This window comes from Bos taurus, chromosome 15, assembly GCF_002263795.3.
Source record: "Bos taurus isolate L1 Dominette 01449 registration number 42190680 breed Hereford chromosome 15, ARS-UCD2.0, whole genome shotgun sequence".
NCBI lineage: Eukaryota > Metazoa > Chordata > Mammalia > Artiodactyla > Bovidae > Bos > Bos taurus.
Genome location: NC_037342.1, coordinates 84,004,185 through 84,076,273, shown reverse-complemented (window position 1 = coordinate 84,076,273; position 72,089 = coordinate 84,004,185). Strand labels below are relative to the sequence as shown.

The 72,089-nt window shown below is 38.0% G+C and overlaps 1 long non-coding RNA gene and 4 pseudogenes across 1 annotated transcript; 1 reads left to right on the top strand and 4 right to left on the bottom strand.

The window, feature by feature from the left end:
• OR4A118P (olfactory receptor family 4 subfamily A member 118, pseudogene) lies at positions 5,545-6,468 on the bottom strand (annotated as a pseudogene).
• OR4A119P (olfactory receptor family 4 subfamily A member 119, pseudogene) lies at positions 25,600-26,499 on the bottom strand (annotated as a pseudogene).
• Positions 36,889-37,245, bottom strand: OR4A47ABP (olfactory receptor family 4 subfamily A member 47AB, pseudogene; annotated as a pseudogene).
• OR4A90P (olfactory receptor family 4 subfamily A member 90, pseudogene) lies at positions 45,301-46,127 on the bottom strand (annotated as a pseudogene).
• LOC132342295 (uncharacterized) lies at positions 61,733-63,309 on the top strand. The gene is made up of 3 exons (XR_009490612.1): positions 61,733-62,112; positions 62,591-62,673; positions 63,112-63,309. It is a non-coding gene; the product is annotated as an uncharacterized lncRNA (long non-coding RNA).
• The last annotated feature ends 8,780 nt before the right edge of the window (positions 63,310-72,089 follow it).

Here is a 72,089-nt window from a genome sequence, read left to right as displayed (position 1 = left end):
GAATCATAGGGGTTCCAGAAGAAGAAGACAAAAAGAAAGACCATGAGAAAATACTTGAGGAGATAATAGTGGAAAACTTCCCTAAAATGGGGAAGGAAATAATCACCCAAGTCCAAGAAACCCAGAGAGTACCAAACAGGATAAACCCAAGGAGAAACACCCCAAGACACATATTAATCAAATTAACAAAGATCAAACACAAAGAACAAATATTAAAAGCAGCAAGGGAAAAACAACAAATAACACACAAGGGAATTCCCATAAGGATAACAGCTGATCTTTCAATAGAAACTCTTCAAGCCAGGAGGGAATGGCAAGACATACTTAAAATGATGAAAGAAAATAACCTACAGCCCAGATTATTGTACCCAGCAAGGATCTCATTCAAGTATGAAGGAGAAATCAAAAGCTTTTCAGACAAGCAAAAGCTGAGAGAATTCTGCACCACCAAACCAGCTCTCCAACAAATACTAAAGGATATTCTCTAGACAGGAAACACAAAAACGGTGTATAAACTCGAACCCAAAACAATAAAGTACATGGCAACGGGAACATACTTATCAGTAATTACCTTAAACGTAAATGGGTTGAATGCCCCAACCAAAAGACAAAGACTGGCTGAATGGATACAAAAACAAGACCCCTACATATGTTGTCTACAAGAGACCCACCTCAAAACAGGGGACACATACAGACTGAAAGTGAAGGGCTGGAAAAAGATTTTCCATGCAAATAGGGACCAAAAGAAAGCAGGAGTAGCAATACTCATATCAGATAAAATAGACTTTAAAACAAAGGCTGTGCAAAGAGACAAAGAAGGTCACTACATAATGATCAAAGGATCAATCCAAGAAGAAGATATAACAATTATAAATATATATGCACCCAACACGGGAGCACCACAGTACGTAAGACAAATGCTAACAAGTTTGAAAGGAGAAATTAACAATAACACAATAATAGTGGGAGACTTTAATACCCCACTTACACCTATGGATAGATCAACTAAACAGAAAATTAACAAGGAAACACAAACTTTAAACGATACAATAGACCAGTTAGACCTAATTGATATCTATAGGTCATTTCATCCCAAAACAATGAATTTCACCTTTTTCTCAAGCGCGCATGGAACCTTCTCCAGGATAGATCACATCCTGGGCCATAAAGCTAGCCTTGGTAAATTCAAAAAGATAGAAATCATTCCAAGCATTTTTTCTGACCACAATGCAGTAAGATTAGATCTCAATTACAGGAGAAAAACTATTAAAAATTCCAACATATGGAGGTTGAACAACACGCTGCTGAATAACCAACAAATCACAGAAGAAATCAAAAAAGAAATCAAAATTTGCATAGAAACGAATGAAAATGAAAACACAACAACCCAAAACCTGTGGGACACGGTAAAAGCAGTCCTAAGGGGAAAGTTCATAGCAATACAGGCACACCTCAAGAAACAAGAAAAAAGTCAAATAAATAACCTAACTCTACACCTAAAGCAACTAGAAAAGGAAGAAATGAAGAACCCCAGGGTTAGTAGAAGGAAAGAAATCTTAAAAATTAGAGCAGAAATAAATGCAAAAGAAACAAAAGAGACCATAGCAAAAATCAACAAAACCAAAAGCTGGTTCTTTGAAAGGATAAATAAAATTGACAAACCATTAGCCAGACTCATCAAGAAACAAAGGGAGAAAAATCAAATCAACAAAATTAGAAACGAAAATGGAGAGATCACAACAGACAACACAGAAATACAAAGGATCATAAGAGACTACTATCAACAATTATATGCCAATAAAATGGACAACGTGGAAGAAATGGACAAATTCTTAGAAAAGTACAACTTTCCAAAACTGGACCAGGAAGAAATAGAAAATCTTAACAGACCCATCACAAGCACGGAAATTGAAACTGTAATCAAAAATCTTCCAGCAAACAAAAGCCCCGGTCCAGACGGCTTCACAGCTGAATTCTACCAAAAATTTAGAGAAGAGCTAACACCTCTCCTGCTCAAACTCTTCCAGAAGATTGCAGAGGAAGGTAAACTTCCAAACTCATTCTATGAGGCCACCATCACCCTAATACCAAAACCTGACAAAGATCCCACAAAAAAAGAAAACTACAGGCCAATATCACTGATGAACATAGATGCAAAAATCCTTAACAAAATTCTAGCAATCAGAATCCAACAACACATTAAAAAGATCATACACCATGATCAAGTGGGCTTTATCCCAGGGATGCAAGGATTCTTCAATATCCGCAAATCAATCAATGTAATACACCACATTAACAAATTGAAAAATAAAAACCATATGATTATCTCAATAGATGCAGAGAAAGCCTTTGACAAAATTCAACATCCATTTATGATAAAAACTCTCCAGAAAGCAGGAATAGAAGGAACATACCTCAACATAATAAAAGCTATATATGACAAACCCACTGCAAACATTATCCTCAATGGTGAAAAATTGAAAGCATTTCCTCTAAAGTCAGGAACAAGACAAGGGTGCCCACTTTCACCATTACTATTCAACATAGTTTTGGAAGTTTTGGCCACAGCAATCAGAGCAGAAAAAGAAATAAAAGGAATCCAAATTGGAAAAGAAGAAGTAAAACTCTCACTATTTGCAGATGACATGATCCTCTACATAGAAAACCCTAAAGAGTCCACCAGAAAATTACTAGAAATAATCAATGACTACAGTAAAGTTGCAGGATATAAAATCAACACACAGAAATCCCTTGCATTCCTATACACTAATAATGAGAAAACAGAGAGAGAAATTAAGGAAACAATTCCATTCACCATTGCAACAGAAAGAATAAAATACTTAGGAATATATCTACCTAAAGAAACTAAAGACCTATATATAGAAAACTATAAAACACTTTTGAAAGAAATCAAAGAGGACACTAATAGATGGAGAAATATACCATGTTCATGGATTGGAAGAATCAATATAGTGAAAATGAGTATACTACCCAAAGCAATTTATAGATTCAATGCAATCCCTATCAAGCTACCAACAGTATTCTTCACAGAGCTAGAAAAAATAATTTCACAATTTGTATGGAAATACAAAAAACCTCGAATAGCCAAAGCGATCTTGAGAAAGAAGAATGGAACTGGAGGAATCAACCTACCTGACTTCAGGCTCTACTACAAAGCCACAGTCATCAAGACAGTATGGTACTGGCACAAAGACAGAAATATTGATCAATGGAATAAAATAGAAAGCCCAGAGATAAATCCACGCACATACGGACACCTTATCTTCGACAAAGGAGGCAAGAATATACAATGGATTAAAGACAATCTCTTTAACAAGTGGTGCTGGGAAATCTGGTCAACCACTTGTAAAAGAATGAAACTGGACCACTTTCTAACACCATACACAAAAATAAACTCAAAATGGATTAAAGATCTAAACGTAAGACCAGAAACTATAAAACTCCTAGAGGAGAACATAGGCAAAACACTCTCCGACATACATCACAGCAGGATCCTCTATGACCCACCTCCCAGAATATTGGAAATAAAAGCAAAAATAAACAAATGGGACCTAATTAACCTTAAAAGCTTCTGCACATCAAAGGAAACTATTAGCAAGGTGAAAAGACAGCCTTCAGAATGGGAGAAAATAATAGCAAATGAAGCAACTGACAAACAACTAATCTCAAAAATATACAAGCAACTCCTACAGCTCAACTCCAGAAAAATAAACGACCCAATCAAAAAATGGGCCAAAGAACTAAATAGACATTTCTCCAAAAAAGACATACAGATGGCTAACAAACACATGAAAAGATGCTCAACATCACTCATTATCAGAGAAATGCAAATCAAAACCACTATGAGGTACCATTTCACACCAGTCAGAATGGCTGCGATCCAAAAGTCTACAAATAATAAATGCTGGAGAGGGTGTGGAGAAAAGGGAACCCTCTTACACTGTTGGTGGGAATGCAAACTAGTACAGCCACTATGGAGAACAGTGTGGAGATTCCTTAAAAAACTGGAAATAGAACTGCCTTATGATCCAGCAACCCCACTGCTGGGCATACACACTGAGGAAACCAGAAGGGAAAGAGACACGTGTACCCCAATGTTCATCGCAGCACTGTTTATAATAGCCAAGACATGGAAGCAACCTAGATGTCCATCAGCAGATGAATGGATAAGAAAGCTGTGGTACATATACACAATGGAGTATTACTCAGCCATTAAAAAGAATACATTTGAATCAGTTCTAATGAGGTGGATGAAACTGGAGCCTATTATACAGAGTGAAGTAAGCCAGAAGGAAAAACATAAATACAGTATTCTAACGCATATATATGGAATTTAGAAAGATGGTAACAATAACCCTGTGTATGAGACAGCAAAAGAGACACTGATGTATAGAACAGTCTTATGGACTCTGTGGGAGAGGGAGAGGGTGGGAAGATTTGGGAGAATGACATTGTAACATGTAAAATATCATGTAAGAAACGAGTTGCCAGTCCAGGTTCAATGCACGATACTGGATGCTTGGGGCTGGTGCACTGGGACGACCCAGAGGGATGGTATGGGGAGGGAGGAGGGAGGAGGGTTCAGGATGGGGAACACATGTATACCTGTGGTGGATTCATTTTGATGTTTGGCAAAACTAATACAATTATGTAAAGTTTAAAAATAAAATAAAATTAAAACCAAAAAAAAATAAAAAAAAAAAAAAAAAAACAATTTCACTTCTAGAAACTCATGCTTAGAAAATTTTAAAAAGACTTCATTGCAGAATTTTAAAGAAGCTGAGCAGTATGAGGAAACTACAATGAGTTAGATCTGTTAAGACTGTATGGAAAGATCTTCAGAAAACTGAGTTGCAAAATGCAAAATGTATAAACAGAGACATACAGGCAAACACACATGAAAATATGCTTTTTTTGAAAAAATTATTATTTGAAGAATCTTAGAAACAGTATAGTGACTGCATCTGGAAAAATTGGGAAACTCTGATGTTGGGTGAACAGGAGGTATATTTTATATGATTCCATTTTGTAGGGATTCTATTCTTTAACATTATTATTGTCCATCATACTTTTCAACATTCTATACAAAGGAAAATGTTACAGTAAATTTTCATATGTAACAAATAAAAGTGAAAGAAGAGGACAGAATATAGTATTATATATTTTAATTAGTTCAATAAAAAGTGACTATAAAAAATAAGAATCTGGTTACAAGAAATGAGAAGTAATAAAGTAATGCATAATAGTTAATTATTTTTGTAATACTGACAAATGCATTACATATTACTTATTGACTCTATTTTAAATGAATTTCACCTTTCCAGGTGCAGTGATAAATTAGACATTAATGTTTACATTCAAGGAGGGAAACTACCACTAATAACATAAACATAAATTTTATTATTTAATAAAACTTATGATAAATTATTCAGAGAAAAGGAAAGTTTACATCAGAATAATAGACTTTGATATTTGAACTAAATTCCTAGTGTTAAACTACTTTCTCTGTAATGCATAATGCACTTAGTTATAGCTTGATCTCACTTTTTCTGCCCAGAGCTTCTTTATAGGATTCATGATCTCAGAACTTCTTAGACTGTAGATTAATGGGTTCAGCATGGGACTTATGACTGTATAAAACATTTTCAATGATTTTTCAATGGGGAAGGTCTTGGCAGGTCTTGCATACATAAAAATACTGGGAACAATGAAGCAGACAACCACAGTGATGTGGGAACTACAGGTCTGGAGGGCTTTATGCCTCCCTGCCTGACTCAGGTTCTTCAGAGAGTGCAGGATGACTCCATACATGACGAGTAAAAGCAGAAAAACAAGAGTGTAGATCAGTCCCCCATTGGCCACAATTAAGACGCCAATGAAAAAGTCATTACAGATGAGTTGCAATAAGGGGAACATGTCACACATAAAGTGATCAATGATATTGGGACCACAAAAAGGGAGCCCATACACAGTGCTAACTTGAATAATTGAGTGCTGAAAACCTCCAACACAGGATACCAGCAGCAGTATAACACATACCCTTTCCTCATGATTATCAATAATGCAAGGGCTTACAGATGGCCACATAGAGGTCATAGGCCATCACCAACAGAAGAGGTATCTCAGATCCATCAAAAAATTGCTCTGTAAACAGTTGGGTCATACAGGGTTCAAAGGATATGGTATTTTCCACAAAGAACAAGTCTGAAATCAATCTGGGGGAAGCAGAAGAGGAATAAACTAAATTTATAAATGATAAACTAGCAAGAAAAAGTACATTGGTGAGTTCAGGGTCTTACTGACAACTACAGTCACAACAATAAGCAGGTTTCCCACTACAGTCAAAATGTAGAAGAATAAGAAAATAACAAAAAGGACTTTCTGCTCCTTTGGATTATGTGTGAGGCCCAAGAGGATGAAATAAGTTACATTGTTCCTTGGTTCCATCTAGTCTGTATAGGTGCTGTCTTCACATGTTAGAAGCAGTGTACCTACAAAACGTTGGGAAAACTTTCAAATGAATTATAATTTTCATTCTTTGTTATAAATTCAGTTAAAAGAATGTGTGTGGAGAAAATTTTCATGTCCAATGTGTTTTTGACTTTGTGATTGCCAAGTTGAATAAAGTAGAGTTACTTGCCCTCATGACTAGGACTAGGGAAGAGATCATTCTAGATCCATGTATTAAGTTAAAAGGATAATCCCAGAAGCTAAGAGCTATAGTATAGGGATATATTCATCAAAATGGAATCAGAGAAGAATTTCCAGAAGAATTGTTTTAGCTGATTTTTTTAAAAAACTTGAAAGCAATCTTGAGAAAGAAGACTGGAAATGGAGGAATCAACCTGCTTGACTTCATACTATACTACAAAGCTGCAGTCATCAAGACAGTATGGTACTAACACAAATACAGAACAATGAGCAAAATAGGAAGCCCAAAGAAAAATCCACACACATATGGACATCTTATTTTTGACAAAGGAGGCAGGAATATACAATGGAGAAAGGACAATCACTTTAACAAGTGGTGCTGTGAAAACAGGTCAACCACTTGTAAAAGAATGAAACTAGAACACTTTCTAACACCATACACAAAAATAAACTCAAAATGGATTAATGATCTAAATGTAAGACCAGAAACTATAAAACTCCTAGAGGAGAACATAGGCAAAACACTCTCTGACATAAATCACAGCAGGGTCCTTTTTGACCCACCTCCCAGACTTATGGAAATAAGAGCAAAAATAAACAAATAGGACATAATTAAACTTAAAAGATTTTGCACAACGAAGGGAACTATTCAGTTCAATTCTGTCACTCAGTCATGTCCAACTCTTTGCAACCCCATGAATCGCAGCACGCCAGGCCTCCCTGTCCATCACAAACTCCCAGACTGCACTCAGACTCACGTCCATTGACTCAGTGATGCCTTCCAGCCATCTCATCCCCGTTGTCCCCTTCTCCTCCTGCCCCCAATCCCTCCCAGCATCAGAGTCTTTTCCAATGAGTCAACTCTTCGCATGAGGTGGCCAAAGTACTGGAGTTTCAGCTTTAGCATCATTCCTTCTAAAGAAATCCCAGGGCTGATCTCCTTCAGAATGGACTGGTTGGATCTCCTTGTAGTCCAAGGGACTCTCAAGAGTCTTCTCCAACACCACAGTTCAAAAGCATCAATTCTTCAGCACTCAGCTTTATGCACAGTCCAACTCTCACATCCATACATGGCCACTGGAAAAAAACCATAGCCTTGACTAGACAGACCTTTGTTGGCAAAGAAATGTCTCTGCTTTTCAATATGCTATCTAGCTTGGTCATAACTTTCCTTCCAAGGATTAAACGTCTTTTAACTTCATGGCTACAGTCACCACCTGCAGTGATTTTGGAGCCCCAAAAAATAAATACTGCCACTGTTTCCACTGTTTCCCCATCTATTTCCCATGAAGTGATGGGACGAGATGCCATGATCTTTGTTTTCTGAATGTTGAGATTTAAGACAACTTTTTCACTCTCCTCTTTCACCTTCATCAAGAGGCTTTTTAGTTATTCTTCACTTTCTGCCATAAGGGTGATGTCATCTGCATATCTGAGGGTATTGATATTTCTCCCAGGAATCTTGATTCAAGCTTGTGCTTCTTCCAGCCCAGCGTTTCTCATGATGTACTCTGCATAGAAGTTAAATAAGCAGAGTGACAATATACAGCCTTGACATACTCCTTTTCTATTTGGAAACAGTCTGTTGTTCTATGTCCAGTTCTAACTGTTGCTTCCTCACCTGCATACAAATTTCTCAAGAGGCAGGTCAGGTGGTCTGATATGCCCATCTCTTTCAGAATTTTCCACCGTTTATTGTGATCCACACAGTCAAAGGCTTTGGCATGCTAATAAAATAGAAATAGATGTTTTTTTCTGGAACTCTCTTGCTTTTACGATGATCCAGCAGATGTTGGCAATTTGATCTCTGGTTCTTCTGCCTTTTCTAAAACCAGCTTGAACATCTGGAAGTTCACGGTTCACATATTGCTGAAGCCTGGCTTGGAAAATTTTGAGCATTACTTTACTAGTGTGTGAGATGAGTGCAATTGTGCAGTAGTTTGAGCATTCTTTGGCATTGCCTTTCTTTGGGATTGGAATGAACACTGACATTTTCCAGTCCTCTGGCCACTGCTGAGTTTTCCAAATTTGCTGGCACATTGACTGCAGCACTTTCACAGCATCATCTTTCAGGATTTTAACTAGCTCAACTGGAATTCCATCACCTCCACTAGCTTTGTTCATAGTGATGCTTTCTAAGGCCCATTTGATTTCACATTCCAGGATGTCTGGCTCTAGGTGAGTGATCATACTATCGTGATTATCTGGGTTGTGAAGATGTTTTTTGTACAGGTCTTCTGTGTATTCTTACCATCTCTTCTTAATATCTTCTGCTTCTCTTAGGTTGATAACATTTTTGTCCTTTATCGAGCCCATCTTTTCATGAAATGTTACTTTGTTATCTCTGATTTTCTTGAAGAGATCCCTAGTCTTTCCCATTCTGTTGTTTTCCTCTATTTCTTTGCATTGATCGCTGAGGAAGGCTTTCTTATCTCTTCTTGCTATTCTTCGGAACTCTGCATTCAGATGCTTATATCTTTCCTTTTCTCCTTTGCTTTTCGCTTCTCTTCTTTTCACAGCTATTTGTAATATCTCCCCAGACAGCCATTTTGCTTTTTTTCATTTATTTTCCATAGGGATAGTCTTGATCCCTGTCTCCTGTACAATGTCACGAACCTCAGTCCGTAGTTCATCAGGCACGCTATCTATCAGATCTAGGCCCTTAAATCTATTTCTCACTTCCACTGTATCATAATGGATTTGATTTACGTCATATCTGAATGCTCTAGTGGTTTTCCATACTTTCTCCAATTTCAGTCTGAATTTGGCTATAAGGAGTTCATGATCTGAGCCACAGTCAGCTCCTGGTCTTGTTTTTATTGATTGTACAGAGCTTCTCCAAATTTGGCTGCAAAGAATATAATCAATCTGATTTCAGTGTTGACCATCTGGTGATGTCCCTGTGTAGAGTCTTCTCTTGTGTTGTTGGAAGAGGGTGTTTGCTATGACCAGTGCATTTTCTTGGCAAAACTCTATTAGTCTTTGCCCTGCTTCATTCTGTATTCCAAGGACAAATTTGCCTGTTACTCCAGATGTTTCTTGACTTCCTACTTTTGCATTCCAGTCCCCTATAATGAAAAGGACATCTTTTTTGGGTGTTAGTTCTAAAAGGTCTTGTAGGTCTTCATAGAACCGTTCAGCTTCAGCTACTTCAGCATTAGTGGTTGGGGCATAGAGTTGGATTACTGTGATATTGAATGGTTTGCCTTGCAAACAAACAGAGATCATTCTGTCGTTTTTGAAATTGCATCCAAGTACTGCATTTCAAACTCTTTTGTTGACCATGATGGCTACTCCATTTCTTCTGAGGGATTCCTGCCCACAGTAGTAGATATAATGGTCATCTGAGTTAAATTCACCCATTCCAGTCCATTTTAGTTCGCTGATTCTTAGAATGTTGACGTTCAGTCTTGCCATCTCTTGTTTGACCACTTCCAATTTGCCTTGATTCATGGACCTGACATTCCAGGTTCCTATGCAATATTGCTCTTTACAGCATCGGACCTTGCTTCTATCACCAGTCACATCCACAGCTGGGTACTCTTTTTGCTTTGGCTCCATCCCTTCATTCTTTCTGGAGTTATTTCTCCACTGATCTCCAGTAGTATATTGGGCACCTACCGACCTGGGGAGTTCCTCTTTCAGTATCCTATCATTTTGCCTTTTCATACTGTTTATGGGGTTCTCAAGGCAAGAATACTGAAGTGGTTTGACGGGAACTATACAAAGGGTGAAAATACAGCCTTCAGAATGGGAGAAAATAATAGCAAAATTAGCAACTGCCAAAGAAGTTATCTCAAAAATATACAGGCAGTTCATACAGCTCAATAACAGAAAAATAAACTACCCAGACAAAAAAATAGGCCAAATAATTAAACAGAAACTTCTCCAAAGAAGACATACAGATGGCTAACAAACACATGAAAAGATGTTCAACATCACTCATTATCAGAGAAATGCATATCAAAACCACTATGAGGTACCATCTCATGCTGGTCAGAATGGCTGCTATCAAAAAGTCTACAAACAGTAAATGCTGGAGAGGAGAAAAGGGAGAAAAGAGAATCCTCTTACACTGTTGGTGGGAAGGCAAACTAGTATAGCCACTATGGAGAACAGTGTGGAGATTCTTTAAAAAGCTAGAAATAGAACTGCCATATGACCCAGCAATCCCATTGCTGTGCATATACACCAAGGAAATCAGAATTGAAAGAGATACATGTACCCCAGTGTTCAGCACAGCACTGTTTACAATAGCTAGGATGTAGAAGCAACCTAGATGTCCATCAGCAGAAAAATGGATAAGAAAGCTGTGGTACATATACAGAATGGGATATTACTCAGCTATTAAAAAAAAATGCATTTGAATCAGTTCTAATGAGGTGGATGAACCTGGAGCCTATTATGCAGAGTGAAATAAGTGAGAAAGAAAAACACCAATACAGTATATTAACACATATATGTGGAATTTATAAAGATGATATTGATGATCCTATGTGCGAGACAGAAAGAAACACAGATATAAAGAACAGATTTTTGGAGTCTGTGAGAGAAGGTGAGGGTGGGATGATTTGAGAGACCAGCACTGAAACATGTATATTATCATATGTGAAATAGGTCACCAGTCAAGGTTTGATGAATGAGACAGGGCACTTGGGGCTGGTACACTGGGATAACCCTGAGGAATGGGATGGGGAGGGAGGTGGAGGGGGGTTCAGGATGGAGAACACATGTACACCCATGGTTGATTCATGTCAATGTATGGCAAAAATCACCAGAATATTGTAAAGTAATTAGCTATCAATTAAAATTAATTAATTAAAAAGAAAATAAAAATTGTATTTTCTCTTTTCCATTTTAAAGACAAGCTCACTTTTTTTGTTATGATTATTTCCCAAAGTCAATTTCATTCCAGAACTTACTCATAGCATTTTCATGTCTAAATTTTTGTACGTGAAGTTTAAGAAGTTTAACAAATGCCTTATCATGATATAAAATGTACCCAAACCTTGGGTACAAATACACAAACAAGTAGGGCACAAAAACTAAGATGGCCACAGTGATGTGAGAGACACAGGTGGAGAGAGCGTTGCATCTCCCCTCTAAGCTATGTCTCTAGGAAGGACAAGATGACCATATAGGAGCCCAACAAGTGAAAATACTTTAATGGGTAAATGAACCAATGGTTGGCAGTAACGGAGACCAAGGATGTGAATTCTATTCAGACAAGTTTCAATAAAGGGTTCAAGGCACACAAGAATGGTCCATGACATTGAACCACAGACAGGCAGCCATACTATGAAGATCTGTGCGGTTGCAAGTACAACCCTCCAGCTCCTAATACTTGAAAGAGATAGCCACATTCTTGTCACTCATGATGGTTTCACAGTTCAAGGTTTTGCAGATAACATATTCAAAAGCAGAGACATTACTTTGCCAACAAAGGTCCGTCTAGTCAAGGCTATGGTTTTTCCTTTGGTCATGTACGGATGTGAGAGTTGGACTTTGAAGAAAGCTGAGTGCCAAAGAACTGATGTTTTTGAACTGTGGTGTTGGAGAAGACTCTTGAGAGTCCCTTGGACTGCAGGGAGATCCAACCAGTCCATTCTGAAGGAGATCAGCCCTGGGATTTCTTTGGAAGGAATGATGCTAAAAGTGAAACTCCAGTACTTTGGCCACCTCATGCGAAGAATTGGCTCATTGGAAAAGACTCTGATGCTGGGAGGGATTGGGGGCAGGAGGAGAAGGGGACGACAGAGGATGAGATGGCTGGATGGCATCACTGAGTCAATGGACGGGAGTCTGAGTGAATTCCAGGAGTTGGTGATGGACAGGGAGGCCTGGCATGCTGCGATTCATGGGGTTGCAAAAAGTCGGACACGATTGAGCGACTGAACTGAACTGAGCATCGTGCTCATTGGCAACCACTAGGGGCGGGAAGATCTCAGCAGCAAAAGATGTTCAGCAAAGACGTGAGTCCTGGACTTCCTGAAAGAGATGATTGCTTTCTTACAGCGAGTGTCAGATGGTATTTCAGGTGTTATAGATGAAGAACAGCAGATGTCCACAAGGGACAGAAACACAGCAGGAACTGTAAGCTCTACACAAATTTTTAAAATGTGGCTTTTAACTGAAGACATCTTTTCATACCTGGGTCACAGTTTTGTACTCTAAAGATATCAACTCCTCTAAAATCAATCCACCCATCAACAGAAAATCAGATTAAAGATTTGCTGAGCATGGCCCTTCCAATCCGAACAAGACTGTTTCTCCCTCAGTCAGTCTCTCCCATCAGGAAGCTTCCTTAAGCCTCTTATCCTTCTTCATTGAAGGGCAGAGAGAATGAAAATCACAATCAGAGAAAACAAACCAATCTGATCACATGGCCCACAGCCTTGTCTAACTTGATGAAACTGTGAGCCATGCCATTGGGCCACTCAAGACAGATGGGTCATGGCGGAGAGTTCTGACAAAATGTGGCCCACTAGAGAAGGGAATGGCAAACCACTTCAGTATTCTTGCCTTGAGAACCCCATGAACTGTATGAAAAGGCAAAAAGATGGGACAGTGAAAGATGAACTCCCCAGGGTGGTAGGTGCCCAATATGCCACTGGAGATCAGTGGAAAAATAACTCCAGAAAGAATGAAGAGATGGAGCCAAAGCAAAAACAACACCCAGTTGTGGATGAGACTGGTGATGGAAGCAAAGTCTGATGCTGTAAAGAGCAATATTGCATAGGAACCTGGAATGTTAGGTCCATGAATCAGGGCAAATTGAAAATGGTCAAGCAGGCCATGGCAAGAGTGAACGTCGAAAATTTAGGAATCAGTTAACTAAAATGGACTGGAATGGGTAAATTTAATTCAGATGACTATTGTACCTACTACTGTGGCAAGAATCCCTTAGGAGAAATGGAGTAGCCATCATAGTCAACAAAAGAGTCCAAATGCAATACTTGGATGCAATCTCAAAAAAGACAGAATGATCTCTGTTTGTTTCCATGGCAAACTATTCAACATCACAGTAATCTGACAAGCAATGCTGAAGAAGCTGAAATTGAATGGTTCTATGAAGACCTAGAGAACTAACCTTCTAGAACTAATACCCAAAATAGATGTCGTTTTCATTATAGGGCACTGGAATGCAAAAGTAGGAAGTCAAGAAACACCTGGAGTATCAGGTAAATTTGGCCTTGGATTACAGAATGAAGCATGGCAAAGGCTAATAGAACTTTGCAAAGAGAATGCACTGATCACAGCAAACATGCTATTCAAAAAAAAACACAAGAGAAGACTCTACACATGGACATCACCAGATGGTCAATATGAAATCAGATTGATTATATTCTTTGCAGCCAAAGATGTAGAAACTCTATACAGTCAGCAAAAGTAACACCAGGAGCTGACTTTTGTTCATCCTTATTGCCAAATTCAAACTTAAATTGAGGAAAGTAGGGAAAACCACTAGACCATTCAGGTATGACATAAATTAAATCCCTTATGATTACACAGTGGAAGCGACAAACAGATTCAAGGGATTAGATCTGATAGACAAAGTGCCTGAAGAACTATGGATGGAAGTTTGTCACATTGTACAGAAGACAGGGATCAAGACAGCCCAAGAAAAAGAAATGCAAAAAAGCAAAATGGCTGTCTGAGAAACAGCTGTGAAATGAAGAGAAGTAAAAAGCAAAGGAGAAAAGGAAAGACATATCCATTTGAATGCAGAGTTCCAAAGAATAGCAAGGAGAGATAAGAAAGCCTTCCTCAGTGATCAATGCAAAGAAATAGAGGAAAATAATAGAATGGGAAAGACTAGAAATCTCTTCAAGAAAATTCGAGATACAAAGGGAACATTTCATGCAAAGAAGGGCTTGATAAAGGACAGAAATGGTATGGACCTAACAGAAGAAGATATTAAGAAGAGGTGGCAAGAATATACAGAAGAACTCTACAAAAAAGATCTTCATAACCTGAATAACCACGATGCTGTGATCACTCACCTAGAGCCAGACATCCTGGAATGTTAAGTCAAGTGGGCCTTAGGAAGCATTACTATGAACAAAGCTAGTGGAGGTGATGGAATTCTAGTTGAGCTAGTTAAAATCCTGAAAGATGACGCTCTGAAAGTGCTGCACTCAATATGCCAGCAAATTTGGAAAACTCAGCAGTGGCCATAGGCCTGGAAAAGGTCAGTGTTCATTCCAATCCCAAAGAAAGGTAATGCCAAAGAATGCTCAAACTACTGTGCAATTGCACTCATCTCACACGTTAGTAAAGTAATGCTTCATATTCTCCAAGCCAGGCTTCAGCAATATGTGAATCGTGAACTTCCAGATGTTCAAGCTGTTTTTAGAAAAGGCAGAGGAACCAGAGATCAAATTGCCAACATCTGCTGGATCATCAAAAAGCAAGAGAATTCCAGGAAAACATTTATTTCTGCTTTATTCACTATGTCAAAGCTTTTGACTGTGTGGATCACAATAAACTGTGGAAAATTCTGAAAGAGATGGGCATATCAGACCACCTGACCTGCTTCTTGAGAAACCTGTATGCAGATCAGGAAGCAACAGTTAGAATTGGACATGGAACAACAGACTGGTTCCAAATAGGTAAAGGAGTATGTCAAGGCTGTATATTGTCACCCTGCTTATACTTATATGCAGAGTACATCATGAGAAATGTTGGACTGGAAGAAGCACAAGCTGGAATCAAGATTTCCAGGAGAAACATCTATAACCTCAGATATGAAAATGACACTATCCTTTTGGCAGAAGATGAAGAAGAATTAAATAACCTCTTGAAGAAAGCGAAAAAGTACAGTGAAAATTTGGCTTAAAGCTCAACATTCAGAAAGCTGATCATGGCATCTGGTCCCCTCAGTTCATGGCAAATAGATGGGGAAATAGTGGAAACACTGTCTGACTTTATTTTGGCCTCCAAAAAAACTGAAGTTGGAGACTGCAGCCATGTAATTAAAAGACACTTACTCCTTGGAAGAGAAGGTATAACCAACCTAGACAGCATATTAAAAAGCAGAGGCATTACTTTGCCAACAACGGTCCATCTAGTCAAAGCTGTGATTTTTCCAGTAGTCATGTATGGATGTGAGAGTTGGACAATAAAGAAAGTTGAGTGCCAAGAATTGCTGCTTTTGAACTGTGGTGTTGGAGAAGACTTTTCAGAATCTCTTGGACTGAAGGAGATCCCACCAGCCCATCTTATAGGAAATCAGTCCTGAATGTTCATTGGAAGGACTGATGTTGAAGCAAAAACTCCAATACTCTGGGCACCTGATGCAAAGAACTAACTCATTGGACAAGATCATGATGCTGGGAAAGATTGAAGGTGAGAAGTGAAGTGGACAACAGAGGATGAGATGGTTGGATGGCATAACTGACTCGATGGACATGAGTTTGGGTAAAGTCTAGGAGTTGGTGATGGACAGGGAGGCCTAGATTGTTGCAGTCCATGGGGTCGCAAACAGTCGGACATGACTGAGTGACTGAACTGAACTGAAATGAAAATTAACCTTCCTACAGTGAATCTTATTGAAAATAATAACTGAATAGTAGTTTTTAACTAAACTATTTTAAATTGCATCCAAGGTAAGAGAAACCCAAGTAAGATGGTAGGTGTTGCAAGAGGGCATCAGAGGGCAGGAACTTCCCAGGTCAGTAGTTGCTGAATATGCTACTGGAGATCAGTGGAGAAATAACTCCAGAAAGAATGAAATGATTGAGCCAAAGCATAAACAATACCCAGTTGTGGATGTGACTGGTGACAGAAGCAAGGTCTGATGCTGTAAAGAGTAATATTGCATAGGAACCTGGAATGTCAGGTCCATGAATTGAAAGTGGTCAAACAAGAGATGGCAAGAGTGAACGTCAACATTCTAAGAATCAGTGAACTAAAATGGACTGGAATGGGTGAATTTAACTCAGATGACCATTGTATCTACTACTGTGGGCAAGAATCCCTTAGAAGAAATGGAGTAGCCATCATGGTCAACAAGAGTCTGAAATGAAGTACTTGGATGCAATCTCAAAAACGACAGAATGATCTCTGTTTGTTTGCAAGGCAAACCATTCAATATCACAGTAATCCAAGTCTATGCCGCAACCAGTAATGCTGAAGAATCTGAAGTTGAACGGTTTTATGAAGACCTACAAGACCTTTTAGAACTAACACTCAAAAAAGATGTCCTTTTCATTATAAGGGACTGGAATCCAAAAGTAGGAAGTCAAGAAACATCTGGAGTAACAGGCAAATTGGTCCTTGGAATATGGAATGAAGCAGGGCAAAGGCTAATAGAGTTTTGCCAAGATAACGCACTGGTTATAGCAAACACCCTCTTTCAACAACACCAGAGAACACTCTACACAAAGACATCACCAGATGGTCAACATTGAAATCAGATTGATTATATTCTTTGCAGCCAAAGATGGAGAAGCTCTTCAGTCAGCAAAAACAAGAATGGGAACTGACTGTGGCTCAGATCATGAACTCCTTATTGCCAAATTCAGACTGAAATTGAAGAAAGTATGGAAAACCACTAGACCATTCAGGTATGACCTAAATCAAATCCCTTATGATTATACAGTGGAAGTGAGAAATAGATTTAAGGGACTAGATCTGATATATAGAATGCCTGATGAACTATGGATTGAGGTTGTACAGGAGACAGGAATCAAGACCAACTCCATGGAAAAGGAATGCAAGAAAGCAAAATGGTTTTCTGGGGAGGCCTTACAAATAACTGTGAAAAGAAGAGAAGTGAAAACCAAAGGAGCAAAGGAAAGATATAATCATCTGAATGCAGAGTTCCAAAGAATAGCAAGAAGAGATAAGAAAGCCTTACTCAGTGATCAATGCAAAGAAATAGAGGAAAACAACAGAATGGGAAAGACGAGAGATCTTTCAAGAAAATTAGAGATACCAAGGGAACATTTCATGCAAAGTTGGGCTCAATAAAGGACAGAAATGGTATGGACCTAACACAAGAAGAATGCATTAATAAGAGGTGGCAAGAATACACAGAAGAACGGTAAAAAAAAAGTCTTCATGACCCAGATTATCACGATGGTATGATCACTCACCTAGAGCCAGACATCCTGGAATGTGAAGTCAAGTGGGCCTTAGAAAGAATCACTACAAACAAAGCTAGTGGAGGTGATGGAATTCCAGTTGAGCTATTTCAAATCCTGAAAGATGATACTGTGAAAGTGCTGCACTCAATATGCCAGCAAATTTGGAACATTCAGCAGTGGCCAGAGGGCTGGAAAAGGTCAGTTTTCATTCCAATCCCAAACAAAGGCAATGCCAAAGAATGCTCCAACTACTGCACAGTTACACTCATCTCACACGCTAGTAAGGTAATGCTCAAAATTCTTCAAGACAGGCTTCAGCAATACATGAACCATGAACTTCCAGATGTTCAAGCTGGTTTTAGCAAAGGCAGAGGAACCAGAGATCAAGTTACCAACATCTGCTGGATTCTGGATAAAGAAAGAGAATTCCAGAAATATATCTATTTTTGATTTATTGACTATTCCAAAGCCTTTAACTGTATGGATCACAATAAACTGTGGAAAATTCTGAAAGAGATGGCATACCAGACCACCTGACTTGCCTTGTGAAAAACCTGTATGCCGGTCAGGAAGCAACAGTTAGAACTTGCCATGGAACAACAGACTTCTTCCAAACAGGAATAGGAGTATGTCAAGGCTGTATATTGTCACCCTGCTTATTTAACTTATATGCAGAGTACATCATGAGAAACGCTGGGCTGGAAGAAGCACAAGCTGGAATCAAGATTCCCGGGAGAAATATCAATAACCTCAGATATGCAGATGACACCAGCCTTATGGCAGAAAGTGAAGAGGAACTAAAAAGCCTCTTGATGAAAGTGAAAGAGGAGAGTGAAAAACTTGACTTAAAGCTCAACATTCAGAAAACAAAGATGATGACATCTGGTCCCACCACTTCATGGGAAATAGATGGGGAAACAGTGGAAACAGTGTCAGACTTATTTTTTCGGCTCCAAAATCACTGCAGATGGTGACTGCAGCCATGAAATTAAAAGACGCTTACTCCTTGGAAGAAAAGTTATGACCAACCTAGATAGCATATTGAAAAGCAGAGACGTTAATTTGCCAACAAAGGTCCGTCTAGTCAAGGCTATGGTTTTACCTGTGGTCATGTATGGATGTGAGAGTTGGACTGTGAAGAAAGCTGAGTGCCAAAGAATTGATGATTTTGAAGTGTGGTGTTGGAGAAGACTCTTGAGAGTCCCTTGGACTGCAAGGAGATCCAGCCAGTCCATTCTGAAGGAGATCAGCCCTGGGTGTTCTTTGGAAGGAATGATGCTAAAGCTGAAACTCCAGTACTTTGGCCACCTCATGGGAAGAGTTGACTCATTGGAAAAGACTCTGATGCTGGGAGGGATTGAGTGCAGGAGGAGAAGGGGATGACAGAGGATGAGGTGGCTGGATGGCATCACTGACTTGATGGACGTGAGTGAACTCCAGGAGTTGGTGATGGACAGGGAGGCCTGGCATGCTGCGATTCATGGGGTCGCAAACAGTCAGACATGACTCCATGACTGAACTGAACTGAACTGAACTTAAATTTATTTTAACCTCATTTCAAACTATATTATTTATCTTATTTATACTTAATGTCAAAGCACAGGCGGCTGCCATAGGCGCACTAAAGCGCAGGCAGCTGGACCGGAGTGCTAAGTGCGGCCGAGAGAAGCCACCCCACATCCGAGGTCAGGGGCAGAACCCGGGAGGACCCCATGCCCGAAGGGCGGCAGCCAAGAGGAGTTATCCTGCATCCGAGGTCAGGGGGGGCCACAAGAGGAGTTACCCCACGTCTGAGTTCAGGGGCGGTGACGAGAGGAGTTACCCCACGCCCCAAGCCTGAGGCCAAGGGCGGTGGCTCAGAGGAGCACCCCCACACCTGAGGCCAGGGGCGGTGGCCAGGAGGACCAACCCCACGTCCAAGGAGCCGTAGCTGTGTGGGTGCAGGAGGGCCTAGAGGGGCTATCCCACGTTGATGATCAGGAAGGGTGGGGGTGAGGAGATATCCCTCGTCCAAGGTAAGGAGCAATGGCTGCGCTTTGCTGAAGCAACTGTGAAGAGATACCCCACGCCCAAGGTAAGAGAAACCAAAGTAAGATGGTAGGTGTTGCAAGAAGGCATCAGAGGGCAAACACACTGAAACCATACTCACAGAAAACTAGTCAATCTAATCACATTAGGACCACAGCCTTGTCTAACTGAATGAAACTAAGCCATGCCCATGGGGCAACCGAAGATGGGCGGGTAATGGTGGAGAGATCTGACAGAATGTGGTCCACTGAAGAAGGGAATGGCAAGCCACTTCAGTATTCTTGCCTTCAGAACCCCATGAACAGTATGAAAAGGCAAAATGATAGGATGCTGAAAGAGAAACTCCCCAGCTCAGTAGGTGCCCAATATGCTACTGGAGATCAGTGGAGAAATAACTCCAGAAAGAATGAAGGGATGGAGCTAAAGCAAAAAGAGTACCCAGCTGTGGATGTGACTGGTGATAGAAGCAAGGTCCGATGCTGTAAAGAGCAATATTGCTTAGGAACCTGGAATGTCGGTCCATGAATCAAGGCAAATTGGAAGTGGTCAAACAAGAGATGGCAAGTGTGAATGTAAACATTCTAGGAATCAGCAAACTGAAATGGACTGGAATGGGTGAATTTAACTCAGATGACCATTATATCTACTACTGCGGGCAGGAATCCCTCAGAAAAAACGGAGTGGCCATCATGGTCAACAAAAGAGTCCGAAATGCAGTACTTGGATGCAATCTCAAAAATGACAGAATGATCTCTGTTCGTTTCCAAGGCAAACCATTCAATATCACAGTAATCCAAGTCTATGCCCCAACCAGTAACACTGAAGAAGCTGAAGTTGAACGGTTATATGAAGACTTACAAGACCTTTTAGAACTAACACCCAAAAAAGATGTCCTTTTCATTATAGGGGACTGGAATGCAAAAGTAGGAAGTCAAGAAACATCTGGAGTAACAGGCAAATTTGTCCTTGGAATACAGATGAAGTAGGGTACAGACTAATAGAGTTTTGCCAAGAAAATGCACTGGTCATAAGAAACACCCTCTTCAAACAACACAAGAGAAGACTCTATACATGGACATCACCAGATGGTCAACACCAAAATCAGATTGATTATATTCTTTGCAGCCAAAGATGGAGAAGCTCTATACAGTCAGCAAAAACAAGACCAGGAGCTGACTGTGGCTCAGACCATGAACTCCTTATTGCCAAATGCAGGCTGAAAATGAAGAAAGTAGGGAAAACCATTAGACCATTCAGGTATGACCTAAATCAAATCCCTTATGATTATACAGTGGAAGTGAGAAATAGATTTAAGGGCCTAGATCTGATGGATAGAGTGCCTGATGAACTATGGAATGAGGTTCGTGACATTGTACATGAGATAGGGATCAAGACCATCCCCATGGAAAAGAAATGCAAAAAAGCAAAATAGCTGTCTGGGGAGGCCTTACAAATAGCTGTGAAAAGAAGAGAAGTGAAAAGCAAAGGAGAAAAGGAAAGATATAAACATCTGAATGCAGAGTTCCAAAGAATAGCAAGAAGAGATAAGAAAGCCTTACTCAGTGATCAATGCAAAGAAATAGAGGGAAACAACAGAATGGGAAAGACTAGGGATCTCTTCAAGAAAATCAGAGATAACAAAGGAACATTTCATGCAAAGATGAGCTCGATAAAGGACAGAAATTGTATGGACCTAACAGAAGCAGAAGATATTAAGAAGAGATGGCAAGAATACACAGAAGAACTGTACAAAAAAGATCTTCACGACCCAGATAATCACGATAGTATGATCACTGACCTAGACCCAGACATCCTGGAATGTGAAGTCAAGTGGACCTTAGAAAGCATCACTACAAACAAAGCTAGTGGAGGTGATGAAATTCCAGTGGAGCTATTCCAAATCCTGAAAGATGATGCTGTGAAAGTGCTGCACACAATATGCCAGCAAATTTGGAAAACTCAGCAGTGGCCAGAGGACTGGAAAAGGTCAGAATTCATTCCAATACCAAAGAAAGGCAATGCCAAAGGAAACTCAAACAACCGCACAATTGCACTCATCTCACACGCTAGTAAAGTAATGCTCAAAATTCTCCAAACCAGGCTTCAGCAATATGTGAACGGTGAACTTCCTGATGTTCAAGCTGGTTTTAGAAAAGGCAGAGGGACCAGAGATCAAATTGCCAACATCCGCTGGATCATGGAAAAAGCAAGAGAGTACCAGAAAAGCATCTATTTCTGCTTTATTGACTATGCCAAAGCCTTTGACTGTGTGGATCACAATATACTGTGGAAAATTCTGAAAGAGATGGGAATATCAGACAACCTGACCTTCTTCTTGAGAAATCTGTATGCAGGTGAGGAAGCAACAGTTAGAACTGGACATGGAACAACAGACTGGTTCCCAATAGGAAAAGGAGGACGTCAAGGCTGTATATTGTCACCCTGCTTATTTAACTTATATGCAGAGTACATTGTGAGAAATGCTGGACTGGAAGAAACACAAGCTGGAATCAAGATTGCAAGGAGAAATATCAATACCCTCAGATATGCAGATGACACCACCCTTATGTCAGAAAGTGAAGAGGAACTCAAAAGCCTCTTGATGAAAGTTAAAGTGGAGTGTGAAAAAGTTGGCTTAAAGCTCAACATTCAGAAAATGAACATCATGGCATCCAGTCCCATCTCTTCTTGGGAAATAGATGGGGAAACAGTGGAAACAGTGTCAGACTTTATTTTTGTGGGGCGCCAAAATCACTGCATATGGTGACTGCCGCCATGAAATTAAATGACGCTTACTCCTTGGAAGGAAAGTTACAATCAACCTAGATAGCATATTCAAAAGCAAAGACATTACTTTTCCAACAAATGTTCGTCTAGTCAAGCTATGGGTGTTCTTGTGGTCATGTATGGACATGAGAGTTGGGCTTTGAAGAAGGCTGAGAGCTGAAGAATTTATGCTTTTGAACTTTGGTGTTGGAGAAGACTCTTGAGAGTCCCTTGGACTGCAAGGAGATCCAACCAGTCCATTCTGAAGGAGATCAGCCCTGGGATTTCTTTGGAAGGAATGACGCTAAAGCTGAAACTCCAGTACTTTGGCCACCTCATGGGAAGAGTTGACTCATTGGTAAAGACTCTGATGCTGGGAGGGATTGGGGGCAAGAGGAGAAGGGGACGACAGAGGATGAGATGGCTGGATGGCATCACTGACTCGATGGACGTGAGTCTCAGTGAACTCCGGGAGTTGGTGATGGATAGGGAGGCCTGGCGTGCTGCGATTCATGGGGTCACAAAGAGTCGGTCATGACTGAGCGACTGATCTGATCTGATTATTTTGTTTGTAATATTTGGAGCATAAATAAACAAAACTTATACTTTTGGTGAAGGCAATGGCGATCCACTCCAGTACTCTTGCCTGGAAAATCCCATGGACGGAGGATCCTGGTAGGCTGCAGTCCGTGGGGTCTCTGAGTCGGACATGACTGAGTCACTTCATTTTCACTTCTCACTTTCATGCACTGGAGTAGGAAATGGCAACCCACTCCAGTGTTCTTGCCTGGAGAATCCCAGGGACAGGGGAGCCTGGTGGGCTGCCATCTACTGGGTCGTGCAGAGTCAGACACGACTGGAGCGACTTAGCAGCAGCAGCAGGCATACTTCTGAAAAACAATAGTAATGAGTGACTGCTAGCCTCTTTACTTATCAAAATGTGTTATATATCATAGCAATTATATGATGTGTCAATTTACACATGAACATAGAGATCAATGAAAAAGAATAGAGTCTTGAATCAGATCCAAATACATTGGACTTCAGGATACAATATTCAGAATTTCAAATCAAAAGGGAAAAGGTATTTATGTGACTAATTTAAAAAATCCTAAAAATTAGATAAACAGCTGAAAATTGAATCCATATTTAACTCCTACAGCAAAATTAATTCAAGACAAATCAAAATTTTCATATCATATCAAAAATGTTCTAAAAAGTAAATACTAAAAGAGAACTGAAGTATTGTCATAAGTGAAATGAGAAAATTTTCATAAGCAATATACAAAAATTTGAATATAAAAGATAAAAATATTACATGCAAGAGGCACTCCATATAGGATAAAACGTTAAGAACAGATAACCAAAAAGCATTAATTTTATATACAATGTAAAAGAGATCATTTCTTTTATATATAATCTCATAAAAATCAATAATGGAATGAAATAAATAAGACATATATATATAATCCACAAAGAATAAATACAAATCAAATAAACATATGGAATTATGCCCAGCTAAATTATATCAAAAGGGTAGCAAAGTATAAAAATGACTTTAATCAGTTGTCATAAATATTTATCAGGTACTGGTCTTGAAAACGTGGACAAAAGAATTCTCACTGACAGTAGATGAGACTGTAGCTGTTGTACAACCTTAAGAAGAATACTTTATCAATAACTATCAATATCAGCATTTTAAATGCAAATGTTACCTTATCATTGATTCAAATATCAAATCAGCAATTCTATGCCTTGGAAATCATATTTGCCCATATTAAAAAAAATGTATATTTATTTGAGAGCTGTTTGTCATAAAAATGTTTAGAAACCACATGAAAAGGAATGGGCATATGGATTTTAAAATTAAATAATCATCTTTAATTAAAAATATAAAGTAAAATAAATTTATAAGTAGTATTGTGAAACATGAGGAAAGTTAAGGGATATGTTTGAGCTGGTATTGAAATATCTTTAACATGTGGCATAGTAAAAGCAAATCTGATATATACAGAAAAAACAAATATACATATGGTAAATAGACTAGCATTTGCAAAGATTTTTACCAGATGAAAATTAAGAAAAAAATTTAGATTCTACATCTTAGAATGAAGAATGGAAAATATTAAGAGAAAAGGGAGAAATTTGTTTGACACTTGACCCCGTATTATTTGGTTTTATTTATTCTGTTTATTATTATCTATTTTACTTTAATTTTCTTGTGAACACTACCAGTATTAAAGTAAAAAAATTTGTGTATAATGCAACTGAAATATGCTAACAAATGGACCTATATAGAATTAAATATTTTAAATTGTAAAAATTCCACTTAAATTACAAGAATTTAAACAAAATTATCCTGTCTCTGAAAAAGAGTAAAAAAGGTAAATGCATAAAATGATTAAAAATCAATGTTACTATATTGTACTTTTCTCACTTTAACATTATTTGTTATTAACTCCTTACTATACAGGTATTCGGAGAAGGTGATGGCTCCCCACTCCAGTACTCTTGCCTAGAAAATCCCATGGACGGAGGAGCCTGGTAGGCTGCAGTCCATGGGGTCACGAAGAGTCGGACATGACAAGTTACTTCACTTTCATTTTTCACTTTCATGCATTGGAGAAGGAAATGGCAACCCACTCCAGTGTTCTTGCCTGGAGAATCCCAGGGATGGAGGAGCCTGGTGGGCTGCCATCTATGACGTCACACAGAGTGGGACACGACTGAAGTGACTTAGCAATAGCAACAACATACAGGTATTACACATTTCTAGGTACAGTGATAAAGATTATTATGGACCTTACATTTTAGCATAGAGGAAACTCTTATTAATAGCACAGCTGTTTAGTTGTAATCTTTAATTACAATTATCATAAACTCTTTGAAGAAAGAGAGTTTTTTTCTTTTTAAAGAAAATATTTAAAATCAGAATCAAATTTTAAAATGGCTTCTGCATTCTAAGGAAATGGACCTTGATGACAAATGACTCCCTTCATTGTAGCTGATGCAATTATTTAATATGAAATATAATGTTTCTTCTTCAGAGTTTCTTCATATCATAAGTTAATTCAGAACTTCTTATACTGTAGATTAATGGGTTCAGCATGGGGATTATGATTGTACAAAACACGCTCAATAATTTATCATTGGGGAATGTTTTAGCAGGTCTTGCATACATGAAAATACAGGGAACAAAGAATCAGACAACCACAGTGATGTGGGAACCACATGTCTGGTGGGCTTTCTGCCTCCCTTCCTGACTCAGGTTCTTCAGAGAGTGTGGGATGACTCCATAGGAGATGAGTAAGAGCAGAAACATGATAGAGCAGATCAGTCCTCATTGGCCATAACTAAGATGCCAATGATATAGGTGTCAGTAGAGACGAGTTCCAATAAGGGGTACATGTCACACATATAGTGGTCGATGACATTGGGACCACAGAATGGGAGCCCATAAACAGTGCACAGTTGAATTACTGAGTGCAATAAACCTCCAACCCAGGACTAAGCACCAGCATCACAACACACACCCACTGCCTCATGATCACCAAATAGTGCAAGGGCTTACAGATGGCCACATAGTGGTCATAGGCCATGACCTGCAGAAGGAAGACCCCTGATCCAGCAAAAAGTGCCCTGCAAGCAGCTGGGTCATACAAGATTCAAAGGATATGTGTTTTTCCTGGAATAACAACTCTGAAATCAATCTGGGGGTGATAGAAGTGGAATAAGTGACACCCATATATGATAAGCTGGCAAGAAAAAGGTACATTGGTGAGTTCAGGGTCTTATTGACAGCTAAAGTCACTATAATAAGAAGGTTGCCCACCAGAGTCAAAAGGTAGGTGAACAAGAACAAAACTAAAAGGACTTTCTGCTCCTTTGGATTCTATGTGAGACCCAGAAGTACAAAGTAGATTACATTATTTCTTGATTCCATCTAATCTGGACAGGCACTGACTTCACATATTCAAGCAATTTACCTAAAAACAAGTGGGATAACACTTAAAGGGTAAAAATGCTCAAATGTATAATAATACTTTTTTATATATCCATTCACTGTAAGAACATCAACAGAACATCCATTTGTGTCTAATGTGTCATAGACATTTTGATTACCAAGTTGAAAAAGGCATAGTCCTTTTTTTTTTTTTTAACCTCAGTGATATAACACAGAACAAAAAAAAAAAACAAGCATTCCAGACACATGTATTAAGTTCCATTAAATTCACACAGCACCAAAGAATCAGAATATAGGAGTATATCAAGTGGTATCACAGAAGACATTCAAGAGGAAGTAATGCTTCAGCTGAGTGTAAAAAGAGGATAACAGAGGATGAGATGGTTGGACAGTGTCACTGATTATTGGACATGAATTTGAGCAAACTCTAGGAGACAGTGAAGGACAGAGGAGCCTGGGCTGCTGCACTCCATGGGGTCACAAAGAGTCAGGACATGACTTAGCGACTGAATAATAAAAAAAAAAAAAAAATGAATAAAATGAACCTTGATTCTGACATCTTATCATATTAAAATTATTGAGATAAGTATCAGGAAAAAATAATTGAAAGTATAAAGAAATAGAAAGTCATGAAAAGGTGCAGCATTTGTAAAGACACAAATATAATACATGAAACACACTTAACATAATACACATAATCAGTGTGAGTAGATGAATGTATGAATAGAAGGTCCTTGTCCTAAATTGTCTCAAACCTCATAGACACTTCAGTGTTTAGGTGGTCATTTCCCATTTTGGACCCATCAATTATATTGTAGCAGTCTAATTTTCTATCTCCAGTCCTTACCTTTCCCCTAAATTTCAAATGTTTATTTGCAACATCTCTTACTTTGAAATCCAACTGAATAGCAATTTACTATTTGTAAACATAACTTCTAAGTTTTCCAGAATAAACATGAATGTTTTATAAATAAAATTTAAAGAGGCATTCCTTATCCCATTAAATACTACAATTTTCTTTTTTTATTTATTATTATTATTTTTAATTTACAATATTGTATTGGTTTTGCCATACATCGACATGCATCCACCACGGGTGTACACGTGTTCCCCATCCTGAACCCCCCTCCCACCTCCCTTCCCATACCATCCCTCTGGGTCATCCCAGTGCACCAGCCCCAAGCTTCCTGTATCCTGCATCGAACCTGGACTGGCGATTCGTTTCTTACATGATATTGTACATGTTTTAATGCCATTCTCCCAAATCATCCTCCCTCTCCCTCTCCCACAGAGTCCAAAAGACTGTTCTATATATCTGTGTCTCTTTTGCTGTCTCGCATACAGAGTTGTCGTTACCATCTTTCTAAATTCCATATATATGCGTTAGTATACTGTATTGGTGTTTTTCTTTCTGGCTTACTTCACTCTGTATAATACTATAATTTTCATGTTAATGTTCAGAAAAAAATTCAGTGCTCTTTTACTCATTTGTCACTTTCATAAAACTTAAATAAATCCTACTAACTCTACTTTCAAAATATATCACAGATTTGATCATTCCCTACTTCTTAATTTCTTCCTGGTCCACTATAACAGCCTCCTACTAAGTCTCTCCACATTTATATTGGACTCAAAAGTCGGTTCTCCTGAAGCAAACCAAATTGTCCTTTTTTAATCTTATTCTAATAACATCGCTCTACTTCTCCAAACTCTTACAGTATATTCCAATCATGCACTCATATTTTATTTTATTATTTTTTTTAAATTTTATTTTATTTTTAAACTTTACTATATTGTATTAGTTTTGCCAAATATCGAAATGAATCCGCCACAGGTATACATGTGTTCCCCAACCTGAACCCTCCTCCCTCCTCCCTCCCCATACCATCCCTCTGGGTCGTCCCAGTGCAGCAGCCCCAAGCATCCAGTATCGTGCATCGAACCTGGACTGGCAACTCGTTTAATACATGATATTATACATGTTTCAATGCCATTCTCCCAAATCTTCCCACCCTCTCCCTCTCCCAGAATCCATAAGACTGTTCTATACATCAGTGTCTCTTTTGCTGTCTCGTACACAGGGTTATTGTTATCATCTTTCTAAATGCACTCATATTTTAATGGAACACATTTAATATTTATAGTAGCAATAACTGTAATATTTATTTCAGAAGTGAAGAAATTAAGGCTCAGAATATCTAATTCATTTTCTCAACTACACATTTTTTAAATGCTATACCTAGAATTGAATCTGTTTGATTGATTTCAAAGTAATTAACTTTCTTATATAATAAAAAATGTCTCACAGCTGTGAGCTTGGTTCCCACTATTTAATGTTAGTCTTACCTTCTGGAGGCTTGTTCAGAACCTGAAGAATCACTTAAAGTTACTCATAAACACTTGGAATTATTTTTCATCCAGTTTGACAACAGAGAACAAAAGGCCACCTTATTACTTGAGCATATAGTTTATTTGCCACTTACTTCAAGGAGTCTTCTAATTATTCAGGTCATTTTTAAGTGCAGTGTAAATTATTTGAAAGGAATTCCATGGTGCACACACTGAAAAACAAGTTTATTGCATTAGGAAATAAATCAAAATGATCAACAAATCCTACTTATACATAGAAGAAATCAGGTAGCTATTTGGCAGGGAAATTTTTCACAAGTACCTTCTTTCCTACTAACTTTAAAAATAAATATAACATTTGACTGTTTAGTTCTTTTCACTCTGTCATATTAACATGCCCAGACTAGTTGACTGAGATTTTGAAAGACATCCCATGACTCTTTTTAACTCATGCTATATGTCTAAGAAAGGACCTCCTGAAGTTTGCATGCCAGTTACTAAGCGAACAGTATCTTCTTCCTATTAGAGGGTGAAGATCACGGGATATTTCATCCCTTCCAGCTACAATTATCACTAAGTCTTGGACTATGTCCAAGGCTGATTCTTGTTTAATTAATTTATTGGGATTTTACACAAAGGTTTTAAAGAACATCTATAGGGGCTTTCCTGGTGGCTCAGCAATGAAGAATTCACTTCCCAATGCATAAGATTCAGATTTGTCCCCTGGGTTGGGAAGATCCCCTGGAGAAGAAAATAGCAACCCATTCCAGTATCCTTGCCTGGGAAATCTCATGGACAGAGGAGCCTGGCAGGCTACAATCTGTAGGGTAGCAAAAGAATCAGACATAACCTAGGTAGTAAACAACAATAAATATGTGAAGATATCAGTAGAGCAAATCATATAATTAATATCAGAAAGGTACAATATGCAAAAAAAGTAGCTTTATAATTTTTATGAGGCTGCTGCCAATAAGGATAAAATATAGAGTCACTCATTTTGATCTAGTGGACTTATTAATATATTCTCCCCTGCCATGGAAAGAATATCTTTCCTTTTATTTAATACTAGATTTAATCACCTTAAAATTTGGTTAAATAAATAAAAATTATAGTAAAATAAAATTAAACTTTTTAAAGTTTTAGATGTAACAACTAATAATTTATCCAATTATTAATTGTTTTTAAAGGTTAGGGCACATCTCTTATGCCAGCAACTGTGCTATGAGTTGAGACACAGCACTTAATAAAACCAGAGGGAAAATTATGTAGAAAACTTTTTCCTGCATGGATATTATAAGTCAGACAATAAAGAAGATGTTTAATAAAGTAGTTATAGTCTTATTCAGGGCTTATAATGTAAGAAATAGAATAATGTGACAGAAAAAAAGAGGGAGAAGTCTACTGTGGATAATGTAATCAGAGAAGACCCTTCTTAAAAGGTTATATTTAAGCTGTGATTGAAAGGTAGGAAGTTGCTGTCTATAGAAGCACTGTTACAAAATAAGTAATACTAAATTAAAATTAATAAAATTATCTCCTGTCATCAGAGATGACAGGACCTATATTTAGAAAAATATAAACTTTTCACAGGAATTTTTATGGCAGTGCTATGTTATAGAAGGACTTGTGAGAGTGTGCCCTCTTGTCTTATTTGAAATTTTAATGAGGAAGATTTCAACCTTTCTATGTTGAGGATGATGCTAGCTATAGATCTATTATATATGGACTTTCTTATGTCAAGGTACATTCCCTCTATTTCCAATCTGTTGAGAGATTTTTTACAAAATGATGCTGAATTTCTATGTTTTAATTAACAACTCAAGAAAAATTAAGAATATAATTCCACATAAAAAGCATCAAAAAGTAAAATATTGAAGTAAACTTAACCAAAGAGACAAGTCTTGTAAACTGAAAACTACAAAAGGTTACTGAGAAATATTATGGAACACACACAAATATGAAAAGACATTTATGATCTCGGCTGTTTAAAAGTATTAAGCTGTTAATATTATCTGAAGTGATCTACAGATCAAAATAGCAAAATTGAGTTTGCAGAAACAGAAAAACCCATGCTAAAATTCATATGAAATCTCAAGGATTTGAAATTGCCAAAACAATCTTGAAAACAAGAAAGCTGGGGGTCTCATACTTCCTGACTCTAAAACATACTATACAAAGCAATGGTAATCATGGCACCAGTATTCTAATAAAGATGGACAGTGGACTAATGGAATAAAATGGAAAGAATAGAAATAAACCTTTGTATATGTCTTTAGATAATTTTCAGCAAGGGTTCCAAGAGTATTTAGTGGGGAAAAGATATTATAACAAGTTATAAAAAGGCAATCACAAAAAAGTAATTATCGTATGATTTCACTTACATGAAGCACTTAAAGCAGTCAGATTCATAATGGGACTCCATGAGCTTAAATGGAGAATTTTGTTTAATGACAAATTTCAGTTTGGGAAGTTTGAAAAGTTTAGGAGATGGATAGTGGTAATGTTTGCATAACAAGTATGTGTCACTTTAAAATGATTAAAATTGTAAATTTTGTTATGTATGTTTTACAAAGTCATGTCCAACTCTGCTGATCCCATGGGCTGCAGAAGACCAGTCTTGCCTGTCCTTTTTTGATCTCCTGGAGTCTGCTCAAAGTCATGCTCATTGAGTTTGTGATCCTATCTAACTGTCTCATCCTCTGTCATCCCCTTTTCCTCCTGCCTTCAATCTTTCCCAGAATCAGGGTCTTTTCCAATGAGTTGGCTCTTTGTATCAGGTAGCCAAAATACTGGAGCTTCAGCTTCAGCATCAGTCCTTCCAAGAATAGTCAGGGTTGATTTCTTTTAGGGTCAGCTGGTTTGATCTGTTTACTACACAAGGGACTCCCAAGAGTCTTCTCCAGCACCACATTTCATAAGCATCAATTCTTTGACACTCAACCTTCTTTATGTATATATGACCACAATTTTCAAAATAAATGTAAGAACTAAGGGATTTCCCTGGTGGTGCAGTGGATGGGAATCCATCTGCCAGTGCAGGGGACATAGGTTCAATCCCTGGTCTGGGAAAATTCCACATGCTTCAGAGCAATTAAGTCCATGCTCCACAACCACTGAGCACATGCTCTAGAGCCTGAAAGGCACGACTTGAGAACTGCACACCACAACTACCAAAGTCTGCATACTCCAGGATCCTCTAGCCACAACTAATGAGCCCCGGTGCCACAATTACTGAAGCCCAGGCACCCTAGAGAGAGCAAGTCACAATTACAGAGCCCTCAGGCTGCAGCTATTGAAGCCGTGCACCTAAAGCCTATGCTCCTCAACAAGAGAAGCCACTGAAATAAGAAGCCCACACACCACAACTAGAGAGCAGCCCCCACTCTCTGCAACTATAGAAATCCCGCGTGCAGCAACAAAGACCCAGTGCAACCAATAAATAAATAAAACAGTGTATGTGTTAGTTGCTCAGTCATGTCCAACTCTTTGCAACCCCATGGCTGTAGCCCGCCAGGCTCCTCTGTCCATGGGATTCCCCAGGCAAGAATACTGGAATGGGTTGCATTCCATGTCAAAAAAAAAAAAAAATGAAGTCAGTTTCTTAAAAGGAAAAAAAAAGAAAAGACCTAAGATGACTTCATTAATTGGTTTATGATGGGAACATAAACTATAGCTAGATAGCCCAAAGCATATGCAAATATCATTGACTTCAGATAAAGTTGGGTAACTTAAGAGGCAAATATGTTAATCCAATGGCAAAACCACTAAGTTAAATTTTATATTTTTTATTTTTATTTTATATTGGTGTACAGCTGATCAACAATGTGTTAGTGTCAGATGTAAGGCAAAGGGACTGAGTTATACATATATATGTATCTATTGTATCAAATTTTTTTTCCATTTAGGTTATTACAAAATATTTAGTATAGTTCCCTGTTTTATAGAGTAGGCCCTTGTTGATTATCTATTTTAAATAGACTAGTGTGTATTGTCAATATCCAAGTATTATGTAATCAACTTGAGCAGCCTGCCAGGCTCCTTTGTCCATGGAATTTTTCAGGCAAGAATACTAGAGTTGCCACTGTCTGCTCCAGGGAATCTTCCCAATCCAGGGAGCAAACCCAAGTCTCTTGCATTGGCAGGTGGATTCCTTACTTCTAGTGGCACCTGGGGTTGTAATAAGTCATAATAAAATAAACATGTTCTCATTTCAGGGAAAAAAAAAATCTCTAAAACTGTATCCTAACACATTTTTTAGGTTTCTTTCTTTCTTTCTTTCTTTTGGGAGGGAGCTATATTCTTCCTGGCAAAGCCCATGGACAGAGAATCCTGGCAGGTCATGGTCCATACAGTTGCAAAGAGTCAGACAGGACTGAAGTGACTTAGCACAGCACATGGCAAGAAGATCTCAGCAGCACAAGATGCTCAGCAGTGATTTAAGTCCTGAACTTCCTTGAAAGAGATGATTTCTTCCCTAAAGCAAGTGTCAGGTAGCATTTTAAGTGTCATAGCTAAAGAACAGCAGCTATCTACAAGGGATAAGAAACATGGGCAGGAGCTGCAAGTTCAACCCAATGTTACAGTAGGTGACTTGTTAACTGAAAACACCAATTCTTATCTGGATAACAGTTTTTTTAATACTCTAAAGGTATAAACTCTTTGTAAATTAACCTTCTTAATGGGACTATTAATGAAAATAATAATTTTGAACGTATTTTACATTTATTTTAACAATTTCAAGCTAATTTTCATTTAAATATTTTTGTCTTATTTATACTTAATTTATTATTTATTTTTTACTAATTTTGATATAGAAATATACAGGTTTAGGCAAAATTCTGAGAAAGAATACTAATAAGGGACTTCTAGAGTCTTCACATGTCAAAATATCTTAGCTATCATAGTAATTATGTGTCAAGGTACACATGAATAAAGAGATCAGTGAAAAGATTATTTTGAATTGGACCCAAATACAGTGGGAGTTTTAAATAAAATAGAATTTCAAATCAATGGCAAAAAGATAAATAGGTGAATATTTTTAAAAATTCTAAAATTTACAGAATACAATCAACCCCTATTTAAACTCCTAAATAAATTCAAGATGAATCAAATGTTATAAGATGTAAGATTTGAAAAATGCTTGAAAAATTAAATGCAAAAGAAAAAATAATTGAAGAACTTTTGGCTCAAGTGAAATGAGAAAATTCTTCCTAAGCAAGATACAATTTTTTAAATTTAATATAAACTACAAAAACTTTTACATGCAAAAATAATTCTACATAGGATAAAAAGTTAAAAACATATAGCCAGAAAACATTAACTATATATACAATGTAAAAGTGATCATTTCTTTTGCTTGAAATTCTCTCATAAAAATAAAAAATAGAATGAATCAGATTAAATACATATATATATAAAATCCACAAACAAATACAAATCAAATTAAACATGTGGGAAGATACTCAAACTCAATTATATCAAAAGGTTTGCAGTTAAAGCAAAAAATAACTTTAATCAAATGTGATACATATATTTATCAGGTACTGTTTGTTGAGAATGTTGTCAAACAAATTCACATGGACTATGGACAGGACAATAGCTGTTAGTGGCTCTTCTTCAATGGCTCAGTGAGTAAAATAGACACAGGAGACATGGGTTCGGTTCCTAAGTCAGGAAGATCCCCTGGAGGAGAAAATGGCAACCCATTCCAGTATTCTTGCCTGAAAAATCCCAAGAACAGAGAAGCCTGGCAGGCTACACTCCATGGAGTTGCAAAGAGTAGGACACAGCTGAGCAGCTAAGCACAGACACAGTAGCTGTTAGTACAACCTCAAGAGAAGTAGTTTGGAGTGAAGTAAGTCAAAAAGAGAAAAACAAATATAGTATATTAATGTATCTGTATGGAATCTAGAAAAATGGTGTTGATGAATCTATTTTTGGGGAAAAAATGGAGATGCAGAGATAGAGATGGGACTCATGGACGCAGTAGGGGAAGGAAAGAGTGAGATAAACAGACAAAGCAGCATCAGCATATATACACTACCTTGTGTAAAATAGATAACTGTGGAAAGTTGCTATATAACACAGGGAGCCCAGCTTGGCACTCTGTGGTGACCTACATGGGTGGAGTTGGGGGAGGAGAGGGAGGCTCAAGATGGAGGTGGTGCTGTTTCAGTCACTAAGTTGTGTCTGACTCTTGCAACCCCTGGACTGTAGCCTCTGTCGATGGGACTCTCCAGGCAAGAATCCTGGAGTGGGTTGCCATTTCCTTCTCCAAGAGATCTTTCCGACACAGGAATCAAACCCAAATCTCCTGCATTGCAGGTAGATTCTTTACTGACTGAGCTAGGAGGCAAGGTGACATGTGCATGACTATGACTGATTTGGGCTGTTGTATGGCAGAAACCAACACAACATTGTAAAGCAATTTTCCTCCATTTAAAATTAATTTTTAAAAAAGAGAATGATATTTTGGCAATACATATCAGTATCATCATTTTAAATGCATATACTACCTGACCATTGAATTGAATGTAATATCAACAATTCTACACCTAGGATCTTATATTTGCACATATTCAAAAACACATTTATTGGAAATACAACTGTCATAAAGTTTGGGAATCTCATGAAAAGAATGGACATTGATTTTGATATAAACTTATAAAGAGTGTTTTGAAAAATGAGAAAATCTAAGAAATACCTATGGACTGGTATGGAAATATCTTTAAGATATTGCATATTAAAGCAGGTGATGCATATATAGAAAGAAACAAATATACATATAGAGAATACACTTGCATCTGCAAAGATTATTACTAGATGATAATTAAGAAACAAATTTAGGGTCAGCCTCTGAGAATGAGGACTGGAAGAAGCTGAGAGAAAAATAGAAAATTCATTTTACATTTCACCTCATATTGTTTGAATCTCCTTGTGGCTCAGACAGTGAACGACAACCCTGTATGCAAGACAGCAAAAGAGACACAGATGTATAGAGTAGTCTTTTGGACTCTGTGGGAGAGGGAGGGGGGATGATTTGGGAGAATGGCATTAAAACATGTATAATATCATATAAGAAATGAATCGCCAGTCCAGGTTCTGTGCAGGATACAGGAAGCCAGGGGCTGGTGCACTGGGATGACCCAGAGGGATGGTATGGGGAGGGAGGTGGGAGGGGGGTTCAAGATGGGGAACATGTGTACACCCATGGCGGATCCATGTTGAGGTATGGCAAAACCAATACAATATTGTAAAGTAAAAAAAAAATAAATAAATTAGAATGTTAAGGAAAAAAAGAAAGAAAGAAATTGCCTGCAATGCAGAAGACCCAGGTTCCATCCCTGGGTTGGGAAGATCCCCTGGAAAAGGGAATGGCAATCCATTCCAGTATTCTTGCCTGTAGAATTCCATGGACAGAGGAGCTTGGTGGACTACAGTCCATGGGGTGGCAAAGAGTCGGATTATACTCAGTGACTACACTTTTGTAGCATTTAGTTTTCACATATGCTATTTATTATCTATTTTACTTCAGTTTCATTGTAAACAGTAGAAGTATAAAAGTAAAAATGTTGTGTATAATGCAAATGAAAAATGGTATAGGCAAGCCATACACAATTATGCATTTTAAACTGTACAAGCAAAAATGCTAACTTAAATGACAAGGTGTTGAATAAAAATTACACTGTCCTTGAAAAAGAATAAAAATATAAATGCATAAGTTGATGAAAAATCAGTATAACTATATAAAAATTTACTCTCAATTCATTACATATCAATTACTTGCTATATAGGCATCACACCATTCTAGATACACTGCTGGGCAAGTAATTATAGTCTTTATATTCTAGTAAGTATGAAAACTGCTCTTATACCATGGTTGTATAATTGTAATCTTTAATTACTATTATCATAAACTCTTTGAAGAAAGAAAAATCAGAACAAATTTTATAATGACTTTTGTGTTCTAAGAAAAGGAACTTTGATGTCAAATGACTCCCTTCATGATGGATGATGCATTTATTTAATATGAGATATGATGTTTCTTTTCCAGAGCTTCTTCATAGCATAAGTTAACTCAGAATTTCTTAGACTGTAGATTAGTGGGTTCAGCATGGGGGTTATAACTGTATAGAACACGGTCAATGACTTATCAATGTAGAAGGTCTTAGCAGGTCTTACATATATGAAAATACAGGGAACAAAGAAGCAAACAACCACAATGATATGGGAACCACAGGTCTGGAGGGCTTTCCGCCTCCTTTCCCAACTCAGATTCTTCAGACAGTGCAGGATGACTCCATAGGAGACGAGTAAGAGCAGAAACACAATTGACCAAATCAGAACAAAGTAGGTTACATTGTTTTTTGACTCCATCTAATCTGTATAGATTATAAGGACTTCCCTGGCTCAGACGGTAAAAGCATCTGCCTACAATGTGGGAGACCCAGGTTCCATCCCTGGGTCGGGAAGATCCCCTGGAGAAGGAAATGGCAACCCACTCCAGTACTCTTGTCTGGAAAATCCCATGGACAGAGAAGCCTGGTAGGCTAAAGTCCGTGGGGTCACAAAGAGTCGGACACAACTGAGTGACTTCACTTTCACTTTCAGTGTGTACAGGAGGTGACTTCATATAGTAGAAGCAACTTACCTACAAAACAAGGAGGGAAAGTTAAAGGGGGAAAGTGCTCAAATGTAAGATTTTTCTTCCATTCGTTGTAAGAATGAGTATAGAACAACTATTTATGTCCAATGTGTCGTGGACATTTTTATTATCAAGTTCAAGACAGAGTTTCTGTCCCTCAATGTTATGACACACAACAAGAAATCAGGCAATTTCAGACTCAGGTTATTAGTGCCATTAAGTGAATATTCAAATAGTGCTAAGAGTCATAGTACAAGAGTATATCAAATAGGTATGACAGAAGACTTTCCAGAGGAAGCAAAGCTTCAGCTTTGCTGAAGTGCAAAAAAGAATTGAATTAATTAAAAAAATAAGTTAGAGAAGTCCAAAAAGTGCAGCATTTATAGTCACAAAAGTCTAATACTTGAGGCCCACTTGAGGTAATTTACATAATCAATGTGGGTAGATCAAACTGTGAATGGAAGTTCCCTGTCCTGAATTGTCTCCGACCTCACTGACACTTCTTAGGCTTTTAGGTGGATATTTCCCTTTTTCTGACAATTAAATGCTACAGCAGTGGTTTTGTGTCCCTAGCCCCTAACCGCTCTTCTTACTTTGCAAACTTGGATATGCAACATCTCTAATTTTGACATCCAAGTGAATGGCAATTTAGTATTTAAAAACTTTTTAAATGTGCATAATAAACATAAGCATTTTCTATACAAAATTTAAAGAAATATTCCCTATTTATCTCATTAAATGCTTTTTCCATGTTATTGTTCAGACAAAAAATTGCTGTACTCTTCACTCATTTGTTACTCTCATAAGCCTTTAATAAATCCTATTCACTCTACTATGAAAATATATCACAAATTTGATCATTCCCTACTTCTCAATTTATTCCTGGTCCACTGCAATAGGCCCCTACCAAGTCTCTCCATGTTTATTCTAGCCTTCAACAATCGGTTCTCCTGAAGCAGCCCAAATGACATCACTCTACTGCTCAAAAATCCTAGAGTATATTCTAATCATACAGTCATGGTCTACTGTTTACAATATTGACAGTAACAAGAACTGTAATCCTCATTTTATAATTAAAGAAACTAATGCTAGAAGATCTCATTCATTTTCCCAAAATCATACATTTCTAAAGGACATACCTAGAATTGAATCTAAGTTTGACTGATTTCAAAGTAATTAAATTTCTTACATAATAAAGACAGTCCCACAATTATGAGCCTGGTTCCCACTACTTACTGCTAATCTTACCTTGTGGAGGTTTGTTCAGAATCTAAGAGTGACTTTAAGTTACATGTAAAGGTTTGAAATTATTTTTCATCCAGTTTGACAACAGAGGACAAAAGGTCACCTTATTACTTGAGGATGCATTTTATTTCATTTGACTATCTGCCCATTTTCTCCATGGAGTCTTCAGATTATTAAGAGGCACATTTTTATGCATTGTGTTGATTATTTGAAAGGAATTCCATGGTGTACACCCAGAAAAACAAAAGTTTACCATTTTAGGAAATTTATCAAAATGAGTAGCAAATCTTACATATACATAGAAGAAATGAACTAGTTATTTGGCAGGGAAGCTTTTCAGAAATAATGTCTTTCCTACTAACTGCAAAAAGAAAAATAACATCTGACTGTTTAGCCCTTTTCATTCTGTCATATTAACATGACCAGACTCATTGACTGAGATTTTGAAAAACATTCAAAACTAATACAATTATGTAAAGTTTAAAAATAAAATAAAATTTAAAAAATTAAAAAAAAGAAAAACATTCTCATAAAATTTTTTGTCATGCTTTAAGTCTATAAAAGGACCTGCTGAAAAATTGATCCCAGTTACTAAGTGGATAACATCTTCTCCCTGTTAGGGGGGTAGATCATGGGATGTTTCATCCCTTTCAGCCTCAATTATCATTGAGTCTTACAATTGGAATGTGTCCAAGACTGATTCTTGTTTAATTAATTCACTGGGATTTTCCCCAGAGTTTTTTATTTTTTTAAGCATCTATATGTAAAGATATTAATAGGCAAAGTCACATAAATAATATCAGAAGAATCTTTATGAGACTAAAGTCAATCAAAAATAACCAAAAATTTTGTCACAGTGAACTATTTGTTATTTCTTTCCCCCCCGCCATAGCAAGATTTTCTTTCCTTTTGTTTAATACTCAATTTAATCACCTTAATTTGGTTCAATATATGAAAATTACATCAAAAAACAATTAAATATATTAAAATTTTAGATATAATAGCTAATTTTGTATCCAATCATTATCATTTTTTAAGTCAAGGCACCTCTGTCATGTCAGCAACTGTCCTGTGAGTGAGGACACAGAGACTAGTGAAACCTGGGGAAACATGTGAGAGGCTTTTCTTGCAGGGATCTTCTTTCTTAGAGTCAGACAATAAAGAATGAGACAACCTAACAAAGCAGCTTCAGTCTTATTCACTGCTTATAAGAAACAGAATACTGTGACAAAAGATAAGAGAGAGTTCTACTATGGATAAAGTAGAGATGATCTTTCTTCAAAGGTGATGCTTAAGCTGAGATTGAAAGGATAGCAAGTGGCTACCATCAGAAACACTGTTAGAGAAACTAAAACTAAATAAAATTAATGAATAAAACTATCTAACTTCAGAGAAAACAGGAGCTATACTTAGAAAACTAAAATTTTCACAGGAATTCTTATGGCAGTACTATTTTGAAAAGGACCAGAGAGAATATGCCCTCTTGTCTTATTACAGATATTAATGGAAAAGCTTTCAACCTTTCATGTTGAGGAAATTATTAGCTGTAGATCTGTCATATATGGATCCTTGTCAAGGCATATTCTATTACCAACTTGTTGAGAGATTTCTATGAAATTATTTCTATGAAATCTCATTTCTATTAAATGATAACTGAATTTCTATCTGATTATGGACAACCCAAGGAGAATTTAAGAAAATAACTCCACTTACAAAAGCATCAAAAAAGAATAAAATAAAATTTTATACTCTGAAAACTACAAAATGTTGCTGAGAGAAATATAAAATACACACACACATACGAGAAGACATTTATGAGCTGGGATATTCAACAGTATTAAGATATTAATAATGCCTCAAGTGATTCAGTGCAATCCCTATCATAATCAGAAAATCGCTTTTTGCAGAAACAGACAAATCCATGCTAAAGTTCATATGGAATTTCAAGGACTCCAAATTGTCAAAACAATCTATAAAAAGAAGATCAGGAGTCTCATACCTCGTGATCATAAAATATTTTATACAAAGCTATGGTAATCACAGCCCCAGTGTTGAAATAAAGATGGACAGTGGACTAATGGAGTAAAATAGATAGTGTAGAAATAAATCTTCCTATATGTGTTTAGATAATTTTCAACAAGGGTTTCAAACATTTAGTGGGGTAAATAAAAAAAAAAAAGAAATTATAATAAGTGATAAAAAAGCAATCACCAAAAAACAAAAATGATATGATTCCCCTTACATGAGGCACTTAAAGTAGTCAAATTCATAGGCAGGAAATAGAATGGTAGTTGCTCTGCCTAGGGCTCAGTGAGTGAAAGTGGAGAATTTTGTCTAATGGCTGTGGAATTTCAGTTTGGAAAGCTGGAAAAATTTGGAGATGGATGGTGGTAATATTTGTATAACAATGTGAATTAACTTAGTGCCACTTTAAAATGGTCAAATTGCAAATTTTGCTATGTATATTTCACCACAATTTTAAAAAGAAATTTAAGAACTAAGTTGACCTCCTTAATTGGCTTATGATGTGAACATAAACTATAGCACAGTAGCCTAAAGTATATGCAAAGATCATGGGCTTCAGACAAAACAAGGTAATCTTTCTAAGAGGTTAAACATGTCAATAAATAACAAAACTACGAAATTAAAATCTCTATTTGTAATGTTTATTTTGTATTGGAATATAGTTGGTTAACAATATGTTAGTTCAGGTGTACAGCAAGGTGATTCAGGTATACATATCCATACATCTATCCTTTTTCAAATTATTTTCCCATTTAGGCTACTACAGGATGTTGAGCAGAGTTACCTGTGCTATACAGTAGGTCTTTGCTGGATAGCAATTTTAAATATAATAGTCTGTGTATGTTAATTCCAAAACTTTATTTAATCAATTCAACAAATATTGAGTACCTCCTGTGGGCCAGGCATTGTTTAAGTACTCAGGATGAATCAATGAAGAAGGTAGACGTTAAAAAAGAAAAAAAGAAGAAGAAGAAAGAAGGAGAAAGAAGGAACAAAAACCCAAACTCTATTTTGGAGTTTCAAACTCAGATTTTAGAAGCAAGTTATCAAACACTTTTGAAGGATTTTGTGCTCGTCTGGACTACTTTAGATTGTCTGGTTTTGCAAAGGAAAGATGGGATTTTACAGTATGAAACTTCCTTGCCTATAAAGCAATGAGAATTTGCACTACAGATTGAAGTTAAACTCTACCTTGCAAACAGAGGTACCAAAGTTACTGATGAAATACTGAGTGGGATGGGTTTACCCTCAAAGTGACAGGGAATAATTTATGCTACATGGGACAGTGATGTCTTAAATAGAAATTGCAATGAGTCATAATAAAACAGATTGGTGCAAACGTGACTGCGGTTTCAGACTGTGACTATTAAATTAACATATTAATAAGTAGGCTTAAATATCCTTATTAATCAAAATAGGAATCATTGCAATCAACACATTTTTGCCAATGAGAAATATGTTTGTTTATTGTTGTATGTAAAAATCCAGGCTTGGGGGGGTCCATAAACTCTTGGAAAGCATTTTCTGCCTCCTGCTGGTTGTGGAAGTGTTTTCCCTGAAAAAGTTGTTGATATGCTTGTAGTAGTGGTAGTTAATTGGCGAAAGGTCAGGTTGAACATGGCAGATGATGCAAAACTTAGTAGACCCATTTGTTCAACTTTTGAAGAACTGTATGTGTGAGGTGCAGTTGATCATTATCCTGAAGAAGAATTAGGCCCCTTCTGTTGACTGATACTGGCTGCAGGCATTGCAGTTTTGGAGGCATCACATTGATTTGCTGGGACTTCCCTGGTGGCTCAGACAGTAAAGAATCTGCCTGCAATGCAGAAGACCCAGGTTCAATCCCTGGATTGGGAAGATCCCCTGGAGAAGGGAATGGCAACCCACTCCAGTATTCTTGCCTGGATAATCCCATGGACAGAGGAGCCTAGCAGGCTACAGTCCATGGGATTGCAAAGAGTCTGACATGACAGAGCAACTTTCATTTAATTTCATTTCACTTTACTTCATTGATTTGCTGAGCATACTTAGATGTAATGATTTCACTGGGATTCAGAAAGCTGTAGTGGATCAGACCAGCAGCAGACCACCAAACAGTGACCATGACCTTTTTTTTGGTGCAAGTTTGGCTTTGGGAAGTGCTTTGGAACTTCTTTTTAGTCCAATTTCACCTTTCCAATTTGCTTTAAACACTGAATGACCATTCAGTGTTTGACTTTGAGTTCTTCAGCAAATTATCATGTTATTATAAGAGGATCAGCTTCGATGTTTGCTTTCAATTGGTCTTTGTCAACTTCCAATGGTCAGCCACTAAACTTCTCATCTTCAAGACTCTCATCTCCTTTGCAAAACCTCTTGAACCACCACTGCACTCCACTGCACCGGAACTGTTTGTTAGCAGTTCCTGGGCCAGATGCATTGTTGAGTTGTGAATGGTCCCTGCTGCTTTAACACCCATTTTGAACTCGAATAAGAAAATTGCTTGAATTTGCTTTTTGTCTAAGTCATTTCCCTAGTCTAAAATGTAAAATACAGAGCAAGTAATAGGTCATTAGCAAAAAACATAAAGTGAAAAATGTGCATTAAAATGATGCATATAATTTAACCACATTTAAGAATGTACTCCAATATCAAATGGCAAATGTTAACAATGCAGATACCACAATTACTTTTGAATTAACCTAATAAATATGTTTGTATTTTCACCCCCTCACCCAAACCTCTAGAACTGCATCTAACAAGGTTTTTGAGTTTTGTTAATAAGTCTGTTTTTTGTATGCTTTTAGTTTGGTGGGGGGAGGGTTTGCTCTGTCTGTGGCTTGCAGAATCCTAATTCCCTGAAAAGAGACTGAGCCCAGGCCCTCAATAATATTTGCACAAATCAAAAACATATTTGTTGGAAAAGTATTTACCATAAAAAAAGTTTATGAACCACATGAAGAGGAAACAACATACTAATTTTATACTAATTTTATATTTATAAGGAGTATTGTGCAGGATGAGAAAAATTAAAAGATATATATGGATTGATATGGAGATATTTTTAAGATGTTGCATACTAAAAGTGTTATGTACATAAAAAAGAACAAACATACATATGGCATACACATTTGCATTTACATAGATTATTCTCAGATGAAAATGAAGAAACAAATTTGGGCCAGTCTCTGAGTATGAGGCCTAGAAAATGCTGAAGAAAAATAGGAAATTTATTCAACACTGCATCCCATATAGTTTGAATTTCATTTATGCTCTTATTATTATCTATTTTACTATATTTTCTTATAAATAGTAAAAATATTAAAGTAAAAATGTTTATTTTGTATAATACAACTGAAATATAGTAAAGAAGGAAACCTATATAGAATTAAATATTTTAAATAACATAAATAAAAAAGTTCACTTAAATGACAATAATCTAAATGAAAGATTATTAATTTAGAAATTTAAATTCCAGTCCATTCTAAAGGAGATCAGCCCTGGGTGTTCTTTGAAAGGAATGATGCTAAAGCTGAAACTCCAGTACTTTGGCCACCTCATGCGAAGAGTTGACTCATTGGAAAAGATTCTGATGCTGGGAGGGATTGGGGGCAGGAGGAAAAGGGGACGACAGAGGATGAGATGGCTGGATGACATCACCGACTCAATGGATGTGAGTTTGAGTGAACTTCCGGAGTTGGTGATGGACAGGCAGGCCTGGCATGCTATGATTCACGTGGTTGCAAAGAGTCAGACATGACCAAGTGACTGAACTGAACTGAAATAAAAATTGCACTGTCTTAAAAAGTATAAAAGATATAGATACATGAACTGATTAAAAATCAGTATAAATATATAGCATTTTTCTCATAAATCATTTATTTCATATTAATGCCTTGCTGTATAAGCATTACAATTTTCTAGGTATATTGACAAGCAAGACTTATGGAACTTACATTGTAGCATGGAACAAATTGTTATGAATAGCACAGCTGTATGATTATATTATTTAATGATAGTTATCATAATTTTCTAGAAGAAAGAGAAATCAGAGTCAAATTTAAAATAGTTTCTGCATTCAAAGGAAATGGAACCTGATGTCAAATAACTCTCTTCATGATGGATAATGCATTAATGATGCATTAATTCATATGAGATACAATGTTTCTTCTCCAGAACATCTTCATAGCATAAGTCAACTCAGAATTTCTTAGACTGTAAATTAATGGGTTCAGCATGGGCATTATGATTGTATAAAATACACCAATAGTTTATCAGTGGGGAATGTTTTAGCAGGTCTTGATGCTGCTGCTGCTGCTGCTGCTAAGTCACTTCGGTCGTGTCTGACTCTGTGCAACCCCAGAGACGGCAGCCCATCAGGCTCCCCTGTCCCTGGGATTCTCCAGGCAAGAACACTGGAGTGGGTTGCCATTTCCTTCTCCAATGCATGAAAGTGAAAAGTGAAAGTGAAGTCACTTAGTCATGTCCAACTCTTAACGACCCCATGGACTGTAGCCCACCACGCTCCTCCATCCATGGGATTTTCCAGGCAAGAGTACTGGAATGGGGTGCCATTGCCTAGCAGGTCTTACATACATGAAAATACAGGAATCAAAGAAGCAGACAACCGCAGTGATGTGGGAACCACATGTCTGGAGGGATTTCTGCCTCCCTTTCTGACTCAGGTTCTTCAGATAGAGCAGGATGACTCCATAGGAGACGAGTAAGAGCAAAAACCCAAGAGTGCAGATCAGTCCTCCATTGAATGCAACTAAAAGGTCACTGACATAGGTGTCAGTGCAGACGAGTTTCAATAATGGGTACATGTAACGCATATAGTGATCAATGATATTGGGACCACAGAATGGGGGCCCATAAACGGTACAAAGTTGAATTACTGACTGTAGACAACCTCCAACCCAGGACACCACCAGCAGCACAACACATAGCCTTTGCCTCATGATCACCAAATAATGCAAAGGCTTGCAGATGGCCACATAGCAGTCATAGGCCATCACCAGTAGAAGGAAGACCCCTGATCCAGCAAAAATGTGCTCTGCAAACAGCTGAGTCATGCAAGATTTAAGAGATATGTTCCCCCCACTCCCACAAAGAACAAGTCTGAAATCAATCTGGGGGTAGTAGAAGAAGAAGAAGTGACATCCATAAACGCTAAGCTAGCAAGAAAAAAGTACATTGGTGAGTTCAGAGTCTTACTGACAGTTACAGTAATGATAATGAGAAAGTTGCCCAGTACAGTCAAAATGTAAAAGACCAGGAACATGACAAAAAGTACTTTTTGCTCCTTTGGATTCTTTTTGAGGCCTGAGAGGACAAAGTAAGATAAATTGTTCCTTGGTTCCATCTAGTTCTTACAAGAGCTGAATTCACATATAATAAGCAGTTTACCTACAAAACAAGCGAGTAAAGAGTTAAATGTTTAAATTTTTATTTATCCATTCATTAGAAGAATGTGAATGGAGTATGTTTTGGGTCCAATGTGCCATGGATATTTTAATTACCAGCTTGAATAAGCCATAGAACACTACCCTCAATGCTATGACACATAATGAGGAATCAGGCAATTCCAGCCATTAACTGAATATTCACAAAGTGCTAACAGTCACATCACAGGTGTATATCAAACTAGAATCAGAGAAGACTTCCCAAAGGAAGCAATGCTTCAGCTGTTGTTGCTGTTGTTTTTAATGAGAGAATAAAAAAATAAAAAGAAAAGGGAAGAGAATTCCATGAAAAGAAGCACCATTTATAAAGTCACAAATGTGTAATACCTGTGACTCTCTTAAGGTAATTTACATAATCAGTGTGAGTAGACTAAACTATGAGTAGAAGATCGCTGTCTTGAATTGTCTCAGACCTCACTGATACATCTTAGGTCTTTAGGTGGATATTTACCTTTTCCTGACCAATAAATGCTGCAGCAGTCTAATTTTGTGTCTCCAGCCCCTCTCTCTCCCTTAATTTTCAAATTTATGTATGCAACATCTCTAGTTTTTGACATCCAGTTGATTGACAATTTAGTATTTATAAAATTAGCTTTTAACTTTTCCATAAAAACAGAAGCAGTTCCTATACAAAATTTAAAGAAGCATTCTTTATTTATCTCATTAAATAATATCATTTTCTATGCTATTGTCCTGACAAAAAAATTGCAGTCCTCTGCACTTGATACTCTCATAAAACTTTGTTAAATCCTGTTGACTCTACTTTCAAAATATATCACTAATTTTTCATTCCCTTCTTAATTTCTTCCTGTTCTACTGCAGTACCCTCCTACCAAGTTTTTTTTGTGTGTGTTTATTCTCTAAAAATTGGTTCTCCTAAATCAGCTCAAATTTGTCTTTTCAGTTTTATTCTGATGACATCACTCTATTGCTCAAAACTGCTACAGTAGATTCCAATCATGCACTCCACTCATAGTCTAATGTATCATATTTAATATTTACAATAACAAGAAATGCGATTGCCATTTTATAATTGAGGAATTTAACACTCAGAACATATCATTCATTTTACCAAAATCACAGATTTCTGAGTGATATATCTAGAACTGAATTTAAGTTTGTTTGACTTCAAGGTAATTTAATTTCTTACATAAAGAAAGTCATACAACTGTGAGGCTGGTTCTCATTATTTTCTTTTAGTCTTACCTTGTGGAGGTTTGTTCAGAATCTAAGGATGATTTGAAGTTACTCATAAACACTTGAAGTTATTTTTCATCCAGTTTGATGACAGAGGCCAAATGCTGCCTTATTGCTTCAGTTTATTTCATCTGTCAGCCTGTCCTTTTTCTCCACTGAGTCTTCTGATTATTCAGAGGTTCATTTTTATATAAAATATAGATTATTTGAAAGGAGTTCCATGGCACACAGGGAAAAAAATAGTTTATCATATCAGGAAATGTATCAAAATGACCAGCAAATCCGCCATATTCATAGAAACATAGATAGATATCAACTAGCCATTTCCTAGGGAAGTTTTTCACAACTTATTCCCTACTAACATCAAAATGAAAAATAGAATTTGAATGTTTAGCTCTTCTCACACTCACATTAACATGGACAGACTAATTGATTTCAGATTTTGACAGATTTTGCTGTAATTTTTTTGTCATGCTTTAAACATAAGAAATGACCTCCTGAAAAATGTATTACAATCACTGAGTGGATAGCATCTTCTCCCTGTTAAGGGTGAGATTATGGGACATTTCATCCCTTCCAGTTGAATTTATCATGGAGTCTTCAAATTGGAATGCATCTAAGACTAATTCTTGCTTTAATTAATACACTGGATTTTTCCACAAAGTTTTAAAAGAATATCTACAGGTAAAGATATTATTAGACCAAATTTCATTTTAAATATCATAATGATGCAACATAATGATGGAAAAATAACTTTAGAATCTTTGTGGTACTACAGCCAATCAAGAATAAAGTCAACCCAATGTTTTTGTCCCAGTGAACTTATTTGTTATATATTTCCCGCACCTGGTGTAAGAAGATTTTCCATTCTTTTAATTACTACTCAATATTCTCAGCTTGGCAATAAGTAGTTCATGATCTGAGTAACAGTCAGCTTCCAGTCTTGATTTTGTTGACTGTATAAAGCCAAAAAAAAAAAAATCTTAAATTATAAATTTAAATTAAATTTTAATTTTAATTAAAAAAATTATTAAATAGAAGAAAGTATACCTGTGGCAGATTCATGTTCATATATGGCAAAACCAATACAATATTGTAAAGTTAAAAAATTAAAAAATTAAATTAAATTAAAAAAAAAAAAAGAAAGTAGAGAAAACCACAGGATCATTCAGGTATGATCTAAATCAAATCCCTTATGATTGTATAGTGAAAGTGACAAATAGATTCAAAGGATTAGATCTGATAGACAGAATGCCTGAAGAATTATGGACAGAGGTTCATGACATTGTACAGGAGGCAGTGATCAAGATCATTCCCCCCCAAAAAAATGCAAAAAAAGGAAAAATGGTTACCTAAGGAAACCTTACAAATAACTGAGAAAATAAAAGAAGGTAAAGGCAAAGGAGAAAAGGAAAGATATACCTATTTGAATGCGGAGTTCCAAAGGATAGCAAGGAGAGATAACAAAGCCTTCCTCAGTAATGAATGCAAAGAAATAGAGGAAAATAATAGAATGGGAAAGACTAGAGATCTCTTCAAGAAAATTAGAGATACCAAGGGAATATTTCATGCAAAGATGGTCACAATAAAGGACAGAAATATTATAGACCTAACAGAGTCAAAAGATATTAAGAAGAGGTGGCAAGAATACACAGAAGAACTGTACACAAACGATCTTCATGACCCAGATAATCATGATGGTGTGGTCACTCACCTAGAGCCAGACATCCTAGAATGCGAAGTCAAGCAGCACTATGGACAAAGCTAGTGAGGTGATGGAATTCCAGTTGAGCTATTTCAAATCCAAAAAGATGACTCTGTTAAAGTGCTGCACTCATATGCCAGCGATTTGGACAACTCAGCAATTGCCACAGGACTAGAAAATGTCCATTTTCATTCCAACCCCAAATAAAGGCAATGCCAAAAAATATTCAAACTACCGTTCAATCACATTCATCTCACAACCTAGCAAAGCCATGCTCAAAATTTTCCAGGCCAGCCTTCCACAGTATGTGAACTGAAAACTTTCAGATGTTCAAACTGGATTTAGGAAAGACAGAGGAACAAGAGGTCAAATTGCCAACATGTGTTGAATCCTCGAAAAAGCAAGAGAGTTCCAGAAAAAAAAAAAAAAAAAAAAAAACAACACCTACTTCTGCTTTATTGACTATGCCAAAGCCTTTGACTGCATGGATCACAAACAAACTGTGGAAAATTCTTAACAGATGGGAATACCAGACCATCATATGGGTCTCCTGAGAAATATGTATGCACGTCAAGAAGCAACAGTTGGAATCGGACATGGAACAATGGACTGGGTTAAGTTGCAAAAGGAGTTAGTCAAGGCTATATATTTTCACCGTTTATTTAACTTAAATGCAGAGTACAACATGTGAAATGCTGGGCTGGATGAAGCACAGGTTGGAATTAAGATTGCTGGGAGAAATATCAATAACCTCAGATATGCAGATGACACCAACCTTATGGCAGAAAGCAAAGAACGAAAGAGCTTCTTGATGATATTGAGAGAGAAAAGGGAAAATCTGGCTATAGCTCAACATTCAAAATACAAAGGTCGTGGCATTTGGTCCCATCACTTCATGGCAAATATGTTGGGAAAGAATGGAAACAGTGACAGACCTTATTTTCTTGGGCTCCAAAATCATTGCAAATGGTGGCAGCAGCCATGAAATCAAAAGACACTTGCTCCTTGGGAGAAAAACTATGACAAACCGAGATAGCATATTAAAAAGGAAAGACATTACTTTGCCAACAATGGTCCATCTAGTCAAAGCTATGGTTTTTCAAATAGTTAAGTATGGATGTGAGAGTTGGACTATAAAGAAAGCTGAGTGCAAAAGAATTGATGCTTTTGAACTGTGTTTTTGGAGAAGACTCTTGAGGTTCAGTTCAGTTCAGTCACTCAGTTGTGTCCAAATCTTTGTGACCCCATGAATGGCAGCACACCAGGCCTCCCTGTCCATCAGCAACTCCGAGAGTTCACTCAGACTCACGTCCATCGAGTCAGTGATGCCATCCAGCCATCTCATCCTCTGTTGTCCCATTCTCCTCCTGCCCCCAATCCCTCCCAGCATCAGAGTCTTTTCCAATGAGTCAACTCTTCCCATGAGGTGGCCAAAGTACTGGAGTTTCAGCTTTAGCATCATTCCTTCCAAAGAAATCCCAGAGCTAATTTCCTTCAGAATGGACTGGTTAGATCTCCTTGCAGTCCAAGGGACTCTCAAGAGTCTTCTCCAACACCATGGTTAAAAAGCATCAATTCTTTGGGACTCAGCTTTCTTCACAGTCCAACTCTCACATCCATACATGACCACATGAAAAACCATAGCCTTGACTAGACAGAACTTTGTTGGCAAAGTAATGTCTCTGCTTTTGAATATGCTATCTAGGTTGGCCATAACTTTCCTTTCAAGAAGTAAGCGTCTTTTAATGTCATGGCTGCAGTCACCATCTGCAATTATTTTGGAGCCCCCCCCTCAAAAAAAAAAAAAAAAGTCTAATACTGATTCCACTGTTTCCCCATCTATTTCCCATGAAGTGATGGGACCAGATGCCATGATCTTCATTATCTGAATGTTGAGCTTTAAGCCAACTTTTTCACTCTCCACTTTCACTTTCATCAAGAGGCTTTTGAGTTCCTCTTCACTTTCTGCCATAAGGGTGGTGTCATCTGCATATCTGAGGTTATTGATACTTCTCCCAGCAATCTTGATTCCAGCTTGTGCTTCTTCCAGTCCAGCGTTTCTCATGGTGTACTCTGCATATAAGTTAAATAATCAGGGTGACAATATACAGCCTTGACATACTCCTTTTACTATTGGTAAACATTCTGTTGTTCCATGTCCAGTTCTAACTGTTGCTTCCTGACCTGCATACAGATTTCTCAAGAGGCAGGTCAGGTGGTCTGGTATTCCCATCTCTTTCAGAATTTTCCACAGTTTATTGTGATCCACACAGTCAAAGACTTTGGCATAGTCGCTAAAGCAGAAATAGAGGTTTTTCTGGAACTCCCTTGCTTTCTCCATGGTCCAGGGGATATTGGAAAATTGACCTCTAGTTCCTCTGCCTTTTCTAAAACCAGCTTGAACATCAGGAATTTCATGGTTCACGTATTGCTGAAGCCTGGCTTAGAGAATTTTGAGCATTACTTTACTAGCATGTGAGATGAATGCAATTGTGCCATAGTTTGAGCATTCTTTAGCATTGCCTTTCTTTGGGATTGGAATGAAAACTGACCTCTTCCAGTCCTCTGGCCACTGCTGAGTTTTCCAAATTTGCTGGCATATTGAGTGCAGCACTTTCACAGCATCATCTTTCAGGATTTGAAAGAGCTCAACTGGAATTCCATCACCTCCACTAGCTTTGTTCGTAGTGATGCTTTCTAAGGTCCACTTGACTTCACATTCCAGTATGTCTGGCTCTAGGTCAGTGATCACACCATCGTGATTATCTGGGTCGTGAAGATCTTTTTTGTACAGTTCTTCTGTGTGTTCTTGCCACCTCTTCTTAATATCTTCTGCTTCTGTTAGGTCCATACCATTTCTATCCTTTATCGAGCCCATCTTTGCATGAAATGTCCCCTTGGTATCTCTAATTTTATTGAAGAGATCTCTAGGCTTTCCCATTCTGTTGTTTTCCTCTGTTTCTTTGCATTGATCACTGAGAAAGGCTTTCTTATCTCTTCTTGCTATTCTTTGGAACTCTGCATTCAGATCTTTCCTTTTCTCCTTTGCTTTTTGCTTGTCTTCTTTTCACAGCTATTTGTAAGGCCTCCCCAGACAGCCATTTCACTTTTTTGCATTTCTTTTCCACGAGGATGGTCTTGATCCTGTCTCCTGTACAATGTCATGAACCTCATTCCATAGATCATCAGGCACTCTGTCTATCAGATCTAGGCCCTTAAATCTATTTCTCACTTCCACTGTATAATCATAAGGGATTTGATTTAAGTCATACCTGAATGGTCTAGTGGTTTTCCCTACTTTCTTCAATTTAAGTCTGAATTTGAGATTAAAGAATTCATGATCTGAGCCACAGTCAGCTCCTGGTCTTGTTTTTGTTGACTGTATAGAGCTTCTCCATTTTTTGGCTGCAAAGAATATAATCAATCTGATTTCAGTGTTGACCATCTGATGATATCCATGTGTAGAATCTTCTCTTGTGTTGTTGGAAGAGGGTGTTTGCTATGACCAGTGCATTTTCTTGGCAAAACTCTATTAGTCTTTGCCCTGCTTCATTCTGTATTCCAAGGCCAAATTGGCCTGTTACTCCAGGTGTTTCTTGACTTCCTACTTTTACATTCCTGTCCCCAGATCCAACCAGTCCATCCTAAAGGATATAAGTCCTGAATATTCATTGGAAGGACTGATGCTGAAGCTTCAATACTTTGGCCACCTCATATGAAGAACTGACTCATTTGAAATGACCCTGATGCTGGGAAATATTGGAGGCAGGAGAAGAAGGGGACGAAAGAGGATGAGATGGTTGAATTGCATCACTGACTTGATGGATATGAATTTGAGTGAGCTTCAGGATATGGTGATGGGCAAGGAAGACTGGATTGCCACAGTCCATGGGGTGGCAATGAGTTGGACATGACTGAATGACTGAAGTGAGCTGAACTTATTCTCAGCTTAAAATTTTATTAGACATATAAAATTATATCAGAAAACACAACTAAATGTGTTAGCATTTTAGAGATAACAGCTAATTATTTATCCAATTATTAATTTTTAAAAGGTTAGGACATCTGTGTTATGCCAGAAATTGTACGTTAAATGAGAGATCAGCAATTTCTAAAATTGGATGGAAAATCATGCAAATATTTTTCTCCTGCATGGATGTTGTTTATTTATGATTCAGACAATAAAGAAAGAGACAGTTTAATAAATTAATTCTATTCTTTTCACTTCTTATAAGTTAAGAAATAAGATTCATTTTGATATTTGGCAAAACTAATACAATTATGTAAAGTTTAAAAATTAAAAAAAAAAAAAAAAAGAAATACACGCTGGAAAAAAAAAAAGAAATAAGGTAATGTGATAGAAAATAAGAGGAAAAATTCTACTATAGATAATGTAACCAGAGATGATTTTTCCTAAAAGGAAATGTTTAAGATGAGATTGAAAGAATAGAAAACGAATACCCTTGGAAGCACTGTTACAGAAATGATACCAATGAACAAAGCACAACAAATTCAGAGACTCAGAGAACAAACTTATGGTTGTCAGCAGAGAACAATGTGGGAGAGATAGTTAGGAAGACTGAGATCTATGTGTTTAAACCACTTCATTTAAAGTGGATAACCAACAAGGTCCCACTCTACAGCACGGGAAGCTCTGTTCAGTGTTATCTGGCAGGCGGAATGGGAAGAGAGTTTGGGGAGAATGGATACATGTATCCATGACTGGGTCCCTTTGCTGTCCACCTGAAACTATCACAACATTGTTAATGACTGTGCCTTCATTTTCAGTCACTTCAGTCACATCTAGTTCTTTGAGAACCATGGACTATTTCCGGGAGCCGGCATATTGCATATTGAGTGCATATTACATATTGCATATTGAATGCAGCACTTTCCACAGCATCATCTTTCAGGATCTGGAATAGCTCAACTGGAATTCTATCACTGCCGGGAGCCAGCGTGAGGAGCTCCACCCATGACAAAGGTCATGAGGAAGGAGGCTCGGCATACGCAAAGGCGGGATCGAGCCTCAGGAGTCCCCCTGGAAATTCTCGAGCATTTACACCCAAAACCAGAGTCTGCGTACTTTCTGCTTTGTGCTTTCACCTACACCTCTGACTTTATGGGGGGCTATCCCCCACTACCTCTCTGAAAAAAGAGTTAGCTTACAGCTCTAGTTAATAATTCCTGGGTGTGACAGTGTTTCAACCTACAAACTCCTTTGGAAATCCTCTAGCCTGCCTGAATAGGTTTTCCCAGACACATGTGATTGTTCAGAGCCTCCCAACTGTGAGAGGCAGGAGATGTTTTAAACTGTCTAAACACAGATTCTTTTGAGTAGTTAAAAGATTGATTAGAAATTGTATTGGTGAAGGGATTTTCACTTGTTGGGCCAATGTTTTCTGCTAAGTTTCCATATCCCTTACCTGCTGTGTCCCTGGCAGTGTATTGATTAATATAATTGGTGTAAGTAGTAGCTTTAATGTTTGTAACCTGGGACCCTTGAGTTAATTCTTTTTCTTGTTATAGCCCACCACACCTTTGCTCTGTAGGAATGCAACTTTATCTAATGCTTTTGGAGGGTGGCTCCTGACCAGTCACCTTTAGAGAAAAATAAGTTTTCTAAAGAAAGGGTCTTAAAATGTTAACAGGCCTCCGGGCCAGAAGATGATGCAAATCACCTAAGCTTTTGCATATGATAAGTTTGCAGGAAGAAAGCCTGGCTTGCTGCATGACTCTACCCCTTCCTCCATTATCCTCTATGCATAACTTAAGGTATAAAAACTACTTTGGAAAATAAAGTGCGGGCCTTGTTCACCGAAACTTGGTCTCACCATGTCGTTCTTTCTCTTACCTTCTGGCTGAATTATTCAGCCTCTTTTTTCTACACTGAATTTCCTCACTGAGCTATCCTTATTTCAGCCTCTTTTCTCCACTGAATCTCCTCACTGAGCTATCCTTATTCTATTACTCTTTATATCCTTAATTAACGTTTAATTAAGCAGTTGTTTCCTGATCCTCGCCGACGCTGTCTCCGCTTCGAATTCCCTGGATCCACTGGGGCTGGACCCCGGCAGACTATAGCCCACCAGTCTCCTCTGTCCACTGCATTATCCATGCAAGAATACTAGAGTGGGTTGCCATGTCCTCAGAGAATCTTCCCAACCCAGGAATTGAACCCTTTTCTCCTGAGTCTCCTGCATTGCAGGTAGATTCTTTACTACTGAGCCACTGGTGATGCTGATTAATTGGCTATACTCCAATATAAAATAAAAACTTTTTAAATAAAGAAGCACTATTCCAGAAAGTAAAACTAAATTTAAAAAGTGAGATAATTAATAAAATTATCTCACTTTCAGAATTGACAGGAGTTACACTTAGAAAACTCTAAAATTTTCACAAGAATTTTTATGGTAATACTATGTTTAAAAAAAGGCTTCTGAGAGTGTGCCCTCTTTGTCTATATTTTAATGGGGAAGTTTTCAATCTTTCAAAGTGTATGGCAAACAACTACAATACTGTAAAGTAATTAGTGCCAATTAAAATAAATAAATTAAAAAAATTAAAAACCAAAGTTGAGGATGTTGTTACCTGTAATCTGTAAATATATGGACTTTATTTTGTCAATATATTGACATAACATGTATATTATATAATATATATAATATAATAATATATAATATATGATAATATATATAATAATATTGACATAATATATCCTTATTATATCTTCCTTCTATCTCCAAGTTGTTGAGATTTTTATGAAATGGAGTTGAATTTCTATACCATCATGAACAACCCAGGAGAAATAAAGAAAATAATTCCACTTACAAGCACATCATAAAGAATAAAATAGTTAAGAAAAAAACATAAGCAAAGAGACAAAAATCTTGTAAACTGAAAACTACAAAATGTTACTCAGAGATATTATAAAACACACACATATATGGAAAGACTTTTATGAACTGGGTTATTTAATAGTATTAAAATGTTAATATGACCATAAATGACCTCCAGATTCAGTGCTGCTGCTGCTGCTGCTAAGTCGCTTCAGTCGTGTCCGACTCTGTGCAACCCCATAGATGGCAGCCCACCAGGCTCCGCCATCCCTGGGATTCTCCAGGCAAGAATACTGGAGTGAGTTGTCATTTCCTTCTCTAATGCATAAAAGTGAAAACTGAAAGTGAAATTCCTCAGTCGTGTCGGAATCTTCATGACCCCATGGACTGCAGCCTACCAGGCTCCTCCATCCATGGGATTTTCCAGGCAAGAGTACTGGAGTGGGGTGCCATTGCCTGCAGTACTTATCAAAATACAAAAAAAAAAAAAATGTTTTTGGCAGAAATATAAAAATTCATATGGAATCTCAAGGACTCCAAATTTTTGTGAAGACAACCTGGAAAAGGAGAAAGTGGTTGGTCTAATAATTCCTGATTCTACATCATTACACAAAATAATGGTAGTCACAGAACCAGTTTTGGAATAAAGACCGACAACAAATTAACGGAATTAAGAGAGTCTAGAAATAAAGCTTTTATATGTGTTTAGATAATTTTCAACAAGGTTTCCAACAGCATTTAGTGGGGAAAAGACATTACATTCAGTGAAAAAAGCCAAAGCAATCTTGAGAAAGAAGAATGGAACTGGAGGAATCAACCTGCCTGACTTCAGGCTGTACTACAAAGCCACAGTCATCAAGACAGTATGGTACTGGTACAAAGACAGAAATATAGATAAATGGAACAAAATAGAAAGCCACGAGATAAACCCATGTACCCATGGACACCTTATCTTTGACAAAGGAGGCAAAAATATACAATGGAGAAAAGACAATCTCTTTAAAAAGTGGTGCTGGGAATACTGGTCAACCACTTGTAAAAGAGTGAAACTAGAACAGTTTCTAACACCATACAGAAAAATAAACTCAAAATGGATTAAAGATCTAAATTAAAGACCAGAAACTATAAAACTACTAGAGGAGAACATAGGAAAACACTCTCAGACATACATCACAGCAGAATCCTCTATGACCCACCTCCCAGAACATTGGAAATAAAAGCAAAAATAAATAAATGGGACCTAATTAAAATTAAAAGCTTCTGCACAACAAAAGAAACTATAAGCAAGGTGAAAAGACAGCCTTCAGAATGGGAGAAAATATTAGCAAATGAAGCAACTGACAACTAGTCTCAAAAAATACAACCAACTCCTGCAGCTCAATTCCAGAAAAATAAATGAGCCAATCAAAAAATGGGCCAAAGAACTAAATAGACATTTCTCCAAAGAAGATAGACAGATGGCTAACAAACACATGAAAAGATGCTCAACATCACTCATTATCAGAGAATTGCAAATCAAAACCACAATGAGGTACCATTTCATGCCAGTCAGAATGGCTGTGATCCAAAAGCCTACAAGCAATGAATGCTGGAACTGTTGGTGGGAATGCAAACTAGTACAGACACTATGGAGAAGTGTGGAGATTCCTTAAAAAACTGGAAATTGAACTGCCTTCAGTTCAGTTCATTTCAGTCACTCAGTCGTGTCCGACTCTTTGCGACCCCATGAATCACAGCACGCCAGGTCTCCCTGTCCATCACCAACTCCCGGAGTTCACTGAGACTCACGTACATCGAGTCAGTGATGCCATCCAGCCATCTCATCCTCTGTCATCCCATTCTCCTCCTGCCCCCAATCCCTCCCAGCATCAGAGTGTTTTCCAATGACTCAACTCTTTACATGAGGTGGCCAAAGTACTGGAGTTTCAGCTTCAGCATCATTTCCTCCAAAGAAATCTCAGGCTGATCTCCTTCAGAATGGACTGGTTGGATCTCCTTGCAGTCCAAGGGACTCTCAAGAGTCTTCTCCAACACCGCAGTTCAAAAGTATCAGTTCTTTGGCACTCAGCTTTCTTCACAGTCCAGCTCTCACATCCATACATGACCACAGGAAAAACCATAACTTGACTAGACCGACCTTTGTTGGCAAAGTAACGTCTCTGCTTTTGAATATGTTATCTAGGTTGGCCATAACTTTCCTTCCAAGGAGTAAGTGTCTTTTAATTTCATAGCTGCCGTCACCATCTGCAGTGATTTTGGAGCCCCAAAAAATAAAGTCTGACACTGATTCCACTGTTTCCCCATCTATTTCCTATGAAGTGATGTGACCAGAAGCCATGATCTTCGTTTTCTGAAAGTTGAGCTTTAAGCCAACTTTTTCACTCTCCACTTTCACTTTCATCAAGAGGCTTTTTACTTATTCTTCACTTTCTGCCATAAGGGTGGTGTCATCTGCATATCTGAGGTTATTGATATTTCTCCCGGAAATCTTGATTCCAGCTTGTGCTTCTTCCAGTCCCGTGTTTCTCATGATGTACTCTGCATATAAGTTAAATAAGCAGGGTGACAATATAAAGCTTTGACGTACTCCTTTTCCTATTTGGAACCAGTCTGTTGTTCCATGTCCAGTTCTAACTGTTGCTTCCTGACCTGCATACACATTTCTCAAGAGGCAGGTCAGGTGGTCTGGTATTCCCAATCAGTAATGCTGAAGAAGCTGAAGTTGAACGGTTCTATGAAGACCTATAAGACCTTTTAGAACTAACACCCAAAAAAGATATCCTTTTCCTTATAGGGGACTGGAATGCAAAAGTAGGAAGTCAAGAAACACCTGGAGTAACAGGCAAATTTGGCCTTGGAATACGGAATGAAGCAAGGCAAAGACTAATAGAGTTTTGCCAAGAAAATGCACTGGTCATAGCAAACACCCTCTTCCAACAATACAAGAGAAGACTCTACACATGGGCATCATCAGATGGTCAACACTGAAATCAGATTGATTATATTCTTTGCAGCCAAAAAATGGAGAAGCTCTATACAGTCAACAAAAACAAGACCAGGAGCTGACTGTGGCTCAGACCATGAACTCCTTAATCCCAATTCAGACTTAAATTGAAGAAAGTAGGGAAAACCACTAGACCATTCAGGTATGACTTAAATCAAATCCCTTATGTTTATACAGTGGAAGTGAGAAATAGATTTAAGGGCCTAGATCTGATAGACAGAGTGCCTGATGATCTATGGAATGAGGTTCATGACATTGTACAGGAGACAGGATCAAGACCATCCTTGTGGAAAAGAAATGCAAAAAAGCGAAATGGCTGTCTGGGGAGGCCTTACAAATAGCTGTGAAAAGAAGACAAGCAAAAAGCAAAGGAGAAAAGGAAAGATCTGAATGCAGAGTTCCAAAGAATAGCAAGAAGAGATAAGAAAGCCTTTCTCAGTGATCAATGCAAAGAAATAGAGGAAAACAACAGAATAGGAAAGCTTAGAGATCTCTTCAATAAAATTAGAGATACCAAGGGGACATTTCATGCAAAGATGGGCTCGATAAAGGACAGAAATGGTATGGACCTAACAGAAGCAGAAGATATTAAGAAGAGGTGGCAAGAATACACAGAAGAACTGTACAAAAAAGATCTTCACGACCCAGATAATCACGATGGTGTGATCACTGACCTAGAGCCAGACATACTGGAATGTGAAGTCAAGTGGGACTTAGAAAGCATCACTACAAACAAAGCTGGTGGAGGTGATGGAATTCCAGTTGAGCTCTTTCAAATCCTGAAAGATGATGCTGTGAAAGGGCTACACTCAATATGCCAGCAAATTTGGAAAACTCAGCAGTGGCCAGAGGACTGGAAGAGGTCAGTTTTCATTCCAATCCCAAAGAAAGGCAATGCTAAAGAATGCTCAAACTATGGCACAATTGCATTCATCTCACATGCTAGTAAAGTAATGCTCAAAATTCTCCAAGCCAGGCTTCAGTAATACATGAACCATGAACTTCCTGATGTTCAAGCTGGTTTTAGAAAAGGCAGAGGAACCAGAGATCAAATTGCCAATATCTGCTGGATCGTGGAAAAAGGAAGAGTTCTAGAAAAACATCTCTTTCTGCTTTATTGACTATGTCAAAGCCTTTGACTCTTTGCATCACAGTAAACTGTAGAACTGCCTTATGACCCAGCAATCTCACTGCTGGGCATACACACCGAGGAAACCAGAATTGAAAGAGACACGTGTACCCCAATGTTCATCACAGCACTGTTTATAATAGCCAGGACATGGAAGCAACCTAGGTTTCCATCAGCAGATGAATAGATAAGAAAGCTATTGTACATATACACAATGGAGTATTTACTTAGCTATTAAAAAGAATACATTTGAATCAGTTCTAATGAGGTGGATGAAACTGGAGCCAATTATACAGAATGAAGTAAGCCAGAAAGAAAAACATCAATACAGTATACTAACTAACATATATATATGGAATTTAGAAAGATGGTAATGATAACCCTGTATGCGAGACAGCAATAGAGACTCAGATGAATAGAACAGTCTTTTGGACTCTGTGGGAGAGTGAGGGGGTGGGATGATTTGGGAGAATGGCATTGAAGCATGTATAATATCATATAAGAAATGAATCACCAGTCCAGGTTCGATGCAGGATACAGAATGCTTGGGGCTGGTGCACTGGGATGACCCAGAGGGATGGTATGGGGAGGGATGTGGCAGGGGGGTTCAGGATTGGGAACACATGTACACCTGTGGCGGATTCATGTTCATGTATGGCAAAACCAATACAATATTGTAAAGTAATTAACCTCCAATTAAAATAAATAAATTTATTTTTTTAAAAAAAAGAAAAGAAAAGAATACAAAATTGTAAAAACTTGAAGAAAAAAAAAACAGCAATTCTAATTCCCTTACCATTGTTGACCCTGTAATTAAGGAGCATGCCCAAGGCATTTAGTAATAAGAAATAACCATTACTTGTAATGTCAAATCGTGCATATTTCTCAGGTCCCTACAGACCCAACAGTTCTATTGGAAGCAGAGATGTAAAGATGATACAAATTTATTTAAATGGATTCAGCATTCTCCAATGCCTTGGAAAACCAAGTCAAAATAAAAGAAAATGCTGTGTTAAATTTGAAATACAAGAATTACCATGAAAGATGTAGAGGGATATATAACTGGTATCAAGTTGTGTCCATGATAACGAAAATACGCACTACCTGGGACACGATAATCATTCATGGCAACTGGATCTCTTGCAGTGTACAGCAAGACTGCAGTGAGATAGTACCTTGTAAAAAGAGCTTGAGAGAAGGTGTCCACTATAGCAGTCATATACATCAGGAATTCTACACACTTAGTTAAATTATTATATACATGATACATTGAATTAGAAAACTGAGCAAATCCTCTTAAAAATCCCTTATGTGTTGCAAAAAACCTAGGACTAATCCTAGGGGCTATGCCGACAACCACATCAGAGAGCAGTGGCTGCCTGTCCTCGTGTTCCGTGTTCCGGTGTAAATGCAGGCCCTGTCGCACTGGCGTCTGCCACGATCTGAGAAACCACGTGTTCAAACCTTTCAGAATCCTTAAGGGGTTTGATTTCATAGGTAAGGTCATCCAACTTCATGGTACCTTTGAGACCCCCCCCCCCATAGCAAGTCTCCAAGGTGACCATGGACAGAGGAATCTCCTCCAAGTAGCCGAGGTAGTAGCAGTCTGAGGGGACGAAGGGGTAGTCCGTCTGGAGCGCTCCTTGGTCGTCCTGGGTCTTCAGCGGCAGGCGTCCGGGCCAGAAGAGTTTCTTGCACCGCAGGAGAATCACGTGCCTTCGGCCCGCGAAGCTCAGACTGTAGGAGAGCCGGCCCGGCTTGCGGACGCCCTTGCCTCGGCGCAGCTCCCTCTGGAGGATCACCACCTCCGCGGAGCCATAGCGCCACAAGGGGCGGCCGGCCAAGCCGGGGACGTGGGCCAGCGCCACCCAGAGCGCCAGCAGTCAACCCGCCTCCCGCAGGGCGCGCTGGCAGCGGGGTCCCAGCGCCGCCAGCTCCGCACGTGCGCCGTGGACCGGAGGGGTTAGCGTCTCCCGGCGGGATTAGCGAACAGTCTCAGGGAAGGGCGCGGGTAGGTCCGCTTGTGAACTCAGCTGGGGCCGAGGTGGGGCGGCGGAGGGCCTCCGGGGGCGGTTCCGGCGCGCGACTTGCACTTCCCCTGAGGGACCAGCACTTCTCAAGCAGGACCTGCACTTCCCCCGCGGAACCAGTACTTCCCCAGTGGGACCAGCACTTCCCCCAAGGAACCAGCACTTCCCCAGTGGGACCAGCATTTCTCCAGGGCACCGTGAACCCCTTCAGAGTCCTCCACCCGGTGTTCCCCCCAGACTGTGTCCCCTGCTGCCCTGGGGAGGACAGAGGCCGCCCCGACCCTGGAGGCCCCGGAGCGTCCCCTCCAGTCCTTGTTGGAGGGGCTCCCCTGGACGGTGGGACGTTCCTCCCCCCCCCCCACCCCACCTCCCAGCTGGAGACATCAGGGACTGTTTCTTGGTACCCAATGCGAGACAACAGATATTTCACTCTTATGAAAATTCTGTACTTTTTTTCAGGGGAGGAAAAAAATCTAGTACCAGGTCATGACCAGAAGAAAAACTGTCCTGGTTCTCCAGACTCTGAATATTTTCCTTTGAAGGTTTGAACATACTCCCGCCATTTTAACCGAACGTTTTGGGGGATGGACTCCCCGGCCAGGACGTTTACTCCTTGCCTCATCTGGCAGGACTCCGTGGCCGCCCCCACCCCTCCCCCGCCCAAAACCTGCCACCATCCCACCAGGGCCTGCTTGTCCCCAGGGGATATAACCAGCAGGCTAGTTTCTGCTCTGATAGCCAGAGTGAAAAGTTCCTATTTCAGTCGGGCAACTCTGCGGCCCAGGTTCCCAGACTGAAATAGGGGAAAGTTCCTATCATTTCAGGCCGGCAGCTCTGTGCCTTTCTCTTCCTTTCTCCCTTCCTTTCAATTTTAAACTCTTCCTTTCTCCCTTCCTTCCTTTCCCATATACATGGCAATCTGTATCCCTAGGAGAGAATCCACAGAGATTATCCCTTACCTTCCTTTTTTGTATACACAGAAAACTGTATCTGAGATATATAATCCACCAGGACTTGATGCTCACCACTCTGACCTCCTATGACAGAAAATCCAAAAAAGAACAGACATATCTCTCGGATACATTATGAGTACTTGAATCAGGTGGCTATATACGACAAGGATCAGAACATTGCAGATTGACTATACTGCAACATAACATCACATGGTATTAAAAAGAAGGAAAGAGAAGCAGTGCCTGTTTTTATTCCCACCCGACCCACTGACTGGGTCTGCTAACCCATCTCTGGAGCCTAAGCAGCCTTAGGTCCCTGCTGCATTGGGTGAGTCTGACACAGCCTGGCAGGTGCCCTTCACTGAACTCTTTTTTAAACACCTACTGTCTGTTATGTTCTGGCTTGGACCAGACTCCCAGCAGGATAACGGGCCTCCAGGGACTTGGGAGACAATATTACAAGCCCTGCACATGCCCTCCGTGCTGGGCATTCCAGCTCAAGCCTCCTTTCTGAGTGCAGCCTGCCTAGACACCTAAGCACACACAGCAAGGTGCTGTGGACCTGGTAATAATTAGTCTGATGTGTGTGTGTGTGTGTGTGTGCACTTGTGTGTGTGTGATGCTTTACAGGGAAACAATAAAGAAGCACAAGCCCTTAGGTATTTCCTCAGGTACAATTCACTCTAATCCACAGCCCAGGATGCTGACTTTCCCAGGAACCAGAGACGTGCTTTAAAAAGTGCTGCTGCTGCTGCAAAGTCAGTTCAGTCGTGTCCGACTCTGTGCGACCCCATAGACGGCAGCCCACCAGGCTCCCCGGTCCCTGGGATTCTCCAGGCAAGAACAATGGAGTGGGTTGCCATTTCCTTCTCCAATGCATGAAAGTGAAAAGCGAAAGTGAAGTCCCTCAGTCGTCTCCGACTCTTAGCGATCCCATGGACTGCAGCCTATGAGGCAGTTGCCTGTAAACATTTCCTGTAACTACAACTTGACCAAAGAGGCTGACCAGCACCTCTAATTTACAAGGCCTGGGGTTTCTGTTAATGACAGCTGCCCTCAGGAAATCTCCCAGGGTAGGGGTTGCAGAAATAAATTGCAAACACAACAAAGTTTCAAGAAGCCGATTACCACTGTAAATTTTCCCCACACCCTTTAATTTAAAGGAAACAAGAAAAAATAAAAACAAAACAAGTGCAAACCTCCACCACAGGAGTAGATACATAGCATCCCTAATTGCTGAAGGAATACCAATCAAAACAACAATGAGAATTCAAATCCCACTAGTCAGACTGGGCATTCTCACAAGTCTACAAACAATAGATGCAGGAGAGAGCCGGCAGGTGAGGTGACCCCACTGCATGTTCAATGGAAATGGACTTGACAACAGCCACTAGAAAGCACAGCCTCTGCATGTCAAAAACAAAACAAAACAAAAACAAAAATAAACCTCTCAAGGGAGCCAGTCCTAGGATCAGACATCCCCACATCTGGGCCGATATCCTGAGAAAGTAATCGTTCAAAAAACATGTGCACCCCAACCTTCACTGCAGTTCTACTTACAACAGCCAAAACATAACCTGCAAAATGTCCACTGACAGATTAAAGGTTAAAGAAGATATCTTACATATAGACAATGGACCATCACTCAGATGTGGAAAAGAGCCACTGAAATTATGTCACTGGTTGCTAGGAGGATGGACCTTGAAGGATCGTACACTAAGTGAAATCAGCCAGACTGAGGAAGACAATAGCCTTTGATGTCCCTTGTCGGAAAAATTTTTAATGCGATACAAAGAAACTAAGTTATAATGCAAAAAGAGACTCTGAGAATTCAAACAGAGGGTTCCAGTAAAAAAAAAAAGGGGGGGGGGGCGGCGGGGATAAATTCAGAAGTAGGGACTCACATGTACACAGAAATCTGTAGGTGCGATAGGCAATGCTAAAGGCTTCTCTCTTTCTTCCCTACCACATGTATACAGAAATCTGTAGGTGTGATAGATGCTCAAGAAGGACCTGGTGTTCATCAAGGGGAACTTTGCTTGAGCTTCTGCAATATTCTCTATGGTGAAAGAATGCAAAAGGAGCAGATACACTGTGTATATATGTCATAACGGAATCAGGCAGTGGTACACTAACAGCAAGCACAAAACTGCAAACAGGCTGCACTCAGACATAGCTTCATCATGAGAGTAAAGAGAACCAAAAGAAAAAAATCAATGCCTAATTTATTCCCTGTGACCTCTCTAATTTGGGCTGCTATCCCATCCCTGGAGCCTGAGCAGACTTGTGTCTCAAGTTTGGACTGGGGTGGGGTCAAGAATACAACCAAAATATTTTTAAAAAGATAGGTAACCTTGTGATTTTGACCCTGTAAGGTACAATAGCCAAGACTGGGAATCAAACCAATTGTAGAAGCACAGCTGAATTGATACAGACTATGGGGTACATGTTAGCATATTGAAAAGCAGAGACATTACTTGGCCAACAAAGGTCCGTCTAGTTGAGGCTATGGTTTTTCCAGTGGTCATGTATGGATGTGAGAGTTGGACTGTGAAGAAAGCTGAGCACTGAAGAATTGATGCTTTTGAACTGTGGTGTTGGAGAAGACTCTTGAGAGTCCCTTGGACTGCAAGGAGATCCAACCAGTCCATTTTGAAGGAGATCAGCCCTGGGACTTCTTTGGAAGGAATGATGCTAAAGCTGAAACTACAGTACTTTGGCCACCTCATGCAAACAGCTGACTCATTGGAAAAGACTGTAATGCTGGGAGGGATTGGGGGCAGGAGGAGAAGGGGATGACAGAGGATGAGATGGCTGGATGTCATCACTGACTCGATGGACGTGAGTTTGAGTGAAAGCCATGAGTTGGTGATGGACAGGGAGGCCTGGTGTGCTGCGATTCATGGGGTCGCAAAGAGTCGGACATGACTGAGCGACTGAACTGAACTCAACTGAACTGAAAGCAAACTAAGTTACAGACATGCAGAGTTAGGAGCAGCCAAAAAAAAAAAAACCACCAAAGTAGGAATGCTCAGGCCTGCTCACTCTGGTCTTTATCTTCTTTGTTTTCAGGAAAGAAACGAAAAAAACTCACTCTTTTTTTTTTTTTTCTTTTCACTCCAACAAATTCCCCGATCATTTTATTTCTTCCATATCAATGGAGAAAGGGAAATACTTGTCATTCTTGTTCCTGTCTGGCTGAGAACAAAACCTCAGTTTTGCTCTGTTTGAAAATCATCAGTTGTTGTCCAGGGGCCGATCTTTTCTCCTACTTCAAATTTTCCTTAAGAGACATGAATCCCAAGAAATCTTTCCTGGGGTGAAGAGGGATCAGGTGGTCAATCTTTCGTTACTTCTTCAACGATGACATGGGACTCATAGACCCTATCTAAACGGGATCATGGAGCTTCTTAATTATATTGTTCAAATGTTCTATATTTTTACTATTTTTTGGTAAGTATTTAAGAACCTAAGATAGCAATAGCTGAAAGTGTAAAAGTTTCATATATAACATATATTTTATATAATGCAAAATTCTTAATATAAAAATTCTATATATAACATCAGCATATTTTAGTTCTGTCAGTTTTTGCTTTTATTTTAAAGCTGTGCTTTAGATGTGTACAAATTTAAAATCTCTATATCATTTTGGTGAAAAGACGCTATTAGTCATGAAATGGTAATTCTTTTTTTCTAATGCTTTAAAGATAATTTTTGTTATCAATATAGCTATACTATGCAAAATTGTATATTTGCAGTTGTCAGTTATAGAGAAAAATTGGCAGTAACAAAAATGTTTAACAATAAATATTGATATACAAAGATAATATATTTCATATTTGAAACACTATGCAATTAAATAAAATAGCATTATATATTATAAATTTCATAAAGAAAAATGAAAAGTAGAAAATAACTTGCATATACTGATACTATTTTTGTACATCCTAGATACACATGTGAATGTATGTAAAGCAAATAGCCTGATATTATCCACCAAGAATGTAATATTGGTTACTTTGAGGTAAAGGAATTATGAACAGTTTCTAATATATTTTTCTCTTTTAAAAATATATTTCCATGTCAGAAGTTAATTTCTTTTGAATAATGAACATGCTGCTTTCATTAATGGGAATACAATATAGCTTTTTATTTGACAAAAATAAGAACTCCTCCCTTATTCTATAGCTTTTTGTAGCTGGAGAAAAAGGAATTTTGAGCTAGAGAAACTCTTGTTTGTAAAAATATTGTATTTTAAAACGTGTCCATTATGCTTTCTTTTATGGGAGCAATTTTTTTAAAAGAATAAGGTGACTACTCTGTTATATAAACTTAAATTTCTAAAACACAAATATCTGGGGAGAATAAGAACCTTGCATTCATTTTTTCAGCAACAAAAGTAATGATAAACTCAGAAAGGAATGTGAAATAATGAATTTTAGAAATCCTATTTCAAGCTGTTATATTTCAGAAAGACAGAGTGAAGGACAGAATTTCGGAAATTCAAATGCCAAGAGTTTTTTTTGAACCATGCATCTAGGGAAATCCCTTAAAATTTGAACAGCTAAAGGAGAATGCTTTCTTTAGAAAGTATTATTTTGTTAGTATCCTCTTCAGAGGTTAGAAGATGAGCAGCAACATGATGAAGCTGCCACTTGGTGGAGCTAGAATACTATGAAATTCCAATATACTGTTTCAGCTGAATTCTTGGGAAAATATGGTTTAAATGGCAAAATTTGAGACTAATGCCCCAGTTGCCAACTATTGGAATATGTAGCCTCTGGGAAAGCCTGTTTTTATGGTTCTTTATTATTGTGCCAGAGTTTAAGTAAATGTCAAATTTATTGGGCACAAATGTCTTTTGCCTGTTGCAGTTATTACATTATAGTCTTTTTTTCCCCAATAAACATTAAAAAATTAAAGTATGGTTAACTTCAGGTATACAGCAAAGTGATTCAGTTTTACATACATACATGTAAATTCTTTTTCAGATAAATAAACAACAGGGACTTAATATATAGAACACGGAATTATATTCATCATTATCTTTTTTTTTTCTTTTGTCCATCATATGATGATCTTAGTTCCCCAACCAGAGATTGAACCTGTGTGCCCTGCATTTGGAAGCATGAGTCTTAACCGACTGGACCACGAGGGAAGTCCCAGTATAGTCTTTTTATCAAGCTGAATTCAACACTGTAACTCCTTCTACTCAGGGTTCTGATAAATGGGTATATTATCTACTGATTGGATGATGTCTTAGCTCATTTTTTACGGCACGTAAAAGTCCAATGATTATTTATTATTGCTGTGTCAGTTACTCTAGGATCAAAACGGGCTTTTAAGTGGCTTATGATGCTGAAAACAAAATGCTGAATGGGTGGTACACAAGAGTTTGTTGGCAGGTACCAGCCTTGGGGACTCCCTGGGGCAGATAGGTATTTTATTGACCAACACTTTGAAGGTAGCATTTTCAGGTGGCCACCAATAAAGGCACTGCAGATATGGAAATCCTTCCCAGGAGTAAACTGACCTCTTTTGGAAACTCTGTATCACAACCTTTCCTTACTTTGATCTTCCCTGATTGAAAAATCAAAGACAGATTTTTATATTTATATATGTATGCATAGGTCAGTTTTATGCTTTATCAAAGTTATGTTTTGCCAACCTTTCCCTCTCAAGGCATGGATACATTCTAAAAGAATTGATTCTAAAATAAGACCAAATATATTTTTCTACTGTCAATGTCTTTAGGTAAGAGAAAACCATCGTCATACTTTGACTCATTGAATGGGATGAGAAATTTATGCACTATGTGGATAGATTATGACATGTGAAAAGAATTATGATCAAGTGTTGTTTTATATGTATTTTTATAATTTCTTGGTTATATGTATATCGTATTATCTGTATTTTTTCTTTTTGTTCAAGAGAAACTTGTTATTTTTTTGTTTGTTTGTTTTTTGCAGTGAGAAGATTCATTTGACTCTTGTAGGTGACCCTTTTTGGGAGAAGCATGGATAGGATAATTAACCTTCTATTTTGGTTAGGAGAGGGTCCAGGTTTTTGTGGGACTTGACCTTGAAGCCCTATACAGTTTAGTACTCTTTTTATAATAAAAGGATACACATTACAATGCTGAGAATTAGGTATAGAATGTCCACTTTATTTAAATTGAAAGTTATGGCAAAAGCGAGATGAATAAAATATCGCGCTATACATCACAAGAATCTAAGAGATATAGATATTTTGTGCTTAATTAACTGCCAAGACATCGTTGTGTTATAATTTCGTGCAGACTATCCTTCTGACTCATATTGTGCAAGTTGTCTTTTTCTCTCTTCAGTCCTGGAAGCCATATCCCAAGTTATTACCTGTATGAACTTCTGTCTCTCATCTTAGCAAATAATTGGCCTTTGGAATAAAAAAACTTCACCCCCCCCAGGAACTTGCCTATATCCTTTTTTTTTTTTGAGGACCCTCCATCCTATTTTACATAGTGACTGTACCAATATACATTGCCACCAACTGTGTAGAAGCATTCTCTTTTCTCCACATGTGGGTACACTTCTGAGTGATGCTTCTCTGTTCCTAAAAAGAGTTATAAAAACATTTTTTTTTCTTTTCTGAATCATGCTTTTTTGCAAAGGGGATGCTAGAATTGCCACTTATTGTTAATCAGTGTGATTTTGGACTGAGAATTTACCTGAAACACTTAAAAAGAACACACTGAAAGATGATTTTCTAGCTTGTAATTGAACTTTACCTGAAACTGCTTTTTATTACTAGAGGATATACAATATTGAGATCTAAAATATCCTGAATTATGTCAGATAATCATTCTAGTATGTGGGAAATGAACAGAAGAGTTATTTTATCAAATAGGAAATCAAATTTAAGAATATGTGAATGTGGTAATCATTGCATGTATGACAATGGCTGCTTTACCTTCAAGCCCTATACTAGATCCTCCTGAAGACTATCAAACCTCATGGCTGAAGGAGTCCCTCCCTATGATCAGTTATTGGAGGATGCCTAAAATCAGTATTATTTACAAATGGTGGCACAAGAGTGAAAAGCCAGCATAGAAACTACTTCACTGAAGAGGAATATGTAAACCCACTCAATGAGTAGAATGAAGAGTGGTGTTCCTTGTGGAATGAGAAGTGGATTATAATGGTAGTGGTATCAGATGGACTGTACTGTTCTTACTAAGATTCCAATGGATTCATAATAGAGTCTGCAAAATGGACCTTAGATAACTGGAAGATAAGGGGAACCATGGATTATATCAAATGGGGGATCTGAGTGAAAATCAATTCAAATAAGAGAAAGAAATAATTGTTGCTAAAAAGGGAGCCAATAAATAAATCATAATGTACCTTTTTTGGGGATTAATACAGATATAACTGGTAGGATTAATTGATTTCAATGTAATCTGTGATAATACTGATATTGATGATCAAACATATTAGGAAATTGAATTAAAATCTCCCATGGTATTCATTAGATGAAAGCTGATTTGAGAGATGGAACTAGAGTTAGTTAACAATCATGAATTGTTATATAATCAATATATTGATACCTTTCACTAAGTTTAAATTTTAATGGTCAGAGGATATAAATCAGTTATCAAACTCTTGCATTCTTATGAACAAGTTTGTGGTGAAATATTTGGTTAACTGAAAAACTTCTTTTAAAAATGCCCACACCTCATTTGATGATACAAGGCGTTAGCAGTTTGATAGATGTCAATCTGTTCTTTTCTGTTCTATAAGTGATATATGCAGGAGATGAATAATTATGAGTGATTTTAATTTAATGGCTTGACCAGGAGTCAAAGGATTGAATCCATGGATTTCTGGGGCATGGTTTTCTGAAAAGTCTCAGAAATTTAATATAACATTGGATATATTAAATATTATACTTTACTATAGTATTGGAGGTCTTATCCAATATATTGTGCTAAGTTGCTTCAGTTGTGTCCTACTCTTTGCAGCCCTATGGACTGTAGCCCACCAGGCTCCTCTGTCCATGGGATTCTCCAGGCAGGAATACTGGAGTGGTTTGCCCATGCTTTCCTCCAGTGATCTTCTTGACCCAGGGATCGAACCTGCGTCTCATGTCTCCTGCATTGGAAGGTGGGTTCTCTAGCACAATCTGGGAAGCTTATTCAATACAATACAATAGGAAAAGAAAAATGAAAGGTATCAAGATGGGAAAATAAAATATAAGACCATTGTTATTCACAGATATCATAATTTTATATACAGACTCAAGGGCGCAGCTGAGAGGAAGAGAGAACTGAGTTGTCAGATGACAGAGGAATGAATAAATTAATAAGTCACAAATGAAAGCAGGAGCCTTAATCATTTGCTGACATAGTATAAGTGACAGGTTAAAAGTAGAGTAATATCAACTTCCCCCTGTTCCATTATCCCTCATGAAACATTGCACAGTCAAGAGTCAGGTGGTTTAGCACAGATATGCGAGTCATCTCATTGTTGAGGGAGCCCTGAAAAAAAGGTTTCCATAACTTTATAGACCTGCACAGGGGAAAGGATGAAGGAGTGGAAAGGGGAAAGGACTAGCAGGAGGGGATGTAAGATGTAAATCCTATCTTAGCAATAATTATATAAAGTAGAATTGGTTTAGCACTCCAATTAATAGGCAGAGATTGGCAGAATGGACAAAAAACATGATTCATATATATTTTTATCTACAAAGGTTCATAATTCAAAGACACAGTGGAAAGTGAAAATGTCAAGAAACATATATTATGAAAACAGTAACAAAAAGAGAGGTGAAAGAACAGACAATGCAAATATAGGACAAAATAAACTTTAGGCCACAAATTGTTGCTATAGACCAAGAAAGATGTTTTATAATGATTAAATAGTCAGTTACTCAAGATACAATAATCATGAAACTACATGTATCTCAGCCTCCTCTGGTGATGTCAGTCAGTGAGTAAACTTTCTTAGGGATATTCCATCTGGATGAAA